The sequence below is a fragment of the Ascaphus truei genome, chromosome 19, assembly GCF_040206685.1.
Source record: "Ascaphus truei isolate aAscTru1 chromosome 19, aAscTru1.hap1, whole genome shotgun sequence".
Lineage (NCBI taxonomy): Eukaryota > Metazoa > Chordata > Amphibia > Anura > Ascaphidae > Ascaphus > Ascaphus truei.
Window position 1 is genome coordinate 29,860,766 of NC_134501.1, and position 72,089 is coordinate 29,932,854.

The 72,089-nt window shown below is 45.8% G+C and overlaps 1 protein-coding gene across 1 annotated transcript; it reads right to left on the bottom strand.

Moving 5' to 3' along the window:
• Nucleotides 1–5,054: 5,054 nt before the first annotated feature.
• On the bottom strand, nucleotides 5,055–40,802 carry LOC142470117 (11-beta-hydroxysteroid dehydrogenase type 2-like). Its single transcript, XM_075577059.1, has 5 exons — nucleotides 40,391–40,802; nucleotides 20,798–21,010; nucleotides 10,827–11,012; nucleotides 9,022–9,159; nucleotides 5,055–6,549 (listed from the first exon to the last, which is right to left on the bottom strand). The coding sequence occupies exons 1-5, from the start codon at nucleotides 40,665–40,667 to the stop codon at nucleotides 6,188–6,190; spliced, it is 1,176 nt and encodes a 391-aa protein (XP_075433174.1). The 5' UTR covers nucleotides 40,668–40,802; the 3' UTR covers nucleotides 5,055–6,187.
• Between the last annotated feature and the right edge of the window lie 31,287 nt (nucleotides 40,803–72,089).

Below are 72,089 nucleotides of genomic sequence, written 5' to 3' on the forward strand. Positions count from 1 at the left end.
TTGAATTTATTTTGGTACACAGCCGAAATAACAAAACTTGTATCAGTGTCCAATTATTTCCGGACCTAACTGTATTTCTACTTGCAGCCCCCAGCAAATGAAAGAACCTTATTAATCAAGTATCTTACTCTGGGTATAGTACATGTCGCTAAGCAGTGAGGTTTGCTCTACTGCGGACAAAGTAACCAAAAAGGAAAAACTATCCTATTGCTACTCCTAACTGTGATTATTGTATATAAAGGTGTTTTTTGTGTACTGGGTAATCATTTTTCCCTACTCCCTGTTATTCATGCTTTGGCAAAACTGAAATGTTCTTTTGTCATGCCAGTAAAACTGATTTGTTTAAAGTTTATGCACAAATGTCATCTGAGGGTTAAATGAACAACCCTGCACAAATATCTAACAGGTGTTAATATCCTCACTACATATACAAGTGAAAGCAAACGGCGAATGCTTAAACTATAATGTATTTTCTCCAGCGAGTATTGTTGGTCAAAATAATCAGTCCACGGTGGTGCATTCTACAATTGGCTGTCCAATAAAGGCATCAAAACCTTGTCCAAAGGAATGCAAATATAGTATATTTTGTATCAATGATTTTATACGGTCAGAAAAAAAAATGTTTTGCACTTGCATAGATTTATAATCTATTAACATAAGGAGTGAATAACCCATCTTACAGATCAGCAGTGACACAAGGCAGTTTTTTTCCCCCTCCGTGCTCAGGTGTGCACCTGTTCAGCGTACGCAGAGGTGTCCCTCTCCACACGTGTCCACATTCAGAGGGATATACCGATGTAGCCTCTTCTGTCTTTTAGCTGCCTTAGAGCATTGCTGGTGCACAATGTGTAAAGTGTTGACTGTCCACAACGATGTCCATAGCAGGCTGTAATGACCCAACAGGATTAGCACTGCATCTTAATGGAACTCGTGCTATGTGAATCCTACCAGGCTGCTCCTGTCTGTAAGAGACGCACAGTAAGAGTGAGACTGAATCAGTTACTCTCCCTGAGTGCCTCAAACAGGCGATCGCGGGACTTTTATTTTAATAACACAGTATTGAAGCAGGGGGTCTCTAGAGCAAAACTGCATTAATTTTAGCCTCGGGATCCCCTGCTTCCTGAGTTACAGGCCCCAGTATGTTTAAATCCTCCCACGGCACACGTGACCGGGACATTTAAACAATGCAGGGAGATACCGGCACCCCATAACAGGGCCTGTAACTCGGGAAACGGGTTCCCCGAGGCTGACATTAATGCAGTTCAGCTCTGGAGACCCCCTGCTTCAATACGGTTATTAAAATAAAAGCAGATTATTTTCTTTAGCGGCCAGCCTCTATGGTAATGAATGGGGTTAAGCCAGAGAACCTGGCTTATTGAGGGTAGAAGGGGTGGGCGAAAGGGGTAGTTGCCCCATGGTGGGTGGTTAGGCCTACTGGGAAGGTGGCGGGAGGGGTTAACCAGATAATTACCTTTAGCGGTACTAACCGCTATGGTAATGAAAGAGTTAATGCTCCCACTACCCACCCAAGACGCTTAACCACCCATTCTGGGACAACTATCGTCTTTACGCACCGCCTCTACCCCAATAGACCATTAAAATACAATACAAACACCAACAAGCATTAATTGACAGTGTGGTTACCTATGCCCTCAGTGGGAGCAAAGATAATCCTAATGGCATTGAATGGGCACCCTACTACCTACCCCCAACACATGGTACAGTAATGGGCAAAATTCCTATTATCAAGATCTGGATAATAGCACATTTAAAAATAAAACATTACCCAGCCAGCATATAGTAAATTACATTTGTACTTATCCCTACCAGGATGAAGGCCGTCCTCATCATCCGTGGGCACCGACCGTAACATTAAAAAAACGAACTACTGACCTGCTACCCCTTAATCACCTTAGCAGTTAATCACTATGGTAATCAAGGGGATCTCTCACCCTCCCACTACTCACCTGGGTTGCCTAACCACCCTCCCACAGGGCAACTACCACCTCTACCCATTGATTATCATAGTGGTAACCATGCCCACAATATGGGCATGGAATTCCACAATGGCAATGAATGGGCAACCTACAAAAAAAATAACAAGCACCAAATAAAATACATGACATTTTAAATAAAAACTAAATTTGCCAAAAAAGTGCATCGATTGGCAATTAAGCAATTACTATAACAAGACAAATTTCACTAGCCAATTCCAATCAGGCTTTCGCCCCAAACACTCCACAGTAACTACCCTGCTAAAAGTTTGCAATGAAATCCAGTGTGGAATGGAACAGGGACAACTCACTGGTGCAATATTCCTAGATTTTGCAAAGGCTTTTGATACTGTTGATCATACTATCCTGCTTAACAAACTCCAGAGCTCTGGAATAGGGAAGCATGCTTTAAACTGGTTTCAGTCCTACCTATCAGGTAGAGCCCAACATGTGTCCATCTCAGGCTCTAACGCCAACCCCTTGGATATCACCTGTGGCGTCCCGCAAGGCTCTGTTCTGGGGCCCCTACTCTTCTCAGTGTTCATCAATGATCTTCCCACAGCTTGTAAGGAAGCCTCAATACACATGGATGCAGATGACACAATCCTATATGCACACAGCCATAGCCTCTCTGACCTTGAACACATACTTCAGTCTGACTTTTTGAGACTCGAAAACTGGATTTCCCAAAACAAACTGTTTTAAACACCGACAAAACTGTAACAATGTTATTTGGGACCAAGACTAAATTTTTAAAGCTTCCAGTGACTGAGCTCCAGATCAGAACCAACGCTAACACCACCCTAACTCCTGTTACTAGTTTTAAATACCTGGGCATATGATTTGACTCCCACTTAACATTCGGAATGCACATTGATACCCTGACATCCAAAACCTATGCGAAACTAGGTGTACTTTACAGGAACAAATCCTCCCTAAGCCTGCTGGTCAGAAGGTGTATTGCACAGCAGATGCTAATGCCAATTATCGACACCCCAAACCCACCTTGGCAAACTTGACACCCTCTACAATTCAATTTGTCGTTTCGTTCTCCAATGCAACTACAACACACATCACTGCGAAATGCTCAAAGAACGAGATTGGTCATCACTCGAGTCTAGGCGCAAAGTTCACCTTTCCTGTCTTGCCTTCAAATACTTTCTGGGCAAACTACCCACCTATCTGAACAGGCTCCTCACCCCTACCACATGCAGCACTTATCATCTGAGATCTGACTCCAAAAGACTTCATGGTCCCAAGGCTCAACAAAGTATCCGGCTGCTCCTCCTTCTCTTACCGTGCACCCCAAAACTGGAACAACCTACCGGAGACTCTCACATCCACCACCAGTTTAAGTTCTTTCAAAACTAAGACTGTCTCACGTTTTAATCTGGTCTGTAACTGTTACATAAGCCTATAATATACATCTTCTCTAACTGCATGCAATTTATTGTATATAATGTATACCCTGTTCATTTATGTAACTGTATTTGTAACCATGTATTATTTGTCATACTAACTATGCCCAGGACATACTTGAAAACGAGAGGTAACTCTCAATGTATTACTTCCTGGTAAAACATTTTATAAATAAATTATCTATGCCCCTTTCAGGTTATAGATAAGCACATTGACAGTCAATGGGCATCCTAAAAAAAAAACACAATTTACATAAAATCCAATCAATGTGTTTCTTACTTTTTGGATGGGATGAACTTGTCCTTGGTCAGCTGCTGCACCAACTCGATGCAAAAATGCAGTGATCCTCATCAGCCTGATGCGAAGAAACCTATGATCCTCAGTTTGCAGTGGAGTCTCTGGCAAATTCTTCTTCTTTCCTTGTTTGTTTAGTATTGAAACATAGCACCAATGCTATACAAATTTACTTTGACCAATAGAATTTACACATTTTGTAATATTTTCCATTAAATAAATACAGCCGAAGTTCGTGCTCGTGCTGTCCCAAAGTGTTGTAAAGTAGAACTGCTAGACTTTTGCTGCCAACGCTTGGAGAACTCCATGATCTCCTGTAATCGGAGCACCCTGACGGGAGCTCACAATGGGACAGAAAGAAAAAGTGGAAAGGCGCACTGAGAAGCAGTATAATTTTATGATAAAAATGGTCCCACGAGTGGATTAAACATGCAATGAACAAATACAATAAGATAATGTGAACTTTCAACCATAAAAAATGCTAATGTACTGGATGGGGTACCCCCGCATCGGCTGGGATATAATTGGTGATGGTGATCCCTGGGTAGGGTATATGCATAAACTAGTGGAAGAAAAAGGAACCCAGTTTGGGCCCTCTGACACCTTCTGGATGATTTCTGAATATTAAAAATTCTTAATTGAGAAGTATCCACATTTTTAAAATATTGGTTTTTAAAATGATAATTTAAATGCAAGGATGATCCTATATGCAAACACTAAGTGGGTGTTCTGGATCAGTCAGTGACTTCATGAGTAGGTGGACAATTAATATTTTCACAAACCTATTCAGAATATAGATAAAGTAAGGCAATGTATATGTTGCTCTTTACTATGGGCATACAGGATGCAAAAAGCTTAGCACCATTGACACTGGGAATCCCAATAGGGAAATATCCCAAGATCCTGCAGCAGTGTACCTGCTAGATGTATACTTATTTAAACCTTGCCAGGTCTGCCACAATAGTATTGATACTGTATATGACTACAGTGAGCAGACTGGAGTATGGGCAGCCGGCGCTTCAAAAAACAGGGGTCCTTGTTTAGACATGTAAATTTCCGCCTGGACCTTGGCACTGTCTAAGATATAGTGCAGCATCCCTTGCAAGGGACAGGGATTAGTACCTAGAGCTCATGGGCACACATACAGTACAGATAATATCCCAAGCACTGACTTAATATAAAGACATAAGTCCACAGAGTAACTCACAGTTGGCTGTTCTCTTGTATCCTTCAGTGCAGTCCTATGCGGTATTTTCCAAGCGGCGTGCGATCCACCAGTAGAGATTACCAGAAAAAAAAGGGGAAAACAGGCAGCGCACTGCCAAAAAAGCAGGAGGAGGCTCACAATTTAAAAAAGAAAAACTTTTATTCCATAAATTTCTCGGTGCTGCATGCAGGGTTACAGTACAATGTATATTTATTTATCGATTTCTCTCCACTGTACCTAGGCTTGTAATGCAAATATTTTACTGATAAATATTATGTTTTCCGTTAATAAATAACCACTCATGTTTAAAAATGCATATTACAACAAGAGTATGCAATGAAAACTTTGATAGAATACACTGCAGTATTTTTTGCTTGTTTAATTTAACCCACAGTTTTAAGAAGGGATATATACAGCACCCAAAACCTGATGGTGTTTTCGATGCAGATTTAAAGGGGTTTATTTTTATTTTGTATTTATAAAAAATGTTTTACCAGGAAGTAATACATTGAGAGTTACCTGTCGTTTTCAAGTATGTCCTGGGCACAGAGTTATAACAATACATAGTTACATTAAAAGAACAGAAGTTATACAGTCATGTCACAGACATTTCATGGATAGATAGATTTGGAAAATTGGGTACAAGGGATACAGGGCTGGTGAGTTTCAGATTGAAATAGAGAAGCTTTAATATCACCAAACATCAGTGAACGGCAGCAAAAGGCTCACACCCTTTAGCTGCCCTTCGACTGTGCCAAAGGCTGTGCCCCTTTGGGGCAACGTAGATGTACACTGAAGGGGTTCAGAACAAATGCAGCTGCGAATACAAAGTCTTTTGTCCTCTTGGCTCATTACCATTCCAGTGGGTGGGGTTGATGTTCCACAAAGTACAAGCAAATGTTAACCCTTAGCACGCTGGTCCTGTGCAGAGGGGGTCAGCTCTTGGGGAGCCCCATCAGCCGTCCACCTTTGGGGCGACGCAGATGAACACTGAAGGGGTTCAGATCGAATGCAGCTGTGAATGTACCACGAATGGTTAAATGGACCACAAATGTTGTTCGTCCTATAACTTCCCAAATCACAAACTGATACATACGAGGCAAACCTGGAGCAAAGTACATTGATACGTTGATGCAAGATAAAAATGTACCACTTTGAGTCAAGTTTGCTCCACAATGGTCTTGATACTTGTATGAGGGGTAAAAAAAAGTTACGTTTTAGCCTGAACCACAGCCTCCATGGCTCCCTATGTCATAGGAAAACAACAGAGTATTTAATCCAGTTTACCATTACTCTGTTGTTTCATAAGGGCTTGTGGCACAATCCCGTTTTTCAGAAATAACCCTTTGAAAAAGTTGTCGCTGATACTATGAGGCATGTAATTCCCGATAAAGTACATGAGACATAACTCATTCCCTGTGAAGTACTTCACTTTGGGGTTCTCGGATATGACGGCGTCCGTGATGCTGTCTATGACGGGGTCGAAATCGGAGCTCGCTGTGTCTGCGTATTTCATGAACAAGTTCTTGGTTTCCGAGATGTACTCTTCCCCGTAGTCTTGAAGCAGGTCGGTGGGTAGGTTTGCCAACTGTTGTTGATGCTGCCGTTCCCAATGTGCTAAGTTGTCATGTGCACCTAGAAAATATTAGAAAAGTAATTACATGTATGTGCTGTATGTATATCTTTACTTATATAGTTCCCACAGCTGTACTTTACGCTTTGCAAGAGATACAGTACAGTACAGGGATTTATAGTACAATAAGTGCAACAAACAAGATCAGACTATAGGAAAGGAAATCCCTGCCCCGGAGATCTTACAATCTAAGTGGTATGTTGTGAGATTTACAAAGATAGCAGCTGAGGGAACACTGAAAGTGCAGAAGATGGTAGTCGTTGGTAAGAGTGAGTAATTACATTAAGGAAGGACGCCAAGTAGGACACATAGCCCTGTGTGCTCCAACGGGCAAACTGGAAGTGAAGTTACTGACGGCCATGTTGTCTTATCCCAGACCCGCTGTGATTTTGTAATCCAAAAGGTGAGTTTAGATTTTGGTATAAGGAATCACCGACTGGTATCCGGTTAAAGGGTCAGTCCCTCCAAGGACCAAAATGAACTCACATCAGTGGCGTGTTTAATGGGTTAAACGTGCTGATGTGCAAATAAGATTAGAAGAGCATGGAAGTGAAGAAAACAGAAACATTATTTTTTTCACACAGGAATACGTACAGCTTTAAGGATGATTGAATCTTTGTACGAAACTTGTTAAACTTTCTTTTTGTTATGGGGTGGGGAATGGGGGGGGGGGGGTGTTCATCCCCATTCTAATGCTGCTTTTATTTAAAAAATCGGATGCCCTGTTAAGGAGATATAAGCGGTTTAAAAATTAAGTGTCTGGGAGGTTAAAATGGAGCTCTCCCCATAGCAGTCTTAACGGTTACCATATGTAAGGAATCGGGGAACACGTCCTTTGCGACGTGTTCAATCCTTACCTGCTGCTACTCAGTCCTCCATCTAGGCATCAGCATGTGTGCGCACCACCACTCTGTTTACAGAGCGCGCGCACATGCAGCTCTTCTAGACTTGCCTCGGAGCATAGCTCCGCCCCCCGGATGCACAGCGCGTCATCGGCGCATTCAAGTGACGACGTGCACCGCCCCCCAGCTGCGCGGCACGTAATCAGGCAGCCACTTGTCTCCTGTGCCTATCACGACTCCTGCTGGGGCTGCGCCTCCGCTCCGCCCCCTGTCCTATTGGCTGCTCTGCCTTATATATACCCTGCTCGCACTCTCCTGGATTGCTCAGCATAATCTATTGTAGCCTTGTGTGCCTCACAGTTCTGTCGTGTTCAGTCGTGTCTTGCAGTTTGTCTCCTCGTGTACCAACCCGGTTTGTTATTGAAACTTCTCTGGATATCGACCTCGGCTTACCTTCGACTACGTTTACCTCTCTAACCCAAGACTGCGGCTACACGGACTGCGACGTTTCTCAACTCTCCAATCCCAGACCACGGCTTAACGGACTTCAACTACGCTGCTCTATATAACCCAAGACCCCGGTGAGTATACGGACTAATCCACTCTCTCCTACGCAGACACGGCTACGCTGACAATCCGCATTCCAGGCACGCCTCCGCTGCTGTAGGAGTGTGCTTAATACCTTCCCACCTCAGTACCGGGGTCTTGTCTTGTTTGTGGTTAGCGCAAGCGTTACAGTATGCTGAGCCCAACAAACATAGACCCCCTGAGGTGGGCCAAGTCCTCTCTTCTATCTCTGAGCACTTTCAGTATTTGTACAACCAAGTTGCGTCCCTGACTATAAGCGCGGCCTTAGGTTAATTTCACACCACACGAGCCCCCTCTATTTCCCGCCCTCTTCCCATGAAATTCTCTCTCCCCTCCGACTCACTCACTCCCCCCCCCCTCCCGCCTCGCATGTATTTATCTCCCCTGTCTTACTCCCTCTTTTGCTCACTCACTCCCCCTCTCTCCTCTTACTTGCCCCTACCTTCCATCAATTACCCCACTCTGCTCACTCAATCCCCCCACAAAATACATACCAAAAACCCTACCCCGCAATACATAATAAAAATACCCGCCACGCCAATACATATTAAAAAGACCCCCGTCGCCCCAATACATTTTTAAAAGACCCCCCACCCCTCCATACATATTTAAAAAAATTGGGCCGCACAGGTAAAATCAACATCATCTCCATATACCCACCCCCTGCATCTCCCATGCTTTTTTGTCGAAGCCCCGCCCCTGGCATCCCATCCAATCCCCTGCGGCCCGGCATTCTAAAGCCCCGCCCCCGGCATCCCATCCAATCCCCTGTGGCCCGGAACTCTGAAAATACTTACCTGCCGCCGCCGGCACAAAAAACAGGACCAGGGAGAAAATCCGGGACGGGCCAGCAACCGGGATAGGAGAGAAAAAAACGGGACTGTCCAGGCAAAACCGGAACGTCTGGTCACCCTATCTGTAGAGGAAGTGGCCCTGGCCATTCATGGCCGCCACGCTTCTCCCTCCCCCCTTGCTACTGGGATTGGACCCCACCCACATCCCCTATTTAAAGGAAGAATTACAATTACAGTGGGTGTTACCAACCTGTTTTGTAGGAAGCTGGTTGAATGATGCTCACTTTAACTCCCCAAGGATTCAGTTCATGGCGAAAAGTGTCCATCACCCGGCCCAGGGCGGCCTTAGATGATCCATACGCCGCCAGAAAAGGGAAAGAAAGCTCCCCTGCCAATGCAGAAAAATACAGTGATGTACCCAAATTCTGCATAATTCTCAGGTATCTCCAGTGTTCCCATTTTTTCTGCACAGGTCTCTCACTTATGCACTCGCCCTCACACTCACTCACATACTTGCTCACACACGCACACTCACTCTGCCAGTGGAATTGCATACATTGTCAATTAGTGATATGCGCTCCAACATAAAAGTCCAATCCTGGTGTAAATCCTGTGAGTAATAATGTAGAAAAAATAGGTACTGGGGCTAGTGAGGTATGTATTCATAATATAGCATATACCATTAACAAGAACTCTAACCCTGAAGGCTGAAATATAAAGAAAATCAGACCTACAGCCTCATTGGGGGAGTCCAGAGGTAGGTAGAAAGAGGAATAACTACTCACAATTTGTATTGCCCCAATCCTGTAGATCTTGGTGGGCGTGCAGCCAGGAGAATGCAGAGAGATCCAAGGGGAAAAAACTCCAACGCACAGCCCTGAACAAAGTGGGTCCCACACCAAAAACTAATAAAAATATATCAAATACTTTATTCTTCCATAGTTTAAAAAAACGGAGGTAGGTACCCTCCTACGCGTTTCGGGCAATGGGTGGATTGCCCAAACGCGTAGGAGGGTACCTACCTCCGTTTTTTTAAACTATGGAAGAATAAAGTATTTGATATATTTTTATTAGTTTTTGGTGTGGGACCCATTTTGTTCAGGGCTGTGCGTTGGAGTTTTTTCCCTTGAATTGCATACATTGACTTGATATTTTTGCCCACCCTTAGTATATATTTACATCCACCCTTAGTATGTATTTACACCCACAGAAAAAAAAGGTAACCATTATTCAGATAAGACCCCTTAAACATGTCAATGGACTGTTAACTTTGGTCCTAAGAAGGATTTTCCCTTTAAAGCATCAAATCTAAATGGTTGACACTTTATTTTACAAAAACTAGATAACTTTTGAGTATTTTCAAATATTCGAAAAAGATACACGCAAAGCGCACCAGGGATTAGTGTATGGACTCACTAAATGGAATTAGCTAATAAAATCAATCACTATAATGTAGCAAGAAGAACATTTATTAATCAACAAGCCATATGACCCCACACAAATAAATCAATATACACCACTGGGAACATAAAAACACTGGGTAGTCTCTTTTATATAGGAGCGTTTGGGGAGGTGCTCCACACACAGCTGCAAGGGGAATGTGGGGTTAAAAAAAACAGGAATAAACTCTCGGACAGTACGAGAGTGGATTCCTTGCTGCATTATTTTTAAATATTATTTAAGGTAGTTGGCCGATATGGACAGGGGAGGGGTTGGATTTCCTCCAGCTCCTTTTGTGTGACATGGAGGGGCCACCAGAGCATCCGAGCGTCTCCAGCACGTCTCGCCCAATGGGACGTCTCTATCAACGTCAATGAATGAGGAGTTTCCTCTTCAATTTCCTCGTCTGATCACATAACGTGCAGCGTTTCACAGGAGGTCTCCTCTAGCAAACAAGCAGAAGCCCATGACATGGCTACTCAATCATGGGGCCCATGACATTTGAGACCTTGTGACTTGGTAGTGACTTCAATAAGCACCCAAAAGGTTAATTAATGATAGCTCAATACTGCAGCCTTTCACAGCACCTAAATACAGGACTCAGGATGTAATTACCTGCAGGGCTGCTGACCGCCACGAGTCTTCCTTTGGAGCATCGTAAGAGAGGCAGCAAAGCCTTAGTAATTCCCAATGTGCCGAAGAAATTCACCTCCATACAGCCTCTGTACGTGGACATCAGTGACAGTTCGGCATCTCCGAAGTGAGCACAATAACCTGCGTTGTTCACCAGTGCCCAGAGCCCTATGGAGCAAAAGGAGGAACATTAAGGACGCAATCCATCTTAGCTCACAAAGAAACATTAAAGACTGTAATTGGCATCCCTAAGGGGTCAGTCCCTCCTAGGACCAAAGTGTACTAATGGAAGTGACATGTGAGAAAAACATTGTGAACATTCAGGCAACCATAAGCTCACAGCAATTTATATTTTCTTACCAACTGTTGAACTTTAAATGATAAAAATAATAATGGTGGGGAAGTGGGGGGGAAGGGGATAGAGAGAAAGAAGAAAGAAAGCGCTCTGCAGGTCTTCACATCTTGCCGTAAACTCCTCCGCGCCCAGCACCCTATAGTTCTTTTAGTCTATCCCAAGACCTGTGTAGCAGTGCAGTGGACACCCAGTCTGAATATCTAAAGGGGTCCATAACCTCTTTAAGTGTGTCGGGGGGCAGTGTGTCCAAAAAGGGTTTCCACTTACTCAGGAATTTGTCTGTTCTTTTCATATTGTCTCCAAATGAGTCAAATTGTTCCCTCTTCATAACTGCGAACAGATAAGATTCTAATTGTCCAATTGTTGGAGCGTATGGTTTTAACTAGTTGACCAGAATCAACTTGCATGCCAAAAGGAGAATCAGTCCCGCCAGCTATGGCAAACTGAACGTCAAGGTATTCCAGCCTTCCATATATCCAAATAAGATTGGTTTAAAGTCATGGGGAAGCTTTGTTTTTAGCAGTTTGTTTAGAAACCTTAAGGTTTTATTCCAGAATTTCTTTATTTTTCTACAGTACCACAGGCAATGTGAGATATTGGCGCTAGTACTGCTGCACTTTTTACACCCAAATGTGTTGAAATTTGTTTAGTTGTGCTGTGGTGAGAAACAATATTGAACACGGTTCAATATCTTAATCTGCAGTTCCCTCAAATTTGCATCCAGAATAATGGAACTGACACTCCCGTAGCCTCTGACCAGGACCTCTTGATCTATCAGATCACGGAAGTCCATCTGCCACTTAACCAATAAAATACTCCAGAGACCCACAGTACGAATCCTGTAAGGACTTTACGAAATTATTCCTTTTGGCGGAGATATAGGGGTGGCAAATTGTGCCCCTAGCCAAGGACTGTCGCAAGGCTCAAATCGCGCACCCACTTGCATGCGTGCAGGGGTGTCCAGAGACTTTGTTTGGAAGTCATTAGTTCCGTGGAGATTTTATTTCGTTTCCCTATCCCAGTAAGTGTTTTATCCAGTGTAATTGTGAAGTTTGTCTGTTTGTCTGAAAATAAATAAATTACAATTTATTTTGCCCTCCTTGTTGTGCTCAAACCAGAATCCTGGTATTAATTTGTTGGTAAGACCTGGTCTACCATGACAGGTGGGTTAACCCCTTAATTACTATAGTGGTTAAGAACCGCTAAGGTGATTAAGGGGTTAGGGGACATTAGATTGTCACTTTTTATTCTTGTGTATTTTTTGCAGCACCGGAGGGCATGTACGGGGTCTTGGCCTTCATCGTGGCAGTCTGGCAAGGGTGAGTGTAAGATGTATTTATTTTATTTCTGCTGATTATTGTATTTTAAATGGGCAAATGCACTATTGTCCATATGTGGATAATAGTAATTTTGCCTATTACTGTACTGTATGTGTTAGGGGGCGGGGGGGGAGGGGTGTATTTATTTAAAAGTATTTATGTATTATTTCTTTATTTTGTTTGGGCACAGAATTGGTACTGCAGGCAAGCGGGGATCCCCGGCCACCTGCGGGACCACCGCCGGCCTGTAGTATAAATCCTGTGCACCCCAAAAAAATTAAGATATATTATGTATGTTAGTGGGGTATAGGGGTTGTTGGGGGCACAGGGGGTGGGTGTGTTGTATATTGCAATGTTTATTGTGGGCAATGGTCCCCAATAAACATGCAATTGTGCCTTAACCCCTTCATTGCCTAAGCGAATAGCCACTAAGGTAATGAAGCGGCTTTAATGTCTTTTTATTAATATTGTGCAGGAGCAGGGGGTCTCCTGAGCTGATCCGCTTTGATTTCTGGCTCAGGGACCCCCTGCTTCCCGAGTAACAGGCCCAGATATGGAGCATCGGATGCCAGTATCCCACTGTTTACATGTCACACGTCACGCGTGGACGCTATAAAAATGGCGGCGACACTCGCACCCGATGCCCCACACTGGGTCCTGTAACTCAGGAAGCAGGGGTTTCCTGAGCCAGAAATCAAAGCGGTTCAGTTCAGGAGACCCCCTGCTCCCGCACACTATTAATAAAAATGATCTTAATGCTGCTTCATTACCATAGCGGTAATGAATTATTGTTTATTGATATGTGTGTTTTGAGACTAGTGTAGATGTGCAGAGGGTCTCCGGAGCAGAACCGCATTGGTTTTATGTCCGGGGACCCCCTGCTTCCCGAGATAAAGGCCCCGTTATCGGGTGCCGGTATCCCTCTGCTTTGTTTACATCCCACTGTCACGTGATCAGGATATCTCAAAGCAGAGGGATACCGGAACCCCATAACGGGGCCTGTATCTCGGGGCCTGTATCTCGGGTAGCAGGGGGTCCCCGGACCTGAAACCAACGTGGTTCTGCTCCAGAGACCCCCTGCACATCTACACTATGAATAACATTTTTATTTTAAAATATTTTTTTTTCTGGCGAGATTTGCGCAGAGTGAGGAGAATCTCTCTCTGCTGCAGGCAGATCTCGGCAGGCAGATCGTCTCATGTTTGGAAATGTTGCTCTCGCAGGTATTCAGGCCTTTCTGCATACTGTGAGAGCAACTCGCCAAAAACATGGCGAGTTCAAACCCCTGCTGAAAGGGCATTTTCGGCGCTTACTTCATGAGGCCCTTTGTCGGTTTCAGTGTTAGCTCTGCTTCCCTGATCCTACTCAGCACCGCTGCTACATGTACCAAATAACTGTCCCACTGTAAGGAGCCACGGGCCACGGCGCAATCGCTCTGTCCCTTCAATAGCGCCCACTCACCAGTACCTCCGCCGCAACTCTGTCCTTTCACAGCCGGTGCCGGGACATGTGGCCGCTATCTTGCTAGGACGCGCGCGGCACACGCTTTAAGAGCGCGCGTTCCCAACTATAATTTATTCACCCCTCTCAGGCTCTGACCATGCCCCCCGGCTTCCACACAGCTCACGCCGGGTTCCTCCTCCGGATCAGCTGTGCCAAGAGTATTCTAAATACCTGCAGCAGTCAGCTGCGGCTCCTCAGCACACTCTGGTCCTGCCCTCTGCTCCTATTGGGTCTCCTACCTTTATTACCCCTGTACTGCCCTGCAAACCTTGCTCTGCATAGTCTTAGCTTTGGTGTATGTGTGCTTTAATCGTGTCTTTGTTACAGTGCTCCTTAGGTTCTGATCCAGCTTGGCTGACGACTCTCTCTGGCTCTCGACTCCGGCTTCCCCCTGATTACGCTGCTTCTCTCGTCCCCTGAACTCGGCTTGTACCTTGACCTCCTGGACCTCTCTGCTCCCTGATCTCGGCTATGGCAACCACTACGACACTTCTACTCTCCGGATCCGGCAAGTACTATAGCCAGTGTTCGTCAAACCTATACATTTGCTCGCCCCGGGCGAGTGGATTTGACATCGTGGCGAGCAACTATTGACCCAAGCAGCATACGTTTGGTACTAGGTGGCGAGTAGATTTTTTTGTGTGGCGAGTAGATTTTTTGGTGATTTGTCAAGCACTGACTATAGCTATAGTCTCCTTGCCTGGCTAAGCAATGACCACACTCTGGACACGCTCCTTCTGCTGCGGGTGCATGTAATCTTACGTCTCACCTCAGTGAAAGGGACGGGTCTGGTCTGCGGGCAGCGCTGCCGTGACATTATGCAGAGCCCAACCGGTGCAGACCAGACCGACGTACATCCACCTAGTTTAGACCAAATTATCTCAGCCCTGATTCTGCAGAATCAAACTATGTCCAGCAAAATCGCTGCCTTTCCCGAACAGCTAACCAATCTCACACTCCAGGAGCCAGCACCAAGTGGACCCTCTCCATCCCAGTCTAGACGGGTAGGCGGTGCTGCACCAGAGCCAAAGATACCCGCGCCGAAGCCTTATGCGGGTGATCCACAAGCCTGCCGCGGCTTTCTCAATCAGTGCGATATCCAGTTCGAGATGGCGCCCCTTCAATATTCCACTGACCGTAAGAGAGTCGCATACGTATATTCTCTATTGACTGGTGATTCTTTGGCATGGGCCTCTCCGATTTGGGAGCTGCGCCACGAAATAACCCATGACTATGCCTTGTTTAGACAGGAATTACAGCAGGTATTCGACACCTCCGCATGCCAGGAAATGGCCTCCTAGTCTCTTCTCCAGCTATCACAGGGACGTCGGCCCGTGGCCAAGTACGCGCTGGAATTCCGGACCCTGGTGGCTGAGACTCGTTGGGACCAGGACGCCCTCATCGCCGTCTTCTGGCAAGGCTTAGCAAACCCCGTGAAAGACAAGCTCGCCACCCAGGCCAGGAGTTCTGGAGGAACTAATCTCCAGGGCTATACGCGTGGACCAGTGCCTCCAGGTACGATGCTCAGAACGCCAACACCATCGTTTTGTGCCTTTTCTTGCACCCTTCCATAGGGCCTCTGCGGCTTCGAAACCAGTCTCCTCTCCCTTACCTGCCTTGGAGTCTTCTGAACCTATGCAACTCGGAGCCCAGCAGACCCGTACTCCATTACAACACATCCGTAGGACCCGAGGACTATGTTTCTACTGTGGATCCCCTGAACACCTGATCCGCAACTGCCCTCTGTGTCCGGGAAACGACCACACCCAGTGAGTAAGAATGGGTTCTCCCTGGGAGCCATCTCTCCTTGTCCCCTTCCCAAAAACGATCTTCCTAAGAAGCTGACCATCCCCATCACTCTCTCTGGCCCCACCTTCCGTACCTCCACGGCCACGTTCATTGATTCCGAGGCGGAGGGAATTTTCGTGGACCAGGAGGTCACTAAGCAGAACCACATTCCGCTCGCAAGGAAAAGATCCCCCATCGCCTTACTAGGGATCGACGGCCGACCCTTAAACCCTGCCTACATTTCTCTCGAGACCAAACCACTCACCCTATCTTCCGACACACACAATGAGACCCTGGCTCTGGACGTCATCCACTCCCCCGGAACCCCAGTTACTTTAGGCTTGCCGTGGTTGCAAAAACACAATCCCCGCATAGATTGGACGTCCCGCTCGCCTATACACTGAGAACCAAGGTCAGAGGAACCAACCCCACCTGGTGTCACCTCTCTCCAACTGCTTGCAAGTTCCACTACTCCCGTTGTCTCTAAAGGCAATCTACCAGACCCCTACTCTGATTTCTTGAACGTCTTCAGCAAGACTTAGTCTGAAGTGTTGTCCCCCCCACAGATCATATGATTGCCCGATTGACCTTATTCCTGGTGCCGTACTTCCCAGATCCAAGTCATACCCTCTCCCTCCCCGAGACTGAGGCCATGGAGGAGTATATACGGGAAAACTTGGAGAAGGGCTTCATACGCAATTCCACTTCACCCGCCGGGGCTGGGTTCTTTTTTGTTAAAAAGGACGGTACACTCAGACCATGTATCGACTACCGGGGCCTGAACCGCATCACGGTAAAGAACCGCTATCCCCTTCCACTCATTTTCGAGCTTTTCGACAGGCTTCAGGGAGCCAAGTTATTTACGAAATTGGATCTTCGTGTTGCATACAACCTCATACGCATTCGGGAGAGCGACGAGTGGAAAACCGCCTTCAATACTCGTAGCGGTCATTACGAGTACCAAGTCATGCCATTTGGTTTGTGACGTTGGTTCGAGACGTTGAAACGAACTTTTGTTTCCACCTCCATCCTTCGGCATCCGGATACCAGCTTGCCTTTTACCTTGGAAGTGGACGCCTCGGATTGTGGAGCAGGTGTCGTACTTTCTCAAAGAGCTTCTCCTCAGGACAAACTCCACCCCTGCGGTTTCTTTTCTAAGAAATTTTCGCCAGCCGAGAGGAACTAAGATGTGGGCAATAGAAATTTACTGGCCATCAAGATGGCTCTTCAGGAGTGGAGGCACCTTCTAGAGGGCTCTAGAGAGCAAATCGCTATTCTAACCGACCACAAAAACCTTTTATATATCGAAAGTGTCCATCGTCTGGGGTCGCGCCAAGCTCGCTGGTCGCTTTTCTTCTCTAGGTTCAATTATACCTTGTCCTATATTCCAGGAATTAAGAACATTAAGGCTGATACCCTGTCCAGATAGTTTTCTTCGGAGGAGAAATCTGAGGAGGTCCCCGAGACCATCCTTCCTAAAAGACTCATAATCTCTGCCGCTTCATTCAATATCCTAGACAAGATCATCGAAGCTCAAAGACGTATCCCAAGAGGTCTTGAAGTACCGGAGGGCAAACTTTATGCGGATTTCAAATTTCACCCTAAAATTTTGGAATGGGGGCACGCTTCTCATTCTGCGGGACATCCCAGATTCAAGAAGACTCTTGATCTCATTCAACATACCTTTTGGTGCTTAATATGGAAAAAAACATCCGTGAGTACACCCATGCTTGTCCAGTGTGCGCACAGAACAAAGTTCCCCGGCAAAGACCCCCCGGCCTCTTGATGCCCCTACCGATTCCAGAGCGCCCCTGGTCCCACATATTAATTGACTTTATTGTAGAATTGCCATGATCCAACAGCATGAATACCATCTTAGTAGTGGTGGATCGCTTCTCGAAGCAGGCGCATTTATTCCCCTTAAAGGATTACCCACCTCACCCGCCCTGGCCGACATCTTTTCAAAAGAAATCTTCCGGATCCTTGGGATTCCCACTTCTATAGTGTCAGACAGGGGTTCGCATTTTGTCTCGAGGTTCTGGACAGCATTCACCAAAAGACTTGGTATTTCCTCATCCTTTTCTTCGGGTTACCACCCACAATCCAATGGTCAGACCGAGTGAGTCAACCAGACATTGGAACAATTCTTACGATGCTTCGTATCTAAATCCCAGGACAACTTGTCCAAATTATTACACTGGGCAGAATACGCCTTCAATTCTTCAAGGAATGATTCCACACAGGAGATCCCATTTTTTTTTATAAATTATGGCTTCCACCCTGCTCGTCTTCCTATATCCAACATTCCCTCCGGAGTACCAGGCGCTGACGAGCAAATCTCCATACTACAGAATACCTGGATCAAGATCCAGTCGGTTCTCCAAAAGGACACGAAAAGATTTAAACTCCAGGCTGACCGTCACCGCCAAGCATCTCCCAGATACAAGCCAGGGGATAAGGTCTGACTATCAACCAAGAACATTCATCTGAAAACCCCTTCCCCAAAATTGGCACCTACATTTCTGGGACCATTCACGATTCTGGACCAGGTGAACCCTGTAGCCTTCCACCTTCAGCTACCTCAAGCCATGAAAATCCCTAATGTTTTTCATACTTCCCTTCTAAAACCGTTCGTCCCCAGCACCCTTTTTCCGGACTGCACTCTGAGACCTGATCCCGTGATCATTCAAGGACACCAGGAGTGATACAGGGAGATAAACTTGCCCAAGACCACAAGGAGCTAATACCAGAATTTGAGCAAGGCTCCCATACTTCAAATTTAGTGTCACTGTGTTCAGAGTCAGTGCCTTTACTCACATCTGAATGTGAAGTTGGAAAGAAGTAAACTGATTACAAAGAAGATCAAAACAATCAAAATCAATAACCACAGGAATAACAGCAGAGAATTTCAACTAGAACATAAACATTGCTTCAGCTTGCTCAAAATGCACGGGAACACTTTAATAAATACTGTAATAAGAAAATACTTTCCCGTTTCCCACATTTCCCCCCAAAAATCTGTTTTGCAGTCCGGATTCATCAAAAATTGCCATTGAATACAATTTGTTGATGGATTTGTAGAATCTAATCCGCGGATTCACCAACTCGTTGGTGGATTCTTAAAAATCCGTCAACGGATTGCTGAATCTGCGGATTGGGTTCTACAAATCCGTCAGCGCGGAATGTATTGGCAATAATAATAAAAAATACTCAAAACGCCAATCGACCCCCTTTTTGAGATTGATCCGCTGAAATCTGCGGACCAAAGGAACCGGCCAATTCGCTGCGGATCCAAATCTTCCCATTAATTCGCTCATCTCTAATTGTATGTGAACACATATAACATAATAATTCATCAGAGGACAAGCGAGAAGAAACCGCCAATGATGTACCATGCATCCTTCCAGAAAAAGTGGCAAAAGCAATAAAACCCATGAAGAATGGGAAGTCTCCTGTGGAAGATGGAATAACAACTGAACTCTTCAAAGAACCTGGGAAAGAAGTAGAAAAAATCCTTTCAAAACTCTTTACATGCTGCTTAAAGAACAGGGGAATTCCAGAGCAATGGAGTAATGCCAGTTATGCCTCATCCACAAGAAAGGAGACTAAGGAAGACCTCAAGAACTACAGACCAATCAGTCTACTTCCAATCACAATGTTTAACGTAGATATTCACTAATTGGCTACAAAAGACCCTGGACTTTTCCCAATCTAAAGAACGTGCAGGATTTCATAGTGGATACAACACAATGAACCATATCCAAGTTGTCCAAGAGTTATTTCCTGAAGTAATGAAGACGATCTACCACTCAATTTAGGACTTGTAGTTCTCAAAAAGCATTAGATTCTGTCTACACCTTGGCAGCTCTAGATGCATTAAGAAGAAACAATGTTGAAGAAGCGCACATTGATATTCTAAATAACATGTATGCGAATGCCACATGAACCATTAGATTACAAGAAGATAAAAGCAAGATAAGGACCAGCAAGGGAGTGCAGCAGGGCGACACCATGTCACCAAAGCTTTTAACTGCATCACTTTAATAATTGTTCAAGACATTAGATTGGAGAAAAAAGGAATCAAAATCAACAGTGAATATTTGAATCAACTACGATTTGCAGATGACTTTTTTTATTTTTACCACAAGCCCATTACAGCATCGTGTTCTCTCCAGGGGAAACAAAATGGCTGATCTCCAGTGTAAAGCAGACAAATTTGGAAGCCGCAACGTTATTTGCTGTGGTTTCCTATAGGCCCACAGGAAGCTGGGGATTAAAATACCAGGAAGTGATACTGGTATCTTTACTGGTAATTATCTCTGGAACCAGGGAATCCCCGTAACTGGAAATAGCTCAGTTCAGCTACGTGGACCTCTTTTCACTATCTAAGATACGCAAACTTACTCAGATTCACTCATACTTTTCAAAAAGTTCTCAACTACACAGAAATTCCCTTAAACTTTTGTGTCCCAAAGTTCTGGAAATATTGCTGGAACTTGTCTGAGTTCTATTGAGATAGGCAAATTTCACCAGCGAATCTATATTCAAACATCAAGAGTTTTCTCTCTCACAATAAAACTTATTTGAGGCAATGAAATTTAGTTTGTCTTTTCATGGACAAATTGCTTGTGGACTTTTAAAATTGCACGTTTTTCTTGGGCAAAAAAAAGGCAAAATGGGCAAACATGGGCAAAAAGTTTGCACATCTCTATTTGCGGTATATGTATGTATATCTTTATTTATACTGTTCCATCTATATAGATAGTGCTTTATGGCTGTAACACATGTAACAAAATAGGAATAAGCGCATCATACATTAAAAAAGACATTAGGAAAAGGAGACCCTGCCCCGAAGAGCATGCAATCTACATGGTAGTAGGGACAGCTTACAGAGACAGTATGGGGATATGTGTTTCTACAAGGGTATATCACAACAAGCTACAGTGCATCTGTACATTGTATTTAGGGTGTGGGGTATCTCTACAAACCAGTTTCAGCTGTCTCTATCATTGTTATCTGCTGAGCTTTCTGGATATCTCCTGGCTTTGTGAGGTCCATCTGGATGATTCTAAGTCTTTCTGAACACTGCTTCTGAAGATCCCTGGCCCCTGGGCTTTCAAGGTTCAACACGCTGGCAATCACTTTGAAGCCCATGGAGTCCAGCCTGTGGGCTGCAGCCTTCCCAAATCCAGAATCACAGCCTGGAAAGACACAAAGCAGGGGAGACATGTAGAAGAAAGTAGAACCACTTATACAGTTGGTGTAACTCGTCACAGTCATAAAGAACGTCAAAGTAATTTGGGGTGGGATATGTATCAAGGGTTATAAATGGATATTATGATACTGAGTAGACACTCATGTTGTGACCTTTTGCATCAATGTATCAAGGTGCTATGGGTTCGACGAGGGAGAGATGAAGCACTACTGGAAAAAATTGATATTCACCAATCAAGAGGTGTTACTCTTCCGGTTTATTGATGTATTGGATGTGGTGTAATATTCTATAGATGGTCTATCATAGTGTGGGATACTTCAAGGAATGGAACCATGGCTATTATATCTTAGGAAACCCAGCAGCTGGTTGGGTCTGTGTTAGAGCACCATACAGCTTTTTTTGCTCTTGTCAAGGTGCTATGGGTCATCTTTGTTCGATTTGTGTTAGTGAGCAATTTGTGAGTCGTTATTGGACCAGTTAGGGGAGGAGTTATAGAGCGCGGTTATAGGAGCAGTTCAGGGATGAGGTACAGGGAGCGATTATAGGAGGAGTTAGGGAAGCAGTTAGGGAGGGTTTAAAGGAGGAGTTAGAGGAGGAGTTATAGGGACTACGGAGTGGTTATAGGATAGTGTTGCCATATTTAATTTTTTATAATACGGAACACTGGAATCCAGTAGGAAAATGACATTTTAAATTAAAACCATACACTGTCTAACCAAGCTAAGTAAGATCCCACTTAGTGGAGTAGATCACATATTAGTTAGTCTAGATGTATCAAGCCTATACACCATTATACCCCATAAAGACGGCTTAGACATAGTAAGGTCAGCCATTACTGCCCATTATAAAGACACAATTCCCACTGAATATGTTATGCTTCTTCACTTGTCAGGGGACCCATTATGAAAAGGGTGGGCACCCAGTGTGTGGAAGACTCTACTCAGCACAAAGCCCATATTTACTAAGTAGTGTTACACCTTAACAAGACACCGTCAGTGCATGAAGAAACCCTATAGCCTATTCAGTTGCATGAATGCTGAAAGCTTGTTCAGCTGGGAGGAGGAATAAGGTGTCTGATGATCGGAGATTAAAGGGCGGAGCTTCTTTCATTTCTCCCAGCAGAGGGAGCTTGGAAGATCATGGAAGTCGCAATCTACTTCCTATCAGACCACAATTCAGGGTCCAGCGCTCCCCTACTTTTACAATCCTGGTAGCACTGCTAAGTAAATATAGCCCTCCACACAGAATCCAAGCAAGCTACAGAAGCCCCAAAACATACCACATAATATATATGTGTATATAAAAGTGTCAAAAGGAGTGCTACTGGGCGTGGCCAAATGTATACAACAAAAGACAGAGATGTCCAAAGCTACATCCAATATGACAAAAATATTCAGTGAAATACCTATATATTCTCTTGAAAAAGGGTAATTTAGTTAAACCCTTTGGCCAAAGCATTATAAGCCTGCAAGCCACATCAATATAGCCCTCCACAAACTCCGGCTGGGTCTACACCTTTATACATCATATTGGATTCTCAATCAAATGAAACAGGTTTTTCTCATCCTTACAAATGTATCCGCAGACTTAATTGGTCTCTTATCAGGACTGGATCTTTTAGTTCTGTAAGTTATATATGTCTGTACGAGCAGCAGGACACAGGACTTATCATGGTTATGGATATGAGTCTCTAGCCATGCAGGTTACTCCTGTAGTAACAGCTGCCAACTCATTCATTTTAAGATCAGTCAACCGCGGGAGGGAAAAGTTGGCAGAACTCGCTGTACAACAGGTGAGGCTACAACTCCAAAACAATCCATGGAACAAAGAGTTCCCATTGGGATAACACTAACAACCCAGTAGTCCACCCTGCCTATGGGATGTTCTGTCTTTTGGACTCCCCATACACATCATACGAAAGACGCTGTTGTATTTTTAAGGGAACAGACCTTCCCAGTGGTTAAATATGTCTGAAATGGTTGCAAATGATTGAAATGGATTGAATGATTGAAATGGAACCTTATCTTTGCACAAAACATTTCGCAAAAAGAGTGAAGCACTATTTGAAAGAGTACCTGTTGACTTATATACAGTACATCCAAAAACACTTAGCTATACAATACAGGGAGCGATACAGGTGTATTAAAGTCCATAGAAGACTTGCCATCAGCATTTATATGTATTTTGGTTGTTTATATTTTAGTTTATGTGTATCCTACTTCTAGGAGAAGTTGTGTGATACATGATGTCATGATAATGTCATGAGATATTAGGTATTTTAATCCCTCTGGTGCTTAAGGGCTTAATGAGCTACAGTTTGAGTTTAAAATACAAAATTTGTGGTTTGTCTTGTCAGGAATCTGTGGGGGCTTCAAAAGGGCTTGATTGAAGTTGGGTGTGAAAAGTACAAGAGTGGCTTTATTGTATGTTAACACCTTTTTGCAGGCCTAGTGTATATGGCTTGTAGAGTCCTGATAAGGGCAACGTCTGGAGACTTAGGTGTAAAATATAGCCCCTGTGACAAATTTCTGTACACAGGAGACCGAGCTTCAATGAATTTCTCGGCAGGGGGTGTATGGATGGCAAGGGGCATGGCTAAAGAAGGTATCAAATCAAGAGGGACCTTATTAAATATCATGTGATGTCCTCGGTTGAACATGCTAAAAATTACATGTGTGTATTCGTGGAACCGAGTCGCACATAATGATTACAGATACGTCAGGCCTAGCAGGTACTAAGAGACAGATATTAATATCTCTTAATTTTAGGATTACACTGTTATATTTAGTCTCATTGTGTCCGTCATGAGTGCCTGAATGTAATGATGTGTCTCACGTGTGTAAGTATTACAGAAGTGAAGTTGTGAGAACATTTAGATAGGGAAAATAAGTTTAAAACATCATTTGGTGGGAGGTGTTTTCCTCTGTCATAAAACTATCAATCTCATAACTGATTTACGACAGGGGCTGGGTTTAAGTTGTGTTCAATGGGAAAGAATTGTATTTAAGTCTGGGCAAGTATGATAATAAGTGAACCCAAGTGATTTAGAACGGCGCTTAAGACACTAAATACAAGTGAAAAATGGTGAGTGATCTAATAGAATATGTGTAAGAAGAATATAGACAAAAATCTCAACCTCCAGAGGGAATGGTACAAATTCCCTATAACAAGTAGATGCGTCCAACTATTGAAGGGAGCATATATCCGGAACACCCCAAAATATAAAAGAGAAAATTCTAGTGCAATACAGCCATGACAGTGTGAAATTAAAGGATAGATTTTGGCTCTTACGAAGAACCTGCTTACAAGAAGTAGGATATAAACCAGCAGTGACAGAAGACCGTCTGACAGCTTACTCCAACAGGTAAGTGGATCGTGATATGTAAGATGTCACCGTCTGGTAAAGGATCAGTCAGGTCCCACGACATGGGGCCTGCAAATCCCCCTCTGCCTTATCCAGTACACCACGTGTGGTGAGCTCCAGCTGGAGTGTCTCACCGTTAGAGTCAATGGCCTATGGCCTGGTCCCAGACCGCAGGGCACTGCGTGGCCATCTGGTCACCGGCGCAGCAGTACTCTCTCTATAACAGATAAAGGGGAGCGTCCCCATCTTAGGGCCTTCCCTACAATACTGTGCTAATGGGGCTCTGGGCCTAACTGGGACCTGTGGGGGATTCTGGCCTAGTCCTGGAGCCACTGGCACTCGGACACTACCTTCTCCCTCGCTGTCCCTCTCACGACTGGTGCGCTCTGTTTCGCGCCATCCTATCTACCTATCTATCTCCCTACTCATGGAGGCTCCTGGGGCATGTAGTCCCTTGTGGAGCCGTTCCTAAAATGGCTGCTGTCACAGGAGACCAGGCAATTTACATCTTTTTATCTGGATCATACATTGAGTCAAACAAGTTAATGAAATAAATTGTAAATTTCTTAACAGGAAAAGGCAAACACACAATGTTACACAAACTACATAAGAAAAGACACACTTGCTTGGGAACTGGGGTAAAAAACTATACTCTCCTAGGTGCACGGAATCTACCAAAGGATTCTCCCCTGACTGAGATTTTAGCCTGCCACGTCATGTAACTGAAATCCGCTTGAAGTTCCAGGCGCCATCCCCCCCCCCCCCCTCTCCAGAGGGCTGGAATTCCCTTGTTGCTTAGAATCTTGGAGAACTCAAAATCTGATTGGCGCAGGAGTTTATAATACTTCTGAGTTTCATTCACAGAAACTACCCATATCAGAAACGTGAGAACATTCTCAGCACCCAATCAGAGCAGGGCTCATCTGGCTGATGATGTCAGAGAAAGGGGCATGGCTATCTGCAGGGAAGGCTCGGCAGAGTCTGATAGAACCAACATGGCTGTTGGGGCCTTTTCCTCTGCCCCTCCTTGCTACCAAATGGCCTGACACCTCTTGACATCCTAGGTCCCCTTTGAGGCCAGATGGCTAGGCAGACATCATGCCTCTTATGCAAATGCTTAGGCTGATTGCATGGATTTTTATACATACAGGATAACACCCTATGAACCATCCTTTAATAAAGTATAAACCTTGGGGAACCTTATATACGTGTGGGACATTAGTTGGGGATATCTGGTCTCGAAAACCAGGAGTCTGGGGGACACAGTGCAGCCCCAATGTAATTCACCCAGTGAACCCACAAATAGTTCCTGCACACCGGAGAGAATCAGGGAACCACCTGTAGCTGGGCCCCCTGAACTCCTGTAAACAAAAGGAATACATTTTCAGCCCAATAACCCACCTAAAGCTTACACTACCAAACTCTGGAGTTTATACGACACAGGGAACCCCGAAAGCCCCTAAACTGGTCAGGTTTTTCTATACTTTACAGGGGACTTCCATAGACCACAAACTCAATACAGGTTCTGGGACACCTTGCCACTAACTGGGGTTCCCCCCTTAATCTAGGGATTCCCTCAGCTACATGGATACTTTTCATCCTTGTGCCTCATTTTACTGTGCACACACATATATGTACTTAACACACTTGGTTAATAAAATATACACTTTAAAAACCCAAGTCTTCCTGGTATGGGAAATAGAATAAAAATCTGCACTTTATTTTTCACTAGTCATATGCCCCACACACTGTTGCATAGACTTAGTATGGATTCTAAGAATCCCCTCACAACCTTATATGTACGGTTGTAGCACCTCAGAATCCCTATACCGGTTCTGGGTGACCTGGACATTTACTGGGTATCCTCATCAACCTAGGAACCCCTTGACTGTTTAAGGGACACCTCACATCCCTATGCCCCTTTTACCTTTCTAGTCTGTGCTGAAGCAGGGAACCTCTAGTGGTGAGGCGCGAAAGCGTTTTCAAGGGGAGATACTGCTGGGACATGTGCCTACATGTATCCAGGAATTAGACCTGACTCCTGGTTACATTTTTAGGGGAACCAGCAACTCTGGACCCTTACTAGCTAGGCACATTCTGACAGCATTTTCTCCGCAAAACCCTCATACAGCAATCTCTACTTTCTGGCACTCCTGGAAAGGTAAAAACACATCAAATACTTTATTATCGCACAATACATTTTATGCATTACACAGTACTGGGTTCAAGAGCTGACTCTTCTTGAACCCTTATTACGGATTAGGAGTAACCAAACAGGCTTAACCTTTGAGAGCCTGGTTATCCCCCTACCGTCACAGCCGCCACTGACCTACTGCGCATGCGCAACCATTCACTGCGCATGCGCAAAATACTTAAGAGGGCGGTCCCCTGTCGCCGGGTGCTCAGGCGATCCGATCACCATGCAGCCTTCCCTACACGCCACAGAGGTGAGCGGGGAGCTGGGCTACACATATCTAAGTCATGTGATCATTTGTGTGCTGTTCGTGGCAGTGGTATATTGGGATGAGGAGAGATACAACTCATTTGAGGGACCTGTGCGGAGGTGAAGGGTGGGGCAGCCTGCGGGTTGTGTATTGATCCTGGATCCTGTAGAGGAGAAATTGTCCATTTGATGGACCTTTGTGGAGGTGAAAAGTGGGAAAGCTTACGGGTGTGAGTATTAACCCTTGTCCTGTATGCAAGTCGCGGGCTAGCTGAGTGCCGTACGTGACACATGATATCTGTCATTCATATATCCTATACATGCTCATCTTGTCCCTCCAATATTCAACTTATTTTGCAATTGTTATTTTTACACCAGATAAAAAGTGACCTTATCCTCTAAGTTGATACCCGATCATAAATTCAAAACTTGTTACTGCCCTGTTGTAACATTCAGTGCTTGCCCTTGAGCTTAAACCGGCTTCCTTTTTCCATACCTGCGGAGCAGGGGGTGTGGTCTCCGTCCGGGCCCTACCTGACAGGTAGGTAGAGGCCGGCCAAGGCACCCGAATGCAGAAGATGTGTCCCTCTTCCGGCAGAGGCCTAACTTCTGGTTTTGGACCCTGGGCCCAGGGCAGATGTCTCTGCACTCCCCCCTGTCCGTGGCTATACTGCTGTAAAATCATGTTTTCCTGAACCACTTAAATATGGCCACCATGGTGAAGTAGCAAAGGAATACTTAGTTAATGTGATGTTTTAACAAGAAGAATTAGCATTTTAAACTTTGGCTATTTAAAAAAAAGTGTATCCCTGAGAGCCTATTAATGCTTCACTGCCAATTGTGTAGCATTTTCACATCTCATGACTCTGAAAAGTATGTTCTTAATATGTAAATGAACAGTAATTGCTGCTTTGTTGCTTAACTATAAGCACTGCCAATGAATTACAGCGTGTCCGCTATTGAGTAATACTGTACACTTAATATTAAGCCTTCCTGTTGAGTCACATGCATATCAGCATAGCGAAACAAAAAAGGTGTTTCAATATATATTATATATACTGTACATATATATATATATATATATATGTAGCGGTCATGTAAAATGCCTACAGTCATCTCTCCTGTTGGCAGTAAGGCCTGGTAAGTGTGGGCATGCCAGCAGTAATCATGGAGGTTTTCCCTCACACCCTGGTGGGGTGCCCTGTGTATGGATGGGACTGGTCACATGCTCTGACTCCATGGTTAGTGATGTCAGAGGTGTGTCAGCCTCAGAAGTTACATAAGGCACAGCACTGTGTCAAGAGTTAGTTCTGTCAGAGTTCAAGGCGAGTACAGTTGCTGTATAGTTCTTAGTTCTAGTTCAAGCCCAGCAGGAGTGGCTGGAGAGTCTTGGTATGAGACCTGAGTTCTGCTGAGAGGAAGAGTTGCGGTAACTCCAGAGGAGACTGTGTCCAGGGACCTGGCACAGGATAGTGATCCCTGCGGGGATAGGGAATCCCTATTAAAGGAAAGAATCACCTTTGAAGGGAAGCAGCGAGGAGAATCATGAGAGGCTAAGTCTCAACTGCGAGGGGCAGCTAGCCCACATCATTCAATAAAGATGTGTTCATTCAGAAATCCTCTCGTGTACATCTGTGGAATGAGTGTACAGAGAGGAGCACCACGGAGGAGTTCCTCAACAGGATCATCCCCATGCGGACGCAGGGGCCCTGTTGAGGTGGAGGCGCTGCACTGGAACTAGGTGAGACTCAACACACTACCTCAGCTGCCTGTCTAGACGGGTTCTCCCCACACACCATCATGTGGGAGACTCAGGAGTCCTGTAGCCAGCAGGTGCACCATCAGGCATATTCACACTGTAATGGGGTCCGGTTAGACCACAGGGGCCAATGTGAGATTGGGTGGGTCAGGCCGGGCCAGAAACACCGTTACATTTGGAGGCGAGCTGCTGAGATCAGATCTGTCAACAGGACAGGCTCTAGCTAGGCACACTAGGAAACAGGGAGAGTGTCTGCTGCCACTTTGTGCTGCGTAGGGACGGACCTAGGGGTGGTCAGGGGGCTGACGGGATATTGTCAGTTCGCAGGGACAACCTAGGGGCCTGAAAGGAGTGAGGGGTCTGGAGCCGGGCTATAGCTGACCGAGTCACCTTGAGGCAGTGCTAGTTGGTAGGATGCCAGAAGGGATAGCCTGTTAACATGGTCAGGAGTCCTGGAGAGGGTCTGCGCTAGGCTGACCAAGACAGGTAGACGCCCCAAGTACTGCATGGCAGAAGCCAGAGTACCTAGCCCATTCCAGACACTCACCGTAGGGAGCACAGACTGGGAGGAAGGAGTCACAGCAGACACTGAGAGAGTGAGCCTAGCCTGAGGTAGTGCACATTGAGTCAAGCCTAGTTCGGGTACACATGTGGTGGTGCATCTGAACATCTTTATTGTACTGATGTGGAGGCTGCCCCGCAGAGCGGAGCCCCATGTACGACAACTGCTACGAGAAGATGGAGGATCCGCGTGGTGCGGAGAACATAAAATGGCGACCAGAGGCTGGTGGGGAGGGCACCCGTGGCGTGCAACCCACTGAAGAGCAGACTGTCGCCGAGTTATCATTGACCAATCTGCTCTGCAGCGGAGCGAAGGCCGTGGCTGCCCCGTTTTTATCCTGTCTGGGACAGCGAGGGGCCACCCTTGAAGAGTGTGAGGAAATTGTAATAATTGGGGGAGAACCCCGCGAGGAGAGCAAACAAATGGACTTTTTGGGCGTAAAAGTCAATCAAAATGGCGGTTCCCGCTTGCTAGGGAAACCGCATGGGCCAGTCGCAGAAAAAATGGCTGATGCAGGACTTGCAAAGAGCTGGCCGGGAATGGCGCGAACAGCAGAGCCCCGCCCTGATGGGGGGCATGGCGCGAAAGCTATGGCTGCGCCGGGATGGACAGTGACTAACTCAGCCCCTGTGCTGAGTCAACCGCTTAGTCTATGGGACCCTCCCCTGATTTCTACCAGGGGGAGTGACTTTCAACTATGGCCTGTGGGAATGCACCCACTGGGCCCAGGGACTGATATCCAGACGGCGCCACTACAGAAAGTAGTTCCGGCCGCGGAAGGCAAGTGCAAGAAAGAGGGATATCTTGCACAAAAAGCGGCTGCAAGAAAAAGGCGGGAGCTAGCCGCGGGAAAGGACCTCAGCTCTGAGGAGGAGACTGGCGCGAAAACGCTAACCGCGCCCACCAGGACTGAGAGAGGTGCGGCCTTAATTAAGGGGCATGATATTCCCCTGTGGGACCCGCCCATAATTGCAACCCCTGGGGGCGGGTTTCAGCTCTGTCAGAGAAGGGAGGAGCCGAAGCAGGGAGTGGCGGATCCAGCAACTTCCATCAGTCAGTTGCGAGGAACCACTGAGAAGGAGAGACCTGTACAGGAAGTGGCTCCTGTACAAAGAATGGCCTGCTCCTCCACTGTGGGCACGATGGTCTCCACCCAGCCCTACTCAGTACCCGGCGGGCTACTGGTGGTACGGGTGGCTGGCACCGAGACGGTGGTCGGGCTCTGCCTACAATGCGGGCTGCCCGGAGGCACGGTCAATACAGCGGCACGTTGCCCTCATTGCGGGACTTTGTACCTGTGGCCTATGCCCACATTCATTCCTATACAGCCTGCTGACCCCCCGGTGGACGTGACAAGGCGCTCCGCCGAGTCCCCGGGTGCGCTATGGAGCAACCGCGCGAGTCCCGGAAACAAGGGACTGGAGCCGGTCAAGTCGGCTGGGTCACTGGCGATTGAGGCGGCTGAACCAACCCCCGCGTTCGGGGAAAAGAGACTGTCACCCCGCTCGGAGACCCCTAAGTCCGGGCGAGGGGATTACTCAGATGAGGACCTCCGTGAGCTGGCGGTAGTAAAAACGGAGCTGAAAAGGCAGACCGGGAGAACGACACCCCGTGGGGTGAGTGGCAGGACGTCCCCCGCAGATCGGCGACCCGACCGACGGAGTCCCGCCATCCCAGGACCTGGCGGAGACGGGAGAGAGACACCTACACCCCTGCGGACGGGTAAGCCAAAAAGCCCTATCTCTTACCTGGTCACAACAGACGGCGAAGCGCTGGAAGGGCCGCGCCAGGCCCCGAGCGCACGTGGAGTGGCGGCATCACTTCCGGCGGCGACGGTGGAGCAACCGGATGTCGTCGTGGAAGAAGAGATCCCGCATGGGGGTCCCACGCAAGATGGCGACGCTTCCGGTTCCGGGGAGGACTTCACTTCCGGTGGCGACGGCGGAACCCATGAAGAAAAAGCAGCGACGCTTCGGCGATCGGGGGAAGGTCCCCGATCACTTACAAGGCCCAGAAATTGGAGAGACGATCTCAGGACTGAGGAGGGTGAGACATCATCCTTGGACCAGTCTACGGACAGCCAGGAGTGGGTCGTAACCCCGTGGGGTCCCGTTCCGTGCCCCTATGCCCAAACCCCCGCCATAGTTAATACCCCTACCCCCATCACACGGTCACCGGGTTCACCGCCTAGCCTGGAGTACGTGGACAATTCACCAGGGGGAGAGGGAAGACGGACTGGGGAAAGGCAGCGCAGTGGCGCTACGGAGGGCGATTCAAGGGGACAGGGAGAATTGAGGGTGGCAGATACAGCACCCCAACCGGCAGTAAAGGCTCCGGGGTCCTCGAGGTGGTTCCCATCGCGATCCACGAGGTCGTCAGGGGTATTTTCATTTGACGACGACAGGGAACCAGGGCCTAACCCATTTAAGGAGACCCGGTGGTGGGCCCCGCTATTTGAAGGGTACTCCGCGTGGATGGACCGTACTCGGTTCCTCATCCGGCGGGAGGACGTGGTAGATTTCTGGTGGAAAGAGGGAGAGTTCACACCCGAGCAGAGGGACAGGGAATTACAGAAGAGGTGGTTCCAGCTGGAGCGTAGAGACATAGCGCCCATGGGTCCCGACACACTGTCAGATCCAGTCGATCCTGATGAGCCCCTATCATGGGTGTTACCTGGGAGGGCAGGTAATGCTGATCTGACCAGGGTCAGTAGGACGGAGAGGGCTATAATAGTCCGGTATAAAAAATCCCACGGGTTGGAGTATCCCTATGTTCCGGAGCCCCTGATGGATGAAATTGAGGACAATAGGGAAAGGTGGCTCCAAGAGACTATAGAGTTGTACTTAGTCAATAGGGGGAGCGCCATTGTAGGTAAGAAGGCGGAGGAAAGGATAGACACCCTGATGCGAGTGTGGAGCATAGGGAGAAATGTCCACAAACATAGGGTGACCTATAGGCCAGAGAGAGGATCGCCTCGGCATTACTATGTCACGGTCCTGGAAATGGGTAACAGGGAGGTGAGAAAACCTGACCCAGATCACTATTTTTAGGGGGTACTAACACATTACGCGGGTTCGTGGCTGCTGGTCGGGGCGGGCTTGGCGGAATGTACTGTAGTCATTGTTATGGTATTCTGAAAATTTGTATGTGAATGTTAACATAATTATGTCCTATGTTACAGTGCTTCCTGGAAGAAGGTGTACAAATTTAGGTCCCAGCGAGGACGATGGGATTCACCAGGGGGAGAATGTAGCGGTCATGTAAAATGCCTACAGTCATCTCTCCTGTTGGCAGTAAGGCCTGGTAAGTGTGGGCATGCCAGCAGTAATCATGGAGGTTTTCCCTCACACCCTGGTGGGGTGCCCTGTGTATGGATGGGACTGGTCACATGCTCTGACTCCATGGTTAGTGATGTCAGAGGTGTGTCAGCCTCAGAAGTTACATAAGGCACAGCACTGTGTCAAGAGTTAGTTCTGTCAGAGTTCAAGGCGAGTACAGTTGCTGTATAGTTCTTAGTTCTAGTTCAAGCCCAGCAGGAGTGGCTGGAGAGTCTTGGTATGAGACCTGAGTTCTGCTGAGAGGAAGAGTTGCGGTAACTCCAGAGGAGACTGTGTCAGGGACCTGGCACAGGATAGTGATCCCTGCGGGGATAGGGAATCCCTATTAAAGGAAAGAATCACCTTTGAAGGGAAGCAGCGAGGAGAATCATGAGAGGCTAAGTCTCAACTGCGAGGGGCAGCTAGCCCACATCATTCAATAAAGATGTGTTCATTCAGAAATCCTCTCGTGTACATCTGTGGAATGAGTGTACAGAGAGGAGCACCACGGAGGAGTTCCTCAACAGGATCATCCCCATGCGGACGCAGGGGCCCTGTTGAGGTGGAGGCGCTGCACTGGAACTAGGTGAGACTCAACACACTACCTCAGCTGCCTGTCTAGACGGGTTCTCCCCACACACCATCATGCGGGAGACTCAGGAGTCCTGTAGCCAGCAGGTGCACCATCAGGCATATTCACACTGTAATGGGGTCCGGTTAGACCACAGGGGCCAATGTGAGATTGGGTGGGTCAGGCCGGGCCAGAAATACCGTTACATATATATATATATATATATATATATATATTATATATATATATATATATACAGTATATATATATGTACAGTATATATATATATATATATATATATATATATATATAACAAAAAAGAAAGTGCATGCTCCAAAGAGTGAAAAATGAAAGTGTTAAAGGACAATCCAAGAACTTTAATCAATAAAAATAATAACTCACAGCCTCACAGAGTGGGTATGATAGGAAACAAGAATTACGTGTAAAATACAAAATTGTCCAATGTGGCATTGAACTCAAAGTACCTACAAAGCAGAACTTCCCTCGTATCAGTCACTGTGTTTGTAATGACAAAGTTTGTATGAAGTCCTATTATGGGGTAAGGAACCAGTTAGGCTCCGTGAATGTATCCAAATAGCTGGGTAATCCCAATGGGCAAATTCCTTATTGCGTTCCAACAAGTTTTAGTGGAAAATGTGATCTTAGGATAGTCCTTCCCCACTGCATATCAGAGATCGGACCCACAGAAGAACGCCTCATCAGAGAGTCCACAGCAGGGACTACGCAATGAGTACTCACCTCCAATGCATTCCCGTAAATTTCAGGGGAGATCAAGTCTTAAACCACAGCCCTTACCCGATATTACCAGCAAGTGGGACCACAAACAGATACCTCAACAGCAGCCGCTGCGTTTCTTTGTGCGGGACCCACAGACGAATCACTCGTCAGTGCAAGGCAGCCATTTAGTGAACCCTTAGAAGCAGGATCTTTGCTGATCACTTACGGTGGGGTGACTTTTTTTTCCCCTTGTTTGGAACCAGTTTGCAGACGAACAGGTAAAAGTCTGCGTCATGGGGAACAAAGTCCGCCACGATCCCGCTGCAGGGGGTGAATGCTTCTGAATGGGAACCCCCGCAGTGTTAATTCTTGGTGCCGCGACTGCGGGCCGAAGATGTTCAGACTTGCTATATCTGTGGGTCTGCAAGGGCAGGGTGAATGGAATACACAGCAATGTGCCAGATCCAAAAAGCTCTGTTACCTGAAACAGGAATGAACGCGATGTTCCCTGGCGTTAATATGTATGTTTAAAGGTAATCATATGTAAACCTAACTCATTTCCACATCTCATTAGAATAGGTTTAACATCACATTATTGTAGCATAATGTAAATGACATTATACAATTATTATTAGTAAGATACAGTGGTGTGAAAAAGAAAGTACACCCTCTTTGAATTCCATGGTTTTACATATCAGGACATAATAACAATCATCTGTTCCTTAGCAGGTCTTAAAATGAGCTAAATACAACCTCAGATGAACAACACCACATGACATATTACACCATGTCATGATTTATTTAACAAAAATAAAGCCAAAATGGAGAAGATATGTGTGAAAAACTAAGTACACCCTTACTGCTTCCATAGGAATTAAGATGCTAAGTAGCAGACAGGTGCTGCTAATCAAATGCCCTTGATTAATTGATCATCAGCAAGTGTGACCACCTCTTTAAAAGCTGAAGTTTTAGCAGTTTGCTGGTCTTGATCATTCAGGTGTGTTAACACAATGCCAAGGAGGAAAGACATCAGCAATGATCTTAGAGAAGCAATTGTTGCTGCTCATCAATTTGGGAAGGGTTATAAGGCAATTTTCAAACAATTTAAAGTCCATCATTCTACAATGAGAAAGGTTATTCAAAAGTGGAAAACATTCAAGACAGTTGCCAATCTTCCCAGGAGTGGACGTCCCAGCAAATTCACCCCAAGGTCAGACCGTGCAATGCTCAGAGAAATTGCAAAACATCTCAGACTCGACAGGCCCCAGTTAGCATGTTAAATGTTAAAGTTCATGACAGTACAATTAGAAAAAGACTGAACAAGTATGGTTTGTTTGGATGGGTTGCCAGGAGAAAGCCTCTTCTCTCTAAAAAGAACATGGCAGCAAGGCTTAGGTTTGCAATGTTGCATCTGAACAAACCACAAGACTTCTGGAACAATGTCCTTTCGACAGACGAGATCAAAGTAGAGATGTTTGGCCATAATGCACAGCGCCACGTTTGGCGAAACCCAAACACAGCATATCAGCACAAACACCTCATACCAACTGTCAAGCATGGTGGTGGAGGGGTGATGATTTGGGCTTGTTTTGCAGCCACAGGACCTGGGAACCTTGCAGACATTGAGTCGACCATGAACTCCTCTGTATACCAAAGTATTCTAGAGTCAAATATGAGGCCATCTGTCCGACAGCTAAAGCTTGGCCGAAATTGGGTCATGCAACAGGACAATGATCCCAAGCACACCAACAAATCTACAACAGAATGGCTGAAAAAGAAAAGAATCGAGGTGTTGCAATGGCCCAGTCAAAGTCCAGACCTCAACCCGAATGAAGTGCTGAGACTGGACCTTAAGAGAGCTGTGCATAAACTAATGCCTGCAAACTTCAATGATTTGAAGCAACGTTGTAAAGAAGAGTGGGCCAAAATTCCTCCCCAACGATGTGAGAGACTGATAAAGTCATACAGAAAACGATTACTTCAAGTTATAGCTACAAGCTATTGAATCATAAGGTATACTTAGTTTTTCACACATGGCTTCTCCATTTTGGCTTTATTTTTGTTAAATAAATCATGACACGGTGTAATATGTCATGTGTTGTTGTTCATCTGAGGTTGTATTTACCTAATTTGAAGACCTGCTAAGGATCAGATGATTGTTATTATGTCCTGATATGTAAAACCATGGAATTCAAAGAGGGTGTACTTTCTTTTTCAATGCAGAGTGTGTGCAGCGCACAGCAGAAGAATGAAGGAGAGCAGGTCTGGCAAAAATAAACTCTTTAATGGAAAGCCATAAAATAGAGGGTTGCAACCCTTCTGCGCGTTTCGTGCAAGTTGTGCATTTTATCAAGAAGTGTCATTCACGATCCACAGAACATTTAAATACAGCTGACTGGCTAGTGTTTAATCCATCCACGCATGCGTGAGCTGTTAGGACGGAGGGGAGTTGATTATTAGATGTAGCCTCGTCCGTCTGCGCATGCGCGAGCCGACAGGACGGAGAGTCTCTTATTATGCATGACTTGGTTTGCCATAGGCTACAGGTGAGTGTAACTCCCTGGGGCCGTGGGTTGGCTGTGCTATGTAACGGGGGCTCCTCCTAGACCTGATTGTGCAGCGAATATGTTAGAGGAGCGATGCGTATTGGTTTATTTCTATTGGTGACGTCACTGGTTTGGCGCCAAAACGCCAGTCAGCTGTATTTAAATGTTCTGTGGATCGTGTATGACACTTCTTGATAAAGTGCACAACTTGCACGGAACGCGTAGAAGGGTTGCAACCCCCTATTTTATGGCTTTCCATTAAAGAGTTTATTTTTGCCAGACCTGCTCTCCTTCATTCTTCTGCTGTGCGCTGCACACACTCTGCATTGGATTCTCCTAACTGGATACAGCTGCACGCTTTAGAGAGAGCTAATGGGGGACTTGTGAGTACGTTTACCTGGGGCCAACCCAATGAGGAGGGGGAAGTGTCTCCGCACACGTACCCCCACCTTCAGGGTGTTCTAGAGCCCCCCCTTGTAGGTTTAGTACTTTCATTATCATTTATTATTCATTACCCAGTGTTTTGCTCACCTCCCTTTAATATATGATATAGGTCCAAGTATTTTGAGCACCATTCTGCAATCACATGTATGTGGACTTTCTTTTTCACACAACTGTATGTACAGTATTGTCACGGGAGACCAGGACAATTACACCAGGGATCAGTACACTAGACAGAACTGCAGAGGTGAACAAAAGTTAATTTACTGGGAAAAGTTTCCACAAACTTCCAGTACATAAAACACACACAAATTCAACCAACTTGGGGAACATCATAAAGGCCTAGGTGCAGGGACCTCTGTCTGGAAGCATTCCCTGATACGCATTCCCAACTTGCGCCGCTGTCCAAACTATTTCTTCACTCCAAACAGCTCAGCCCAAAACTGTTCCACAGGATCCTTTAGACCCCTGCACTGGGTCTCCTTGGTTCCCTTCTGCTGACTCCATCATCTCTTTCAGCACTGTCAGCACACAGCCTTCACAAAGGCTATCAGGTCCAGAATGATGCACTTGAGGCTGGGGAGAAGGAGTATTGATACCCCTATGCCAATCAGGGAGATGCCAGCTAGTCTGTATAGGAACAATAGTCCTGGTCTCTGCACACGGCTCCAGACCTGGTTGATAAGATTACTGCGGTTAAAGGTGGGCCAGGAAGGCCCAAATGGCTTGCCCAAATATGGTCATTCCTATCCTTAACATAGTCCGCAGGATATAAGCAGATACAGGACAATGCCCACACAATTCCCCTCCACAGTCATACAATACTTGTATAGCCCCAGGGCTTACAGCTTTCTTGCAGAACAATTCCACTCAGCAGGTGGTCGACCTCTCCCTGGTTCCTCAACAATGGGCCTAAAATCCCATCACAGTGTCCAGGCCTACAATACCAAACTCTCATGTGATTACAGCTCCATTTGGAAGAGATAGTTAACCTCTGCAGGTCCACCCTCTTGATCAGAGCTGTACATCACTGTTTTAAATACTTTAAGAATAACATATGTATGACTTGTACAATAAACTGTACATATATAAATAAACACATCATATTGTTGACAGGTAGGGGTAATGGCGGGCTTAAACTTTATTTAAGAGCAGCCAAATCTACACCTACCATCACAAGTATAAAGGGGCAGCCCTTCCAATCTTTAAAAACGGAAATAAATTAACAATTTAATTAGCTTTGTGACAATGACATACAGGAGAGAGGAGAAGGGGGGAAGGGGAGGGAGATGGGGACAAGTTTTTACATGGTAAATTATTTATTCTAAAAATTACACCAATTTATGTTTAAAGTATACAGATAAAGACTTGCATTAATGGCCCATCTAACTATCACATTTACGTCTCCATATGGTATTACTACAAGTAACTATCTTGAATTAACAGTGGGTAAAGTTCACAGCCTGCTATATACAGATCTATATCAGAAGGTTACGGATCACAACAGTTTATTACGGAAGTCGAGTCCTCCTAACCCTCCAGACACAATAGAGGGGCTTACATACAGTCAAAACAGTGAGGGCACAATAAATGATTAACTTTGATGCGACTTTCCAGGCACAAGCCGATAAAATTATAGAAATATCAGTGACCCAACAAAAATGATTGACTATCAAAAATTAATTCAGCAAACTTTCTCGGCAAGAATTTTTGGACAAAAAAATAATATAGGTTTCATTTGTCACGTCATATACATATATCACCTAATATACAGTGCTCCCACCGCAGCAAGGGATTCTGGGAAATGACATGCAAATGAGCACACAATGTGTCACCTTTTCCCTGAAATCCATTTTTACATGGACCCCTTATAAGCAAATGCCTGCTGTTCACACAACTTTTAAGCACATCATGGGATTAGATGCAAAGTCAGTCAAACCACTCACAGACAGCTGTTTTGACCTTGTGGGTCTCATCAGTGTGAGGTTGGTTGTACTGGCTTTGCAATTTTCAACATGTGAATGTGCTCACAAGGGATACTCTTTATTGGCTAAATGCTAACGGTGGAGGTTTTTTGTTGCCTTTTTGACTCCCTCCTCCCCATCATGGGGATCTCAGAATGGACCCCATTATTTTCAACTCCGGGGGCCCATTCTGGTTACCAGTAAAGGTGCCAGAGTTTCAGTTCCCTCCCGGGGAAACAAAACAATGAGGTTTAAATCTACCTTGTTACGCGGGCCAATAGGAAGCCACAATGTCCCCCTTTCCAGGTTACTATTGGCAGGTGCCATGCTGGAATCAAGGGGTCCCAGGAGTGGATAATAGAGAAGTTCATCTCGTGGGACCCCCTGCTTCTAATCAGGCTGCAGACAAGGATTCTGAGTAATGACGAACAAATGATCATCCAGTGGGCCTGTTACATTTAGTTTTTATTTCCCCTGATCTTGCTGCATTAAGCAAATGACTTAGCTCGACTTGGGCCACAAAAGACGCAGAATTAGGGCATGTGTAGTTTGTTTTTGTATTTGTATTGAATTTTGGCTGGCGGAAAAGTGACACAGTTATGAAAGTTTGAGTTCCCATTTGAACTTAACCGTCGTAAAAAAAAATAACTTGTTTTGCCCAATTCTATTTGAAAAAGTTGATTAAAAATATCATTTTTTTTCAATATTCTAATACAAAAATATTTACGCATTTTTAACCCAGATAATCGATAAATAGCCTTAAGTTTCTGCAGCTTTGCAAATTCCATGAAAAAGGGTTTCACTAAATAGCCTGGGGCACCTTTACTTCTCTCTGTTCATAAATTTATATATATACCCAATGAATAAGCCTTCAAAACAGTCAGCATATACTCGTAATGGATTTGGTAGTGGTTCAAGTATCCCTGTCATTAGATGAATTTGGTCCTATGTGTGGAAGGATCAATCTCATGCCTCCTGCCACGCATGTGCAATTGATTAAAATATATATAAAGCCACGTGGAGATGCGTTTACACAGAACAGTTCAATAGTTTTTCACTGGTTAAAGTGTCATGGTGCATATTCCAAATCATATACATTTATATATAACATCTGTCCTGATACATTCTAACATTAACAGAAGTGCTAAATAGTTTCGCTGTCACCCTTAACAACCATGCCCTGTAACTGCAGCTATTTAACAGGTGCTGTTCCTGTTTTATTATGTCCTGTACCTATCAAAGTAAATTGTGTGTATTGTACCTCTTGGCTGCTGAGGCTCCAGATAATGAAAGGGCTGAAAGGTTGATGACTTATTTGCTAATATCTGGATAGGTGTGAATGTAACACCACGTCTATTGTGTGTATATAAGTACTGTGCATACAATTAAATACATTAAATACACATTTTTTTTGATAATATAATTTTTGCATATAGTAAATCTGATGTGTTTTTTGTGCCTCCTTCAGTGGGGTCACTTGCCTGAAAGGTTCTCTATGCCACATTGGCATACTGTAGCAAATAAAGTGTACCTATTTCTATGTGCCAAATTGTGGAGTTTCTGAATAGGATATTACCATTTATAGGGTGCTTCCTTCAAAATGGTTTTGCTTTTCAAGTTGGGCTGATTCTATTAAAAAAATCTATTCACAGGTTACTTACCTGTGATGAAAACTGCCTTCCCAGCCACTGGTAGCATTTTCTTCGGAGACACAATACCCTGGACGTACCAGCAGGCTGAGCTGAGGAACAGGACCCCTAGTGCCATCGGAAGACACACATGGCAAAACCAGTGAAGAAGGACAAGGAGCACCAAGTACACCGGCAGTGCTGGGGTGAGAACCATGTCAGAGTTGGAAAACTTCAAGAACATCAGACAGGCAAAGAAAAGCCAGACCGACCCGTGAGCCCACAGCGACAAAGAAGAGGAGAGATCCATGGCATGCGAGACTGGCAAAGAAGGGAAGAAGGGGGGGGGGGGGGGAACTGTGAGTCTGGGGCGCAGGGGAGTGGGAATGGTCAGCAGAGCATCCAAAGACCAAGGGAGTAGAGAAGCGAAGATCTGCTGTACACACCACCCTGCTCCACTCTATTTATACCAGAGCAGCCGGCAGGGAAGGGAGTGCCCAGCTCTGATCTGCACACCTGTAATTGCACGTTTACAGCAGCTCATCGTGTCCCGTGCCTGTCCCCTTCCAAGTCACGGTGTCACTAGGGGCTGCAGGCTGCATACGAGACACAGTATCACAGCAGCCAGTTACTTATCAAGCGGTCAGCTCACCCAGATTTCTGTGCTTACAGCCTAGTAGAAAACACTTAAAGGGGAAAGGACCCTTGGAGGTGCACACTACTCAGTGTGTCTTACCCTGATAGCACCTCTCTAGAAAGAATACATACATCATACACTTTTGGTTGAGCAGGGACCCTCCTTTTTCTGTCCCGTTACAGTCTAGTGAACTTGGCTTGACCTTGTAATAACTTGCTGTTAATAGTATATTATCTTTTATTTGTATGGCACCTACGTATTCCGTAGCGCAGTACCAAGCGAGCGGGGGGACAATAACATTGAATGACAAAAGAGTTACATGTATGTTGAGACAAAGGGTTCCTTAAGACTGCAATAAAAACGTGTACATTCCTAATTCTTTCACTATTGTATTGTATGTCTTTATTAATTCACCGAGCACAATAAGATGTCAAAGGGGTTATCTGGTGTCATATTTCTGTCTTGTTTGTGTCTTATTGTTAACAAAGGTTTTACTTTTTTTTATACTATATCTTTTAGAGTTTAAACACGGGTTTAAGTGTCGTAACGATAAGAAGTGGTTCTGTGCCAGATTTCAATGGATTCAAAGCCTGTGGTATACAGTAGTATTGGTGATCTCATCTTTGAAATGTTGATCCAATATTTGAACTCTAAAAAGAGAATAAAAGAGGAAATGGAACTGCACATTTTGTAGATAAAAGGGTGCACTTTATTAGTAGCAGGTTTTTTTTATTTTCCTGTGCAGGACAGACACACTGAGGTCATTCTCCCCCCAGCAGAGGTAACTGAGCATTTTCACAGGTAGTGTTAGGACCTGGTTAATGGTTATGCCATGGCGTGGCTTGCTGGCTTACTGTATAACGCTTTGGCCAAAGGGTTTAACTAAATGACCCTTACTCATGAGAATACTAACATTGAATTATTTAACTATGTATTTTGTCATATTGGATGTAGCATTGGGTATTTTTGTCTTTTGTTGTACTGAGGGATGCACACTGATTATTTAGCAGAGGCGTAGGCTGACACCCATTAGCTGCATGTACGATCGATCCCAATTTCGTGGCGGCGAACGGGCAACTATCAATTCCGGGAGAATGCCAGTGGAGCCTACTCTCATCAGACTCAGACTCTACATGTTTCGCTTGGCACAGCTTCTTCAGGAGTCATATCTGCAGCGTCTTACAGATACATCTATATATACCTTGCTTGGCTCTCATTGTGTAAGGCCGCCACCCGCGGCACCCACTTCGGCTCTTACCTCCGCCGCCGGGGCGTGCGGCGTCCGGTCCCGTGGTCTCTCCTCTCTCCCTCCATCTGCTCCTGCACATGCGCGCCGCCGGGGCAGACCCCACGCGCGTCGACGGCTTCTGCCTTCCTTCCTGGCGTGCTCCCGCCTCTTCTTCCGTCGCGCGCGTTGCGCGCATGCGCGAACGCCACTATGTCCATCTCCACTGCCGCCAATGTACTTGTTCCTCCCACACCTGCCCTGCATCCTGCCTCAGCCTATCAGCGCTCTACCTTCATCTGACCTCACTGATGGTAGTTCTCATTGGCTCCTATCAGTATTTAGTGCTACCAGCCCAGAGCTGATTGCTGAGCATAGTCAGTCTCTTGTTGTGCTTGCTACAAGCCACTTCGCAGTCTGCTTTTGTATTCTGTTACAGACCCTTGCTTGAATCTGGACTCCCGACCTCTGGCACCCTCGAACCCCGGCTCGCCCTTCGGACTTCTACCTTCTCCTCTCCCTGACCTTGGCTTTGGCCTTCGACTACTCTTGATCTCTCCGACCCCGACTCTGGCAAGTACCTCTACGATTCTACACTCTCCTGCCCCGACCCAGGCTATCCACACTACTCTGCTTACCGGATCCGCTCACGCGGCTGTAGAGCGGTGGTTTTCCTGTATCCCCACCTCGGCCTCGCGGTCCAGTCCGGTTTGTGGTGAGCACTCCTATAGTCCCGTGACAGATTGGATGTTGGAAAATTTCTAAGATTTTCATTAGTTGCTTTAGTGAGCTCTAATTGGCTGGTGGGTGGAACTAATACTACATGTAAATATCATACACTTGCCTAGCAGCTAATACAATATAATGACAACTGACTTTAATACATGATACAATATGATAAAATACAATTTAAAAACACATTAATAAGAACTTAATAACAAAACTGGACTCTTAATACAAATATATAAATAAAATACAAATAAAACGAAGGGAATAAATGTATCAATCTACTGATTGGTAACTATATCTACTCAGTGATTTAGAGTATGTCACACCAGAAGCTGTGCCAAGCGAAACGCGTAGAGTCTGAGTCCGATGAGAGTAGGCTCCACTGGCATTCTCCCTGAATTGATAGTTGCACCTTTGCTGCCACGAAATTGGGATCGATCGTACCCGGAAGTGACGCGGCCCGCTACCAGTATTGACGCAACGCACACCGGCAGCCAGGCAGACCACGAGCAACGGAGCTGCCAAACAAGCCACTCATCTTTAGTTCTACGTGTCGATGCTACATTGTACAAATGTGAGTGTAATACCATTTGTTTTAATATATTTCTTTATTGCACAAACAGTGTTGCACTAAAGTGTCATCATTGTCCTATTGAGGAAACATCACACTGAGATCACTGTTACCCACCTACCTGAGCTTAGAAGTTTTGGATATTCCAAGCCACATCTGTCTGGAAACTGCTCTCTATTATCTGGGAAAGTGTGAGTCCAGATTTTGCTGATACCTAGAAGTCACATACATTCTTGGAACATATTACACTATGTATATTATTTTTTTATTCCACATATGGTAATACCTGCGTTCCCCAAAGGTACACGTATAATTCGACTAGAAGAGAATTTTTACCTTTTCTTCATAGGGTTAAGCTGTGATTTTTTTCACTTTAATTCACTGTATTTATTTATTTATTTATTTACACATTTGCGCTTTCACTTATATAAGTTACTAGTGCACTGTTTAAACCCATCAGTGATTGTATTATTTTATTTTGGTATTCTATTTATCACTGTATAACACTCTGTTTATGAGCGCCAAACCCCACTTTTTTGGACGGATTCTTATAGTGGAGTCTGATTAGCGCCTGGTTTCTATACGTAGGTGCATAATTGAGAGGAGATCAGAAGAACAGCTGTTAATCTAACTCTAATACAAGACAGATGGTATATAAGGTGTGCAGGCCCATGTTGAGGTCATTTAAATAAATTAGCAATAGACATACCTTCGAGACGCCTGTTGAGTCGTTATGGTAATGAGTAACGACCCCCATGCAGACTCTCTTTTGTGCCGGTTTTCTGCCAAATCTGATTTGAGGTGTTACTTTTGTGAACAAACAAAGACGAAGAGTTGCAGAGTACAGTCACTCAAAATTATTCACTACACTGCACTCCACATAATCTAAAATGTAACGTTTATTATAGGGTAAAGGGTGGTGGGAGGCGTTAACACCTTCATTATCATTACAACCACTAAGCTAATAAAGTGGTTACCCACTCTACCCCCATAACCACATACACAATGAGCAAACGTCCTAGTAGCCAAATATGGCTTTTGCCCATTTGTGTTGAGAAAATATAAAAAATACACAATAAAAGGAAATTTAAATTCAATAAATTCAAATAAACAATACGCAATAAACTTATTGATTGTCAGTGTGATTATCTATGCCCTCAACAGGGGCACAGATATCCACATTTGCAGCCAGTGGGTGACCGTAAAAAAAATACACAACTAAAATACAATCAACTTTTGTTTACTATAGGGTTGCTTGATAATGGTTTATTTTTAATGGTAAAATGCACTATTATCCAGATTTGCATAATAGGACTTTTTCCAATTACTGTGTTTTTATTTGGGGGAGGAGGGGGTTGTTGAGGGTAGAGGGGGTGGGTAGTAAGTTGCCCATTGGTTGCCAATGTGATTATCTATGCCCCCATTGAGGGCATACAGATGCAGCGGCTGTTATTCGAACAAATCACGTTGCCATTTTCGTGTGCTCTGCTGTATTCCATGCGGCATTAACGCGGCCAATCACCCCAGGCACACGTGTTTCATGGATTCTGTTTCTTTGTGTGCAATGAAATGAATGAATTGTAATGTGTACAGTATTGTGCTACTGTGTCAATTTCAGGTGTTTAAAAACCAGAACACTAAAATGCCATTTTCTGCACTCGCGTCTAAAGGCAGTACGGTTGGAAGAAATCACGCGCCATGACATGGGTATTCCGAAGTATACACCGCGTGAAGTGTTCGAATAACGGCCGCTGCATCTGTAGTTAACCACAGTGCCAATCATTGGATCAAATAGCTAGTTCATTTTTTTATATAGTATTGTATTTTATTGCACTGCTTTGTATATTTGAATGGGCAAAAGTGCTTTTTGACATTTTGGCTCATAACACGTTTGCCCATTCCTGTGTGGTGGTGCTGGTGGTAAAGGGGGTAGGGGGTGAAGGGAGTAGTTTCCCCGGGGTGGGTGATTAGGCCTCGTGAGAGGGGTTAAACCCAGGGGTTACCTCCTCCCGAAACCCTCCCGGGAGGCTAAACCACCCACCCTGGGGCAACTTCAAGCTTCACCCATCTCCTCTGCCATCAACAAGCCAGTTGCTGCTATTGAACCCTTTCATTACCTTAGCAGTTTATTTATAAAATGTTTTACCAGGAAATAATACATTGAGAGTTACCGCTCGTTTTCAAGTATGTTCTGGACATCGTGTTAAGATGACAAATAATACATGGTTACAAATACCTTTCCCCTGAAGAAGTTTTCCGCAACACCCCTTGCTATTTGGAGGAACTGTATCCTTTGTGCTGGCGTCGAGGTTGGATACCCCTCAACAAAGCGGGCTAACATCTCGGTCCCCGGGGTACAATCTAGGGACTTCCCAAAACTCTGATGAGTTATCTTGGGGGAGTGGTACTGAGTATAGTCCCGATGGATGCTGGGCACGGAAGCTGCCGGGCAATGCTCCAGGTACTGCATCAACTGTATTTTGTCTGCAACAGTAGCTTCTGGCCCGAGGAGGGTTACCTTAGCCACAAGCTCCTCAAGCGAACGATGAACTGGGGTTCCCTTGAGCACGGGTACCCCTTGAGCCAACAGGGCGACCTGACCCGGTCCCCCTGACTTTCTTCCTCCGCTCTCCGCAAAGGCAACAGCTCCTGCTGGATTAGCACTGGCAAGAGCATCATCATGTTCCTCCAGTATAGCTATCAGCTCAGCTCTGAGCAAGGGCTCCATATGCATGGACTCAATAGGCGCTGGTTCATATTGTTGTCCATGGTTACAAATACAGTGACATTAATGAATATTAGTTAGCCCCTAAGATAATGAAGCTGGGCTATAATGTTATTTTTATTACCTAGGATTAAAGCAGGGGGTCTCCGGAGCGGAATAAATGCGGGTCATCTCAGGAGACCCCCGGATTCAATCCTATTTATTAAAAATAAAATAAACTCCATCAAATGTTAATCGCGATTCTGATCTCGCCACCCTTTAGGTAGAAAGAGAAAAATGTGAGTGTTTAACCCGCGATTTGCATCTCAGAGCTTTGTGAATAGCAGTTGCTGGCAAAAAATTGCGAGTTTGGGCATTTTTTGAGCTACCACACGCTTGTTATAGCAAGAGTGCTAACACCTGTTAAAAAGCTGTTTTCAAGCGATTTTGCCACATTATCGAAGCTTTGTGAATAGCTACACATGCAAAATCACTTGAAAAGTTATCGAAGTTTAGTGAATAGGCCCCTATAGTCCTTTGTCTTTGTTTTTCCTAAATCAGCGGTGCACAAAGTGGGGGGCATTTAAATTAAATGCCGGGGGATCGTGTGAGGCCTCTGCAACTCACTTACCGTGGTTAAGATACGTTGCTGTGACACTTCGCCATGGCAATGCGGCGTCAAATGACGCCGCGGTGTCATGCGGAGTGACGTTTCACGCCGGTCTCCATGGCAACCGGGTCACGCTGCCAAACCAGATAGGGGGGGGGGGCGAGGCGGAGCAGGCAGGGAGGCGCAGCTCCAAAAGTTTGCGCTCCCCTGTCCTAAATCACTATATTCACAGTACTTCACCCACAAACCAATCACTCATTTGTATACTCTTAGCATTCGTACTACACTGGGATCCAATTTAGGCTTCATTAAGTTGATCAACTTTACCCCCTATCCTGTTACTTTAAGAAGCTGCAAACCTGCCCTGTGCTCCGATACAATGGGTTTGTGTTATGACTCCACTGTCGTTAGCCAACTCAATGTCCCTATGTCCCAATGTGTCAGTGTTATAGTATCCGTGTTCCTGTCCTGAACAAAATATAAAATTACCTTTAATTATTATTGTTTAATGCGGTGCCGTTGTCTGGAATGTACTTGTATTTGTACAGCACTTTAAATATGTATGCAATATGTCTTACTGCAAAAGAACTTGTGTACAGTAACACCTTGTTTTTACAAAATAATTTGCTAATGTTGCCTTGTTGCCTTAAAGAGAGGTGGCAACTGTTTTGAAAAGGGTCTCATTATCCAGTGTGTGTTTCATAAATAGGTTTTCTCATACTGTATCCTACAACCTAATTCAAGGTGTTCAGGTATCTGCAAACAGGCTTTGCAAGGTGTGGGCTATGTTTACGATGCTTCAATTAAAATAAGAGATGTTCCATTCCATATAGAGTACATAACGTTCCCAAGCTTCTCTTTCTATGGAGGTGGAGGAATCTAGAAAGTAGGTCAATCCTGCATGGACCAAATTTCACAACCACAAACCCTGTTAACAAACTCTATTAACAAATACTTCAGGCACTCAGTTTTGGGACATGAATAGGGCAATGTCACCACAGGTTATTAGGGCACCAGGTTAACACCAGAGGGTTGATTTCATGTTGTGTCAATGTATCAAGGCGTTTTACATTAGGAAGTGATTTCTGAAGTGTGTATAGGAGAAGTTAGGGGGGTACATACAGGGAACATTTAGGAACAGTTTGGGGAAGAGTTACACGGAAGGGTTATAAGAGTAGTTATGGGAGGACAGAAGAACCAGGGGAGCGATGGTACCTTAAAAATAAAACAAAAACTTCATGGTGCAATATTGTTATAACACAATGATGTGGCTTCCAAGCAACTACCCAGAGAACTGGAATGGAGCTTCAGCAAGCACATAACCAACAGGGTTAACAGTCACAGACTGGAGCCAGTAGGAGGAGGTGCAATCTCAAGCAGAGAAAGACACACACAGAGCCAGGAATAAAAGCATACGATTTATCCACACACAATAAAAATGAAGGCTTACAGGATCCCAATGGGATAACAGCATAAGGATGTAGGGGATCTCAAAATCACATCACGTCGCCGCTGCCGCTGCACGCCACCAGACTGTGTCTCTGTCAGGAACCGATACATCACTTCCGGTGTTCCAGCCGGTTGGAGATGACGTCACGGAATCCCCAGCAGTCTCTCTCCCTCTGAATCGTAGGGGCACGCTCTACGCGTTTCGCCGTTCTGAATGACGACTTCGTCAGGAGTAGCAGTGACCTGCTAAAAGGGTCTTTATATACCCACTAAAACAATCAATAACCCCTCCTCCTAAAGGTTAATTGATATAAACCATCCCTAACCAATGGGTAGATGAACTAATTCCCCTATTTGGCCAGAGGTAACAAAGCAGTCACAGAAATTTTATACAATTCTCTTAAAACAACCACACGTTAAAAAGGAAAAGGATAACGATAAGAAAAAAAACCCTAAAAAAAACCCTATTAAAGCTTTACCTAAAATAGATAAGACTAAGGAAGGGAAAAAACCTAGGAAATATACACCAAAAAAATCTAGGAAAAGCCCTGAGAGGGACAATTGGAGAACAAAACAGCCTACACAGGGAAAGAGACAGGCTAAGGCGCAGGTAAGCATAGAGTCAACTCCCAAAAGAAATATGAGTACAGACTGTGACTCAGAAGGGGATTCCGTGACGTCATCTCCAACCGGCTGGAACACCGGAAGTGACGTATCGGTTCCTGACAGAGACACAGTCTGGCGGCGTGCAGCGGCAGCGGCGGCGTGATGTGATTTTGAGATCACCTACATCCTTATGCTGTTATCCCATTGGGATCCTGTAAGCCTTCATTTTTATTGTGTGTGGATAAATCGTATGCTTTTATTCCTGGCTCTGTGTGTGTCTTTCTCTGCTTGAGATTGCACCTCCTCCTACTGGCTCCAGTCTGTGACTGTTTACCCTGTTGGTTATCTGCTTGCTGAAGCTCCATTCCAGCTCTCTGGGTAGTTGCTTGGAAGCCACATCATTGTGTTATAACAATATTGCACCATGAAGTTTTTGTTTTATTTTTAAGGTACCATCGCTCCCCTGGTTCTTCTGTGCTCATGATTTCTTGGACCTAGAAACAGTCCGTCTAAGGGTTTGAATGTCTTTTTGTACCGTTACACTGCACGTGATTATTTATATTTATATTTAAATTTATCACTTTGCACTTGTATATTATATACTTATCATATACCTGTTCATTTGTTTATTAAGTAGTATTCACTTGCACTTGTTAAAGCATTAGAGCGCCATCTAGTGTTGTTTGTTATAGTTATGGGAGGAGTTATAAGAAATGGTTATACGAACAATTAGGGGAGGAGTTATAGGAGCAATTCGGGGAGAAGTTATAGGGAGCGGTTGTAGAAGCAGTTAGTGGCGGCATCTTGAAGTCACTTATTTGCTTCCTATTTAATAACAAATAGGTTTTTATTTTATTGGGGTCAGTTTTATTCTAACTGTAACCCCCCTCCTAAAGGGTTACTAGAAGGTTGGAGTGTATAGAGCCCCACCCTGTTCACAGTACTTCACCTACAAACCAATCACTCATTTGTATATGTGAAGGCGCCAGGACAGTCACCATCATCAGGTGGTTTGCTGAGCCTGAAAAAAAAATTGAGGGTGCAGGGAAGAAATCGAGTCTCTCTGACTGTTAAAGTCCTCCAGCATGGTTGGACCCCTTGCCCCCTCCATTGTCCAAGTTCAACATGGCAAGGGTCCACTGCAGACCTTGAAATGCTGGTCCACTTTCTGGGAACCAGGCCGCAAGCACTATTGCCCTCTGGTCAGATATCTTAGTCAGGGGGTCAGTTAGAACACTGTAGTGGGTCACTAAATCCCTATAGTACCCTTGCATGTCCCTGACCTTCCTCTCTATCCATTCCCAATCCATCAAGACACTGTACTCAGTCTTATGGAGGGGCTGCTGACCCCCAGGGTCTACCGGGCGATCAATACACTGGGTCATGCTTGACTCAACCCTAGCAGGAACCCTCGGTCTCCCTAACACCTTTCGCTTCCACTCCCAGAGGGGAGCTGCAAGCTGGGAAGCTGTCTCCCCCTGCTCCATGGAGCCTGCCCTAAACCTCCAAGGAACCACTAACTGGCCCCTTGCTGTCTCTGAACTAGCAGGAGCTCCAGGGGCTGGTACCCAGGCAAAACGCCTACTATGGTCGGCAGCAAATCAGCATCTGCCTGCACCATCTCCTGGTACCACTCACTGAGCTCCGGTAGTTCCCTGTCTGTCACACAATCAGAAAAAAGGTCACAGTGGAGAACATTATACACATGGTCGGGCATGGTCTGACTTACCTGCCTGGTCCCTTCGATTTCCTCCATGTGCGTGGGCTCCAAAAGCAGGGGAGCGATGATCTGGGGAGTGGGCTCCAAAAGCAGGGGAGCAATGATCTGGGGGGTGGGCTCCAAAAGCTGGTGAGCAAAAACCCCCTTAGTGGGCATCGGTGCTGACTGCACCCCTGCCTGGGCAACTGCCCAACTGTGGCTCTCTGTGACTGCGTTCACAAGAGCATCCTCTTTATGTACCATCACCGGTCTCCCTGTCTCTGGGAACCGGTGCCTGGGCCAGACCCTATCAGGCTGCCCAGGAAGTATCTTGTTGCAGGGGACACCCAGGCCGATCGCCTGCCGATTGCCTGGAACTCCGGAAGCAAAAACAAATCTTTGTGGACTGGTTGGTCCTCCTGCCAGATGGCTGTAGACTGCTGCCCATCTGGAAGCTCCATAGCTGTGTCGCTGGCAGGGGCTGCAGGGATCGCTGACTGTGTCTTTTCCTGCAGCTGCTGCTCCACGGCTACTGGCTGCTTGAGTTCAGCTGACAGCATCTCCTCTCTGTAACTCTGTAACTATGGAACGTTGTCCCAGACTGAGGTTACTGGCTCGGGGGGTACAAGGAATTACAGCGGGGGTCACTACCCACTACTCTGCCTGTGGCCATGCTGGCACACAGCTGGTTGCCATTTTGGCAGCCATGAGGCCTGGCACCCGCATGGCACCATCCTCCGCCCTCATGGCAGCTTGCAGGGAGGCACGATCCCCAGAATCAGCTTGGCTGATCTCTCCCTCAGCAACATTGGCGTTCAGCTGACACTCTGGGATTAAAGTTTCAGCTCTTGGGAGTGCCTGATTCACTGGCCCTCCGGCGGGGTTTGGGACCCGCTTCTCTGACTGTGCCCATGCCTGCACATAGTTCTTCACCACCTCCACAGAGCTGGGGACCCGGACCTTAGTCTGGGGTACCCGGAACCTCTCAGTTGGGGAGAGGGGGGTGAGGTCTTCTGCAACACCCCTTGCTATTTGGAGCCACTGTATCCTTTGTGCTGACGTCGAGGTTGCATACCCCTCAACAAAGCGGGCTAACATCTCGGTCCCCAGGGTACAATCTAGGGACTTCCCAAAACTCTGATGAGTGGTACTGAGTATAGTCCCGAGGGGTGCTGGGCACGGAAGCTGCTGAGCAATGCTCTAGGTACTGCATCAACTGTATTTTGTCTGCAACAGTAGCTTCTGGCCCAAGGAAGGTTACCATAGCCACAAGCTCCTCAAGTGAACGATGAACTGGGGTTCCCTTGAGCACGGGTACCCATTGAGCCACCGGGGCGACCTGACCCGGTCCCCCTGACTTTCTTCCTCCGCTCTCCGCAAAGGCAACAGCTCCTGCTGGATTAGCACTGGCAAGGGCATCGTCATGTTCCTAGCTATCAGCTCAGCTCTGCTGCGGCCCTCGGTTTGCAGACTGAAGGTCTCACACTTGGCAGCAATTGCTTCTTGACTCCAGGACCGATACTGTCCTGATCTGGAAGCCATCTTCACCTTGTGGCACTAAACTTAAGTGACACTGAACAGTGTGATTCCTGATTTTGTAAAAATGTGTTTTCCGACACTACTTGTTTTGAGAGCTTGCAATCTACAAGCTCACTTTGTCCTATAATTCCCTGTAGGAAGCTATAGTGCAAAGCCCTATGATCCCACACGCTGCCACCAGAAAAAAAGCCTGTCACGGTAGCACAAGACTTTTAACACCATTTATATTTAAGGGATCAGTCAATAGGCAAAAAACAGTAATGAAATAAAATGAGGTTTATTTGGATAAGACCTTGGAAACACACAGAAATACAAAATGCAGAGAATATACACCCTTACTTTGGGTCTGGGGGTAAAAACTAGGCTTTCCTAGGTGCAAGACGCCTGCTTCAGCACAGGCTGACCTTGTTCACTCCACGGAGCTGGAATACGCCTGGAACAGGTAACTTCACTCCTCAGAACCAGTCCTCAGCTTGGCTAGGAATTCCCTGGCATCGCAATGCCCCTGGGAAACCTTACCGGCGCTTCACTGGACCAGTCCCAAGACTATTTACAAGTCTCAAAAGACAGAGTTAGCGAGCTCTGATCTGCAGCAGCCCCTTTAAGAGACTCCTATTCCCTATGTTTTAACATGGACAGAGCCTTTCAGCCACTCAGAGCGTGGGAGTATTTTCAGCAGCCAATCACAGCAGGGCTCATCTGGCTGATGATGTCAGAGGCAGGGGGCGTGTTGAAACGGCTCGGGACGCCCCGGGGCAGGACATATGTTCTGGCCAATAGGAAAAGCACCTACGATCGCCATCTTTTCCTTAGCCAGCCCATTGCCTCCCACTGGGCAGGCGCCACTGCGTTCAGCAGACCAGAAGGTTTCCCCCCAGGGGGTCTCTGTTCTGCAGAACCAGTACTCTGCCTTGCCCCGTCCACTTAGCACCCCGACACCTCTCAACATCCCGTCTCCTCCTCCATCTGTGGACTCTATGTAAACTAGCTGGCACCTTAACCATATTCCTGGGCTGTCTGTATAGAACCTTATAGTAAACGCAAAACACGATATAAAGTACACTTCATTACAGAATATACTTTGGGGGACCTTATACTTATAATGGAAATAACTTGGGGATATTTGGGCTCGAAATCCAGGAGTCTGGGGGACACAGGGAAGCCCCGGTGTAATTCACCATGTGTACCGGCAAATCATGCCTGCTCGCTGGGGAGAATTAAATGACTACCAGCAATGTTGGCCCCCCAACTCCTGCAACCAAAAGAATTGTATTTCCACCCACATATCCCCCCTAAAACTGACACACAAGAAATTTCACAGTTCTAGGGCTATGGGAACATGAAATAGGAAAAAACAGGGTCATTCTGTTTTCCAGCAATCCCTGTACCTGAGCTGGTGCATTGAAATGCTAATTGACATGTGGCTGACTTTTGTCTTGTATGCAGTCCCACTCATAGCACAAGCACAAAATGCATTGTAGTTTTAAAACACAGAAAACTAACATGTACACCCAAGAGCTTGCACTCCACCCTTTGCACCTATAATGTGGGGGTTCTGAAAGCTTCTCTAAGACACCAGCGCTAATTCGTTGTTGGCAGGCAATACAGGTTAAAATATCCCCCATTTCCCTCATGTTCCAGAATTCTCTGCCCTGCAGCTATTTCTCATAAGAGGCCCCCCATACAAGGCAATCCTCTTATAAGCTTGCATAGGCAGCTACGGGCCCAGGAGGCAAAGGGAATACACAGAGACTGCATTAACTAGCCCACTGGGCTTACATAGTTAACCCCACACACACAGTTCCTAGCTTATAACCCTATGGGGGACAGTATAAGGGGAACAACATTACAGGACAACACAGTAAGGTACAATATTAGACATAAGAGCTGACACTCTCAGCCCTTGCCATGTGGTTTCAGGGGAAGCCAGCCGGGCTCCACCTTTATAATGAAGGCAGGCTAAGCCCTACCGTCACAGTATACTCTTAGCATTCGTACTACACTGGGATCCAATTTAGGTTTCATTAAGTTGATCAACTTTACCCCTTGTCCCGTTACTTTAAGAAGCTGCAAACCTGCCCTGTGCTCCGATACAATGGGTTTGTGTTATGACTCCACTGTCGTTAGCCAACTCAATGTCCCTATGTCCCAATGTGTCAGTGTTATAGTATCCGTGTTCCTGTCCTGAACAAAATATAAAATTACCTTTAATTATTATTGTTTAATGCTGTGCCGTTGTCTGGAATGTACTTTGCTGAGTATTTGTACAGTACTTTAAATATGTATGCAATATGTCTTATTGCAAAAGAACTTGTGTACAGTAACACCTTGTTTTTACAAAATAATTTGCTAATGTTGCCTTGTTGCCTTAAAGAGAGGTGGCAACTGTTTTGAAAAGGGTCTCATTATCCAGTGTGTGTTTCATAAATAGGTTTTCTCATACTGTATCCTACAACCTAATTCAAGGTGTTCAGGTATCTGCAAACAGGCTTTGCAAGGTGTGGGCTATGTTTACGATGCTTCAATTAAAATAAGAGATGTTCCATTCCATATAGAGTACATAACGTTCCCAAGCTTCTCTTTCTATGGAGGTGGAGGAATCTAGAAAGTAGGTCAATCCTGCATGGACCAAATTTCACAACCACAAACCCTGTTAACAAACTCTATTAACAAATACTTCACGCACTCAGTTTTGGGACATGAATAGGGCAATGTCACCACAGGTTATTAGGGCATCAGGTTAACACAAGAGGGTTGATTTCATGTTGTGTCAATGTATCAAGGCGTTTTACATTAGGAAGTGATTTGTGAAGTGTGTATAGGAGAAGTTAGGGGGTACATATAGGGAGCATTTAGGAACAGTTTGGGGAAGAGTTACACGGAAGGGTTATAAGAGTAGTTATGGGAGGACTGAAGAACCAGGGGAGCGATGGTACCTTAAAAATAAAACAAAAACTACATGGTGCAATATTGTTATAACACAATGATGTGGCTTCCAAGCAACTACCCAGAGAGCTGGAATGGAGCTTCAGCAAGCACATAACCAACAGGTTTAACAGTCACAGACTGGAGCCAGTTGGAGGAGGTGCAATCTCAAGCAGAGAAAGACACACACAGAGCCAGGAATAAAAGCATACGATTTATCCACACACAATAAAAATGAAGGCTTACAGGATCCCAATGGGATAACAGCATAAGGATGTAGGTGATCTCAAAATCACATCACGCCGCCGCTGCCGCTGCACGCCACCAGACTGTGTCTCTGTCCGGAACCGATAGATCACTTCCGGTGTTCCAGCCGGTTGGAGATGACGTCACGGAATCCCCAGCAGTCTCGCTCCCTCTCAATCGTAGGGTCACGCTCTACGCGTTTCGCCGTTCTGAATGACAGCTTCGTCAGGAGTAGCAGTGACCTGCTAAAAGGGTCTTTATATACCCACTAAAACAATCAATAACCCCTCCTCCTAAAGGTTAATTGATATAAACCATCCCTAACCAATGGGTAGATGAACTCATTCCCCTATTTGGCCAGAGGTAACAAAGCAGTCACAGAAATTTTATACAATTCTCTTAAAACAACCACACGTTAAAAAGAAAAAGGATAACGATAAGAAAAAAAACCCTAAAAAAAACCCTATTAAAGCTTTACCTAAAATAGATAAGACTAAGGAAGGGAAAAAACCTAGGAAATATACACCATAAAAATCTAGGAAAAGCCCTGAGAGGGACAATTGGAGAACAAAACAGCCTACACAGGGAAAGAGACAGGCTAAGGCGCAGGTAAGCATAGAGTCAACTCCAAAAAGAAATATGAGTACAGACTGTGACTCAGAAGGGGATTCCGTGACGTCATCTCCAACCGGCTGGAACACCGGAAGTGACGTATCGGTTCCTGACAGAGACACAGTCTGGCGGTGTGCAGCGGCAGCGGCAGCGGCAGCGGCGGCGTGATGTGATTTTGAGATCACCTACATCCTTATGCTGTTATCCCATTGGGATCCTGTAAGCCTTCATTTTTATTGCGTGTGGATAAATCGTATGCTTTTATTCCTGGCTCTGTGTGTGTCTTTCTCTGCTTGAGATTGCACCTCCTCCTACTGGCTCCAGTCTGTGACTGTTTACCCTGTTGGTTATGTGCTTGCTGAAGCTCCATTCCAGCTCTCTGGGTAGTTGCTTGGAAGCCACATCATTGTGTTATAACAATATTGCACCATGTAGTTTTTGTTTTATTTTTAAGGTACCATCGCTCCCCTGGTTCTTCTGTGCTCATGATTTCTTGGACCTTGAAACAGTCCGTCTAAGGGTTTGAATGTCTTTTTGTACCTTTACACTGCACGTGATTATTTATATTTATATTTAAATTTATCACTTTGCACTTGTATATTATATACTTATCATATACCTGTTCATTTGTTTATTAAGTAGTATTCACTTGCACTTGTTAAAGCATTAGAGCGCCATCTAGTGTTGTTTGTTATAGTTATGGGAGGAGTTATAAGAAATGGTTATACGAACAATTAGGGGAGGAGTTATAGGAGCAATTCGGGGAGAAGTTATAGGGAGCGGTTGTAGAAGCAGTTAGTGGCGGCATCTTGAAGTCACTTATTTGCTTCCTATTTAATAACAAATAGGTTTTTATTTTATTGGGGTCAGTTTTATTCTAACTGTAACCCCCCTCCTAAAGGGTTACTAGAAGGTTGGAGTGTATAGAGCCCCACCCTGTTCACAGTACTTCACCTACAAACCAATCACTCATTTGTATATGTGAAGGCGCCAGGACAGTCACCATCATCAGGTGGTTTGCTGAGCCTGAAAAAAAAATTGAGGGTGCAGGGAAGAAATCGAGTCTCTCTGACTGTTAAAGTCCTCCAGCATGGTTGGACCCCTTGCCCCCTCCATTGTCCAAGTTCAACATGGCAAGGGTCCACTGCAGACCTTGAAATGCTGGTCCACTTTCTGGGAACCAGGCCGCAAGCACTATTGCCCTCTGGTCAGATATCTTAGTCAGGGGGTCAGTTAGAACACTGTAGTGGGTCACTAAATCCCTATAGTACCCTTGCATGTCCCTGACCTTCCTCTCTATCCATTCCCAATCCATCAAGACACTGTACTCAGTCTTATGGAGGGGCTGCTGACCCCCAGGGTCTACCGGGCGATCAATACACTGGGTCATGCTTGACTCAACCCTAGCAGGAACCCTCGGTCTCCCTAACACCTTTCGCTTCCACTCCCAGAGGGGAGCTGCAAGCTGGGAAGCTGTCTCCCCCTGCTCCATGGAGCCTGCCCTAAACCTCCAAGGAACCACTAACTGGCCCCTTGCTGTCTCTGAACTAGCAGGAGCTCCAGGGGCTGGTACCCAGGCAAAACGCCTACTATGGTCGGCAGCAAATCAGCATCTGCCTGCACCATCTCCTGGTACCACTCACTGAGCTCCGGTAGTTCCCTGTCTGTCACACAATCAGAAAAAAGGTCACAGTGGAGAACATTATACACATGGTCGGGCATGGTCTGACTTACCTGCCTGGTCCCTTCGATTTCCTCCATGTGCGTGGGCTCCAAAAGCAGGGGAGCGATGATCTGGGGAGTGGGCTCCAAAAGCAGGGGAGCAATGATCTGGGGGGTGGGCTCCAAAAGCTGGTGAGCAAAAACCCCCTTAGTGGGCATCGGTGCTGACTGCACCCCTGCCTGGGCAACTGCCCAACTGTGGCTCTCTGTGACTGCGTTCACAAGAGCATCCTCTTTATGTACCATCACCGGTCTCCCTGTCTCTGGGAACCGGTGCCTGGGCCAGACCCTATCAGGCTGCCCAGGAAGTATCTTGTTGCAGGGGACACCCAGGCCGATCGCCTGCCGATTGCCTGGAACTCCGGAAGCAAAAACAAATCTTTGTGGACTGGTTGGTCCTCCTGCCAGATGGCTGTAGACTGCTGCCCATCTGGAAGCTCCATAGCTGTGTCGCTGGCAGGGGCTGCAGGGATCGCTGACTGTGTCTTTTCCTGCAGCTGCTGCTCCACGGCTACTGGCTGCTTGAGTTCAGCTGACAGCATCTCCTCTCTGTAACTCTGTAACTATGGAACGTTGTCCCAGACTGAGGTTACTGGCTCGGGGGGTACAAGGAATTACAGCGGGGGTCACTACCCACTACTCTGCCTGTGGCCATGCTGGCACACAGCTGGTTGCCATTTTGGCAGCCATGAGGCCTGGCACCCGCATGGCACCATCCTCCGCCCTCATGGCAGCTTGCAGGGAGGCACGATCCCCAGAATCAGCTTGGCTGATCTCTCCCTCAGCAACATTGGCGTTCAGCTGACACTCTGGGATTAAAGTTTCAGCTCTTGGGAGTGCCTGATTCACTGGCCCTCTGGCGGGGTTTGGGACCCGCTTCTCTGACTGTGCCCATGCCTGCACATAGTTCTTCACCACCTCCACAGAGCTGGGGACCCGGACCTTAGTCTGGGGTACCCGGAACCTCTCAGTTGGGGAGAGGGGGGTGAGGTCTTCTGCAACACCCCTTGCTATTTGGAGCCACTGTATCCTTTGTGCTGACGTCGAGGTTGCATACCCCTCAACAAAGCGGGCTAACATCTCGGTCCCCAGGGTACAATCTAGGGACTTCCCAAAACTCTGATGAGTGGTACTGAGTATAGTCCCGAGGGGTGCTGGGCACGGAAGCTGCTGAGCAATGCTCTAGGTACTGCATCAACTGTATTTTGTCTGCAACAGTAGCTTCTGGCCCAAGGAAGGTTACCATAGCCACAAGCTCCTCAAGTGAACGATGAACTGGGGTTCCCTTGAGCACGGGTACCCATTGAGCCACCGGGGCGACCTGACCCGGTCCCCCTGACTTTCTTCCTCCGCTCTCCGCAAAGGCAACAGCTCCTGCTGGATTAGCACTGGCAAGGGCATCGTCATGTTCCTAGCTATCAGCTCAGCTCTGCTGCGGCCCTCGGTTTGCAGACTGAAGGTCTCACACTTGGCAGCAATTGCTTCTTGACTCCAGGACCGATACTGTCCTGATCTGGAAGCCATCTTCACCTTGTGGCACTAAACTTAAGTGACACTGAACAGTGTGATTCCTGATTTTGTAAAAATGTGTTTTCCGACACTACTTGTTTTGAGAGCTTGCAATCTACAAGCTCACTTTGTCCTATAATTCCCTGTAGGAAGCTATAGTGCAAAGCCCTATGATCCCACACGCTGCCACCAGAAAAAAAGCCTGTCACGGTAGCACAAGACTTTTAACACCATTTATATTTAAGGGATCAGTCAATAGGCAAAAAACAGTAATGAAATAAAATGAGGTTTATTTGGATAAGACCTTGGAAACACACAGAAATACAAAATGCAGAGAATATACACCCTTACTTTGGGTCTGGGGGTAAAAACTAGGCTTTCCTAGGTGCAAGACGCCTGCTTCAGCACAGGCTGACCTTGTTCACTCCACGGAGCTGGAATACGCCTGGAACAGGTAACTTCACTCCTCAGAACCAGTCCTCAGCTTGGCTAGGAATTCCCTGGCATCGCAATGCCCCTGGGAAACCTTACCGGCACTTCACTGGACCAGTCCCAAGACTATTTACAAGTCTCAAAAGACAGAGTTAGCGAGCTCTGATCTGCAGCAGCCCCTTTAAGAGACTCCTATTCCCTATGTTTTAACATGGACAGAGCCTTTCAGCCACTCAGAGCGTGGGAGTATTTTCAGCAGCCAATCACAGCAGGGCTCATCTGGCTGATGATGTCAGAGGCAGGGGGCGTGTTGAAACGGCTCGGGACGCCCCGGGGCAGGACATATGTTCTGGCCAATAGGAAAAGCACCTACGATCGCCATCTTTTCCTTAGCCAGCCCATTGCCTCCCACTGGGCAGGCGCCACTGCGTTCAGCAGACCAGAAGGTTTCCCCCCAGGGGGTCTCTGTTCTGCAGAACCAGTACTCTGCCTTGCCCCGTCCACTTAGCACCCCGACACCTCTCAACATCCCGTCTCCTCCTCCATCTGTGGACTCTATGTAAACTAGCTGGCACCTTAACCATATTCCTGGGCTGTCTGTATAGAACCTTATAGTAAACGCAAAACACGATATAAAGTACACTTCATTACAGAATATACTTTGGGGGACCTTATACTTATAATGGAAATAACTTGGGGATATTTGGGCTCGAAATCCAGGAGTCTGGGGGACACAGGGAAGCCCCGGTGTAATTCACCATGTGTACCGGCAAATCATGCCTGCTCGCTGGGGAGAATTAAATGACTACCAGCAATGTTGGCCCCCCAACTCCTGCAACCAAAAGAATTGTATTTCCACCCACATATCCCCCCTAAAACTGACACACAAGAAATTTCACAGTTCTAGGGCTATGGGAACATGAAATAGGAAAAAACAGGGTCATTCTGTTTTCCAGCAATCCCTGTACCTGAGCTGGTGCATTGAAATGCTAATTGACATGTGGCTGACTTTTGTCTTGTATGCAGTCCCACTCATAGCACAAGCACAAAATGCATTGTAGTTTTAAAACACAGAAAACTAACATGTACACCCAAGAGCTTGCACTCCACCCTTTGCACCTATAATGTGGGGGTTCTGAAAGCTTCTCTAAGACACCAGCGCTAATTCGTTGTTGGCAGGCAATACAGGTTAAAATATCCCCCATTTCCCTCATGTTCCAGAATTCTCTGCCCTGCAGCTATTTCTCATAAGAGGCCCCCCATACAAGGCAATCCTCTTATAAGCTTGCATAGGCAGCTACGGGCCCAGGAGGCAAAGGGAATACACAGAGACTGCATTAACTAGCCCACTGGGCTTACATAGTTAACCCCACACACACAGTTCCTAGCTTATAACCCTATGGGGGACAGTATAAGGGGAACAACATTACAGGACAACACAGTAAGGTACAATATTAGACATAAGAGCTGACACTCTCAGCCCTTGCCATGTGGTTTCAGGGGAAGCCAGCCGGGCTCCACCTTTATAATGAAGGCAGGCTAAGCCCTACCGTCACAGTATACTCTTAGCATTCGTACTACACTGGGATCCAATTTAGGTTTCATTAAGTTGATCAACTTTACCCCTTGTCCCGTTACTTTAAGAAGCTGCAAACCTGCCCTGTGCTCCGATACAATGGGTTTGTGTTATGACTCCACTGTCGTTAGCCAACTCAATGTCCCTATGTCCCAATGTGTCAGTGTTATAGTATCCGTGTTCCTGTCCTGAACAAAATATAAAATTACCTTTAATTATTATTGTTTAATGCTGTGCCGTTGTCTGGAATGTACTTTGCTGAGTATTTGTACAGTACTTTAAATATGTATGCAATATGTCTTATTGCAAAAGAACTTGTGTACAGTAACACCTTGTTTTTACAAAATAATTTGCTAATGTTGCCTTGTTGCCTTAAAGAGAGGTGGCAACTGTTTTGAAAAGGGTCTCATTATCCAGTGTGTGTTTCATAAATAGGTTTTCTCATACTGTATCCTACAACCTAATTCAAGGTGTTCAGGTATCTGCAAACAGGCTTTGCAAGGTGTGGGCTATGTTTACGATGCTTCAATTAAAATAAGAGATGTTCCATTCCATATAGAGTACATAACGTTCCCAAGCTTCTCTTTCTATGGAGGTGGAGGAATCTAGAAAGTAGGTCAATCCTGCATGGACCAAATTTCACAACCACAAACCCTGTTAACAAACTCTATTAACAAATACTTCACGCACTCAGTTTTGGGACATGAATAGGGCAATGTCACCACAGGTTATTAGGGCATTAGGTTAACACAAGAGGGTTGATTTCATGTTGTGTCAATGTATCAAGGCGTTTTACATTAGGAAGTGATTTGTGAAGTGTGTATAGGAGAAGTTAGGGCGGTACATACAGGGAACATTTAGGAACAGTTTGGGGAAGAGTTACACGGAAGGGTTATAAGTGTTTTCATGGGAGGAGTTTTAAGGAGTGGTTATACAAACAATTAGGGGAGGAGTTATAGGAGCATTTAGGGGAGAAGTTATAGGGAGCGATTCTAGGAGCAGTTAGTGGCGGCATCTTGAAGTCACTTATTTGCTTCCTATTTAAAAACAAATAGGTTTTTATTTTATTGGGGTCAGTTTTATTCTAACTGTAACCCAGCCCTCCTAAAGGGTTACTAGAAGTTTGGAATGTATCGAGCCCCACCCTCTGTTGCCATGGGATCATTATGTCACAGAGAGTATACTAGAGAAGGGGATGGTTCGAGAAGGTTAGGTTACTGGAGGCTGGGAGGGGTCTTGGGGAGAGTAGATAAGTAATGCATATAAAGTAATAGCCCAGACCAGGCCCCCCTTTTTTTATTATGTTGTAGATAGCGACAGTACCCTTTATGTTAGGATCCCGAAAGAAGGAATGGAGTCCTGAATAGTTAAGGAAAAGGAATCAGCTCTAACCGCAGATCTGCACTAATATTCTTCATCAGTCTGTATGGAAGTATCAAGTTACAGTTCCCAAACAAGCCAAAGGTATCGGGTCACATAAGAAATACCCATTAGGATTCCTGTGGGGGCTAGAGTAATTGGATTAATACCGATGATGATCCTGAAGCAACAATATGGTCCGGTTCACACTCATACGTAGAGCAACTAAGTCAATCTAACACCATTCGTGTGTTAAGAGTGGGAGTCTGGCCTTAAAGGAGTATGTCACGGGAGACCAGGTCTTTTAACAAATTTATACCGGGATCATTCAATTGGCAAAACACAGTAGTGAAATAAAATGGGGTTTATTTGGATGAAAACCTCGGAAACACAACAGAAATACAAAAGACAGAAATATACACACTTACTGGGGCCTGAGGGTTGAAATCTAGTCTTTCCTTGGTGCAGGGCGTCCACTTTCAAGGGCTTACCCGGACCGGCACCTCATCCCGGAGGTCCTGGAAATAAATTTGGCAGAAAATCCTGACCGGGACGTTGTCCTGATCGTTCCAGAACTGATTTCGCAAAGAAATCCTGACTGCGACCGCTATGTTCGATTTGTAGAACTTGGCCGCAAAAGACAGGACTTCGTCTCTGCGAGGCAGACTTTCCTAGCTTCAAAACAAAGCCGGTTGCTCTACTATTTGTAACAGAGCAACTTTGAAAAGCCCACCCTAGCTTAACCGACACAAGTCACTGGCTGGTCTCGTTCTCTGGCTGGGGCTTCTCCTAACATACCTTTTGCTGTTCTATGCTCTGCATGGATGTAGGAGGAGCGACCAATCAGAGCTTGGGAATTCCTCCCCGCCAGCCAATAGGAATGGGGACTTGTCCTTTAGCTGATGTCAGAGGAGGGGCGTGCCAAGACAAATCGGGATGCCCCATGGGCGGGACATATGATTTGACCAATGGGAAACGTGACGACATTCTGCCGCTTTCCCCAGTCAACCCATTGCCACCTACTAGGCAGGCTCCATGGAGTCTGGCAAACCAGAGGGTCCTCCCCGCAGGGGGTCTCTGTTCTCTGGACTCAGTATTCCGCCCTGCCCCAGCCACTTAGCACCCCGACACCTCTCAACATCCCGTCTCCTCTTTGAACTACAATGTCTATCCAGACTTCCAGACACCTTTGTATATGCCCCGTCTGCACAACTCATAATAAAAGATGTTTTATTACACATTATCTCTTGGGAAGACCGATATCTGTGCGGGAGATGGATCTGGGATATCTGGGATCAAAAACCAGGAGTCTGGGGGACACCGGGCAGCCCCAGTGTAATTCCACTCGCGTACTGGCATATAGATATACCGATATCTCTGGCCCCCGACTCATGCAAACAAAATAATTGCAGTTTGACACAAATATACAAAAACAAAAAAATGGGGGCGCAAAAGTGCAAAAATATAAATTTATATAGGCATATATTAAAAAGTGAAGGAAAAAAGCTGCGCCTTACAGGAACATATAAACTATGTATGTCTATGTAAAAATATATCTATTGTATAACCTAATGATCTAAGCAATAATGTGTAGGTATACAGACCTATAACCATAAGATAGGCCGATTACAAACATAAAACATGTACACATGGAAAAAAAGCAATTGAAAGGATAAACCAGTCCTCAGATAGTTCCGATGATGAATATGGGTGCTGGTATGTAGGGTCTCCGGCAGCTCTCAATGTGGATCTACCACGTCCACAGGATATCTAAAAAGGAAAAGAGAGGAGAGAGCGCACGCCCATAGCGTATAAAAGTATATTTAATGAAGGGGAGGGGGGAGGGAGGGGTAAAAAACGCACTTACAAGAAGTACAATAAAATCAAGCATATGTGATAATAATCACCACCATCCGGTCTAACTGCAAGCTCTTGGGGCAGTCCCAGGCTCCGTTGGTGAAGGAGCAACGTCTCAGCAGATACCAGGACTGATGTAGGTCATCCGGTCAAAATGCAGACTTTGGGGGCATTCCCAGGCTCCGTTGGCAAATGAGCAGCGTACCAGCAGTGTCCCAGGGCTGGTGTGCTGTAGATAGTCCCAGACAAAAGTTCTGTATGGATAGTGCCTGCAGCACTAGCGCTAGGATCAATCCGCTCCTGCGCTGGATGTAGACTTGAATGTCAGTGCGTCTGACGTCACGACGCTCCCTGACATTCAAGTCTACATCCAGCGCAGGAGCGGATTGATCCTAGCGCTAGTGCTGCAGGCACTATCCATACAGAACTTTTGTCTGGGACTATCTACAGCACACCAGCCCTGGGACACTGCTGGTACGCTGCTCATTTGCCAACGGAGCCTGGGAATGCCCCCAAAGTCTGCATTTTGACCGGATGACCTACATCAGTCCTGGTATCTGCTGAGACGTTGCTCCTTCACCAACGGAGCCTGGGACTGCCCCAAGAGCTTGCAGTTAGACCGGATGGTGGTGATTATTATCACATATGCTTGATTTTATTGTACTTCTTGTAAGTGCGTTTTTACCCCTCCCTCCCCCCTCCCCTTCATTAAATATACTTTTATACGCTATGGGCGTGCGCTCTCTCCTCTCTTTTCCTTTTTATATATTAAAAAGTATACAACTTACAATAAAAATACGATCATGTAGATCCTAACACACCAAGCTTATAAACTCCACGAACGGGACGTCCGCAATCAGAACAGAAAAGCCCCTCTCCGGATAGCAGATGGTAAAGCTGAGGGGAATCTCCAGACCGGCATCTCCGTGTGAAAGTTCCTGCACTGGTGTGAAGCTGTTGGGCGTATCGCAATAAAATACAGATACATGAATTTAATACAACAAATATAAAATACAGTTATTTAATAAAATAGTTATAAAAATATATAAAGAAAATATTTTAAAAAAAATGTGTGATGCAAAAAATATATCAGACGGTTTTAATAACAAAAATCAAATAAAAAGTACTAATGTGGATACATCAATACTATTAATAAACAGAGTAGAGCAGTGAATAGTAAGACAAGCAGGTTTGGGCATGAAACAGAAAGCATAAATGGTATAAAGCCCCAATGCAATGACGCAAAGTGCCACACACATTGCAACAATAATGAACACATTGCATCACTGCAAAAAGGCACCCAAGTCTATATCCACATTGAGACCAAGTGGGACCAACGTTCTCATAGTATGGATCCATGTGCTAGTGAAGGGGTACCCAGGCCAGTAAATAAAGGTATTATGCCCGGCTGGGTGCCCATGAGCAATATTGGGGACTTGTGATTGTCAGCTCTTCAACCCAATAAGGGCAGTAACACTATGCTTATATTAAAAATGTCTGTGTGTGTCCCACCAAGTATAAGGTGGTGATAATAATACCATGATTTAAATGTATGTGCTATTGTGCCCATGTTTCTCTGTAACCTGTGCAAAGGAAAACTGGTTTTAAAAAGCTGCAGCTTACAGCACAGCGCGTAGCGTTTAGCTAGCTTCGGCTAGAAAGTGTAACGCTTGCGCTCACCATGAACAAGGTGGGACCTCAGTACTGAGGTGGGAAAGTACAAGACAACGCACCCACAGCAGCGGGACCACGTCTGGAGGGTGGATAGTCAGCGTAGCCGGGTCTGGGTTGGAAAGATTGGGTTAGTGAGAGTACTTGCCGAGATCCAGAGCGCGGAGCCAGTGGGATGGTTGATGTTCGTGTGCCGTAGACTAGGGTTGGAGCCAGGAGAGTGGTAGATTGTCCGAAAGCCGAGCTCTGGGATGGAGAGGTGCGGGTTGTCAGGGGCAAGCCGAGGTCTTTATCTAGAGGGAGTCCAATAATCAAGCCGGGGTCTTGTTCCAGAGTGGGTTCTATGATCAAGCCAGGTCGGTACACAAGAAAGCAACAGAGAAACAGCAGCAAAGTATAGCAAGGTAGTAGCAAGGCAAAAGAGAACGCAGGAACACAAGGTCACAAGAGTTATGCAAAGCAATGACTCTGAGCATGAACAGGGTATAAATAGGAAGCAGGAACCAATGGGACAGGAGGCGGAGTGGAGGCGCCACCCCAGCAGGAGCCACGATAGGCTGCAGAAGACAAGTGTCAAGGAATTAGTTGCAGCGTAGCTGGGGAGTGGTGCACGAAGTCAAGTGAGCGCGCTACGCGTGAGAGAAGCGCGGCGCGCCGGGGGGTGGTCAGAACCAAGCTCCGTGGCAGTCCTAGAAGAGCTACGCATACGCCAGGTGTGCAACGGGGATGCCGGGTGTGCAACGGGGATGCATGCATGCACCGGTGCCAGTGTGGAGGTCTGTGCAGACACAGGTAAGGAGGGAACACGTCGCAAAGGACGTGATCCCCGATTCTTTACAATACCACCCCCATGAGGAACGGTCTCAGGATGATTCCCATATGGCTCGTGCGGAAATCTGGTGTGGAACCGCCTTGATAAGCCGGGAGTGTGGATCTGGTGGTGAGGTATCCAAGAGCGTTCTTCCGGTCCGAAGCCTTTCCAGTGTACGAGAAATTGAAGAACTCTTCTGGAGTATCTAGAATCGATTATGGATTGAATCTCAAATTCTTCTTGACCCTGTACAATGACAGGTGGAGGTTTTGGAGAGACGGCAGGAAACTCAGAATGTTGAAACACAGGTTTCAACAATGAGACGTGGAAGACTGCCAGGATTCTCATAGACTGAGGCAGTTGAAGACGGTATGCCATGGGGTTGACTTGTTCGAGAATGGTGAACGGACTCAGGAACCTTGGTGCCAATTTCAGTGTAAGTTCTTCAATCTTATGTTTTTGGATGAAAGCCACACTTTGTCTCCTGGCCTAAACTTTGGCGCCTTACGGTGATGGCAATCTGCCTGATTCTTCTGTCTGAGGACCGCCTCCTGGAGAGTCTTTTGGATCATTTCCAAGTATGTTTAAGCGAATCAAGTCTGGAATCTGCTGCTGGGACTCCAGAAGGATTAGAAGAGATAGGAAGGTGAGCTGGATGGAACCCATAGTTTATAAAGAAGGTTTACTCTTGAGTGGACTCGTTTTTTAAGGAGTTGTGGGCGAACTCAGCTCAAGGGAGTAATTATACCCAGTTGTCCTGTGCATCGGAGATGAAACATCTGAGGTACTGCTCCAATGATTGATATGTCATCTCGGTCTGCCTGTTGTTCTGTGGGTGATAGCCTGATGAAAAAAGAAGAGTAATATCCAACCTCTGTGCAAAGGCCCGCCAAAATTTGGACACAAACTGAGATCCACGATCGGATACTATGGAAAGAGTAACTCCATGGATGCGAAAAATCTCCTTGATAAAAACGTCATACAAGGTAGAAGAATTAGGAAGACCATTGGGGGTATGAAATGTGATTGTTTCGAAAAACGATCCACTTCAAGAAGTATCGTGTTCATGCCGCTAGAAACAGGGAGTTCGACAATAAAGTCCATTGAAAGATGGGTCCAAGAATGGTCAGGAACAGGCAAGGGATGAAGAAGGCCTGAAGGTTTGTTACGAGAGGATTTGTTGCAGGCACAGACAGAACAGGATCTGATGAACTCGTCGACATCCTTGAGTGTGCTAGACCACCAGAAGATGCGTTTGATTAGATCGGAAATTCGTTTCGTACCAGGATGACCGGCTGATTTAGAGGAGTGACCCCACTCAAGGATCTTTCTCTGGAACTGTGGAGCAGCATACAAACGACCCTTCGGCATCTCTAGACCCTCATGAACGCGTGATTGAGAAGACAGGATCTGGTCTAAGTTGTCAAACGAATTGGCTGACAGATTGTATTTGGGAGGTAGGATCGTTTCAGGAATGTCTTCTGTCTTGTTGTAAGGAATCCATTCCTTGTTTTGGTTGAAGCTCACTCTTGCAGAGTTGGTGAGCTCTCAGACAGACCTTCCCTTGGATTTGCAAGCACTATCACCTGTGCTTGCAATCACTGCATCTCTGTGTCTCTGCTCTGGCATTGGAGGAATTCCCACACACCCCGTCTTGGGATTGGCTATCTGCCCTTCTTATACTGGGCTCTCCCTTTCTCTCATTGCTGAGCATAAACCAAGATTCACTTGGATGTAACTGTGTTTGCCACAAACACTCCTGCCTTAGCCTTGTTTTTGAGACCTGCTGCATTCACCCCAGACAGAGTTCTGCTTCCTGTACTGAAGTGCTGGATCCTCAGTGCTAGTCTTGCCTGGTTCCTGAGACCTGCTGCATTCACCCCAGGCAGAGGTCTGCTTCCTGGTTCCTGTGCTGAAGCGCTGGATCCCCAGTGCCAGCCTTGCCTTGTTCCTGAGACCTGCATCTCCCCTTGCAGTGACCTTATCATGGGCCGCTCCTGCTCCTCGTGCAGAGGCCATTCCCGCGCTTCGGCTGCTACGCTGAAGTGGTGTGCACCTGACTTCCTGTTGCCGAACTCCAGCCTGGACATCGACTACCCTACCGTCTCCAACCATGACCCTGGCGTGTCTATGGATTACCCTGTCTTCTCCAACCCTGACCCTGCTATGATTGACTACGGACTGCGCAATCCTGAACCGGCTTTGTGATCTAAGGTCGGTGTATTCCCGGTGTATTCCCGGTTTGGGGTGAGAACGTCCGTTACACTTGTCTTCCGAGACCAATTGGCAGGATAGAGCATCAGCCTTAATGGTCTTAGTTCCAGGAATATAAGAAATTATGTAATTAAATCTTGAAATGAAAAGAGCCCAGCTAGCTTGACATGAACCAAGGCGACGAGCTCCCTCAATATACAATACATTTTTATGATCAGTGAGGATCGAAATAGGGTTTTCAGTACCCTCCAATAAGTGTTTCCATTCTTGAAGAGCCATTTTAATGGCTAAAAGTTCGCAGTTGCCCACATCGTAGTTTTGTTCTGCAGGTGAAATTTTTTGGAAAATAATCCACAAGGATGTAGTTTGTCCTGGGGGCTTTGCCTCTGAGAGAGAATGGCTCCTGCGCCATGTCAGATGCATCGACCTCCAGAGTGAAGGGAAGCTTGGGATCCGGATGGCGTAAAATAGGAGCTGAGACAAATGCCTTCTTGAGAGTGTCAAAGGCCTGAAGTGTTTCGGAGGACCAGGAGGACGTATCTGCCCCTTTCTTAGTAAGAACAGTTATAGTAGCCACGGTAGAAGAAAAAAATTGCGAATAAACTTACGATAATAATTAGCGAAGTCCAGGAATCGCTGAATCGCTATGAGAGATGTCGGCTGTGGTCAATCCAGAACTGCCATTAGTTTCTCGGGATCCATAGAAAGACCAGAATCAGATATAATACACCCTAGAAAAGAGGTGGATGTTTGATGAAACATGCATTTCTCCATCTTGGCGTAGAGGCGATTCTCTAAGGAGGCGCGACAGAACCAGCTCGGTGTGTTGGATATGTTCAGTAAGAGATTTAGAAAAAATAAGAATATCGTCAAGATACACAATGACAAAGTTGTTGAGAACATCCCGAAAAATCTCGTTCACAAATTCTTGGAAAACAGCAGAAGCATTACAAAGTCCGAAAGGGATAACCAGATATTCGTAATGACTATCTCTGGTATTAAATGCCGTCTTCCACTCATCCCCTTGACGTATGCGTATAAGGTTGTGGGTACCTCAGAAGTCAAGCTTGGAAAAAATTGTAGAACCTTGTAGATGGTCAAAAAGATCTGAGATAAGAGGTAGGGGTATCGATTCTTAAGGGTGATTTTTTTTTCCCCCAAACATTTTTATTAGGTATTGATACATTACATAATAAACAGTATAGAGTAGTGGTTACACAATACCATAATATTGATTTTTGACAGAGGGGAATAAGATGGGGGGGAAGGGGCACTGATAACCCTCCCGAGGGTGTGGTCGACCTCTCGGTCACTCAGTGGTCCAGGGTGACAGACTCCTGAAAAAGAGAGGGAAAGAAGGGAGCATAGGGAGGGGGGGGGGTAGAGTAGGAAGGGGTAGGGGAGGGGGGTGGAAGGGAGGGGGGGGTCTCCTCCATCCCCTGGTGGGCCTCATTCTCGGTCAGTAGTCTCAGATTGTGGCAAAAATCGAGGCGTTTTCAAAGATTAATGCATCAGCCAGGGCTCCCATATGGTATAGAACCGGTCCGTTGAATGCAGAGAGGGATTTTTGGCGTAGTGAGACTCGATCTTTAACCAGCAGAGCTGATCTGGGTCTGAGTTGCACTCAACTGCCTGTTTTAGCTGAGCTGCGTGATAGTACCTTGCAATATCTGGCACCTCCAAACCTCCCGCGACCTTGGTGACATCAGAACTGATCTTGCAACTCTGGGTCTTTTTCCTTGCCAAATGAATTTAAATATTCTGTTTTGGATATCTTTCAATTCTGACCCAGGGACCCGGATCGGGAGTGTCTGGAAGAAGTATAATAATAATCTGGGGAGTATATTCATTTTAACCGAGACCATTCTCCCGATCCAAGAAATTTGGTACTCTTCCCATTTATCCAGATCTTTTCTGATTTTGTTAAAAAGAGGTGGATAATTGTATTGATATATGGAGTTATAGTCCTTTGATACATTTACTCCCAGGCATTTAATGTATGAAGGGCTCCATCGGTAACTGAAGTTCAGTTTTAACAGTTGTAATTCCGAATCAGAAAGATTGAGATTCAAAGCTTCAGATTTATCACTATTTATTTTGTAGCCTGATATCCTACCGAACTCAGATAGTTGTTTCTGTAGATTGGGGAGGGAGGTGTGGGGGTGAGATAGTGTGAGGATGACATCATCAGCAAACAGGGACATTTTATAGGTAGTTTTACCAATTGATATGCCTTGGATGTTGGCGCTGTCCCTTATCCGTGATGCCAGGGGTTCAATTGTCAAGGCAAAAAGGAGAAGGGACAGGGGTCAACCCTGTCTTGTGCCATTTTTTTATCTCGAACGCCTTTGTCGACCCCCCTGGTAGTTTGACCGTCGCAGATGGTTACGATAAAGTGCTCGGACTCCTTCCAGGAATGAGTCATTGAAGTCCAATTTCTGCATTGTTTGATCTAAAAAGAGCCAGTGAATTCTGTCAAACGCCTTTTCGGTGTCAAGGCTCAGTATAACTGCCTTGGCTCTTGTGGAGCGGACATGGTCAATTATGTTTATGATTTTTCGGGTATTGTCAGCTGCTTGGCGGTTCTGGACAAATCCCACTTGGTCAATGTTTATCAGTCTGGGTAGGATCGGGTTCAGTCGGTTGGCAAGGATCTTACTGTACAGTTTAAGGTCGTTATTCAATAGGGAAATAGGACGGTAGCTCCCACATTGTAACGGATCTCTTCCGTCTTTATGTATTATGGCTAGGTTGGTCTTAGTCATGGAGGGTGGGATTGGGGAGCCGTCTAAGAAAGAGTTAAATAACGTTAGGAGATAGGGCGCTAAGATCGGGAGGAACCGTTTGTAGTATGTATTGGTGAAGCCATCAGGGCCAGGAGTTTTGGAAATCTTGAGTGTTTTTACTGCATTTGTCAGCTCTTTTTTTGAGATTTTTGCATTAAGAAATTGGGTTTCTTCCTCTGAAAGTTTTGGAAATTGGCAGTTTGAGAGATAGTCATTGATTATTCTCGAGTTTGTGTCGGTCGA

Bases quoted from the DNA above. Each gene is read 5' to 3' on its own strand.
- LOC142470117 (XM_075577059.1), bottom strand. From the start codon at position 40,667: ATGGATCTCTCCTCTTCTTTGTCGCTGTGGGCTCACGGGTCGGTCTGG. The intron at 9,160-10,826 runs GTAATTACATCC...CTGCATTGGCAG, and splicing joins GGCGGTCAGCAGCCCTGCAG to GGGAGCTTTCTTTCCCTTTT. The intron at 6,550-9,021 runs GTTGGTAACACC...AATATTTTCTAG, and splicing joins ACCAGCTTCCTACAAAACAG to GTGCACATGACAACTTAGCA.